Source organism: Cryptomeria japonica, chromosome 8, assembly GCF_030272615.1.
Source record: "Cryptomeria japonica chromosome 8, Sugi_1.0, whole genome shotgun sequence".
Lineage (NCBI taxonomy): Eukaryota > Viridiplantae > Streptophyta > Pinopsida > Cupressales > Cupressaceae > Cryptomeria > Cryptomeria japonica.
This window is the reverse complement of record NC_081412.1, coordinates 384901916-384974004: the sequence shown is the minus strand read 5'-3', so window position 1 is coordinate 384974004 and position 72089 is coordinate 384901916.

Sequence of the window (72089 nt, the reverse complement as noted above, 5' to 3'; positions counted from 1 at the left end):
TCCTTATTGTTGAGCTATGTCTGAGATTTTTTCTTTAATGGTGATGTTGTATGTGAGTTTTAGACTATATTTGAAGTGCATCATAGGTAAACCTGCCTAGGTCTTGTAGAGCCTGAAGAGAAAAAGGATTAATATCCTTGTTAAGTTGGTCCAGTTAGTCTTTTGAAATCATAGTTGAGGTTAGCTACCTTTCAAAACTTGGTTGTAGATTATACTGGTTGTTGATTTTGTTGTTCAACATAAAAAGGAACCAACACTGGTAAAGCTAACCAGGAATACCAAAAGATGGTAAAGCCAAAAGCTAGCCAGGAAAGGCACAAACCAATTGGTAATCGGAAATACCAAAAGCGACAACCAAATCATGAAACCAATAGAATATAGAAAGCATATAACTATCAAAATAAGCATCCAAAACCAATTACAGAGATATGATGATATCGATATAGAAGACAACCAAAACCAAGAAGATCATCAAGACTAACTAAGATAGTCTCCAACCGAGATACAATGTTGACATCAATGACAACACTTAACCATATCCAACATATTGCCAAAAACATATACAACATATACCCATCATGATAAATAGGCAAGTGAAAATAGAATCAAAACACCTTATCTTGCTCGCAATGAGTGATAAGGCATCATCCCTTTCCCGAAGACAGTAATGCAATAACAACATCAACACATTGCAGAAACCATAATCACAAAATAGGGGTTAGGATCTGATGTAGGAGCATCCCCAGTTCATAGCAATCTTGCATCAACTAAAAAAGATTTCTTTTTTGTTTGTAGTTTCAGTTTTCCTTTCTATGTGTCTTGGTTTTGGCTCACCGAACCTTATGGAGTTGGATTTTTCTTGAAGACTTGATCATATTTGTTGCTTTCAAACCACATCTCTTTTGGATCACTTTTCAACAATATATCGCTACCGGTTTCCATGATAGTTTCTTGTTACCGGTTGTTCCTTTGTTACCGGTTGCTTGAGACCTATTCTGGTGATCTAATGGAACCCATTTCTGAAGCTTGCAGAGTCTTGGACATTGATCTCAATGTTTCTTTGTGAGTGTTTGACCTTCTATATTTCATCCTTTGGATTTTGTGGAGGAATCTCTTGGCAGAGATCGACCTTGTTCATTTTGCATGTTAGGTCTTCTTAATCAGGTTTTGATCCCTTTTGGGCTGACCGGATCCTTTGGATCGATATATATATATATTTTTAATCATGCTTTAGAATGTAATCAATCAAAGAATTAATAAGTATCAGATAGATAGACTATGCCTAGAAGATATATCTTTCGATTCAAGGTCCCGATGTGACCTATTCTACCAGGCCTATGTGTTGGTATGTTGTAACCCATTTATTGTCAGCTAGATGTAATTAACTTTTATGCAATAAAACTATCTATTCCCACATTGCCTCCATCATATCTATATGTTTCCATTGTGTTTACTCTTGCTGATCAGTTTGGACTGATTTCCTTGAGGTCCCTCCTCACCGGTGACTTCTTCAGGTGGTATCAAAGTGAATTTTCATTCTAGAGGTTGCGTGTCCTAAAATTTTCTTGTAGGGTGGTGGATTGTGGATCTGACCTATAATTATAGAGGACTAGCATGAATCAATGGTGCAGAGAGGAACTAGGAATGGTGGAGCACATGGGAATGTAGACCCTATTGTAATGGATATGTTGTGAGGAATAGCAACCCGGTTAGAAGCTATGGAGACAACCCAAAGAAGAGGCTGACATATTGAATAAGTGAGCGAAGATGAAGGAGAAGAAGCTCCAATAGAACAAGTGAACCTACCGGTTGTGGATCCGGAGGAAGAAAGGTTTTAAAGGGATTTGAGTAGGGAGAACACTAAACCTGATTTTACCCCACCGGAATATAATGGAAAGTGATATTCAGATTAATTCATGGACTGGATCTCAGAGATGGAGAAGTATTTTGATTTTGAAAATACTGCACTAGAGAGGAAGGTGAAGTATGCATGTACCTGGTTGAAAGGTCATGCATCTCTTTGGTGGGAGAATTTGCAAGTTGATAGACATAAAAGAGGTAAAGAAAAGATTAAGACATGATAAGAATATTGCTAAGTTAAAATCAAAGTTTGTCTTGGCAAATTATCAAGGTGGATTTATTCCGAAAATTGCAGAATCTGAGACAGAAGGAATCTAGTGTGAAAGAGTACACCGAAGCATTTTACAAGTTGAACATTAGATCCAGACATGTTGATGATGAAGTTGAATAGATTGCTAGATATTTGAATGGATTGTGGATGTCTATATAAGAGGAACTCAGTATGATCAAATTGGAGAGTGTTGAAGAGGCTTACCAGTATGCAATAAAGGCTAAAGAGAAATTGAACAAAAGACATGAGCAGAGACAAAGAGGTAGAGGTGGAAGATTTATCAGAGGAATATTTCAAGGAGGAAGAGGATATACCAGAGGAAGATGAACCATTACAGATAAGAACAAGGACAAGGAAGTGAGAAAAGATGGTAATTCATACCGGAAGGATGATAGAAATTTCTACTGGAGGAGAGAACCAGATGGTTACCGGAATGTGAACTTTCAAAGATAAGACAAGAGGACATTTAGAGGAACCTTCTTTAAGTGTGGAGGAGAAGGAAACCGTGCATTTGAATGCAAGAAGACAGAGGCTACCAAAAGAGCAGTAGTGGTGGAATAAAACCCCACCGGATCAGACAATAAACTGGAAGATGGAGAACTATTTATGATGAGGAGAGTTTTGTGTTATACCAGAGGGAATGAGGAACTCTTGTAGAGGAAGAACGTATTCAAGACCAGATGTAAGGTATCCGGTAAGTGTTGTAAAGTTGTTATTGATAGTGGTAGTTCAGATAATCTTGTTTTGGAAGAGATGGTGAATAAGTTGAAATTGCAGAGATTGAAACACCCTAAGCCTTATCAGATAGCATGGATTCAGGATGAACATAAGTTGTTAGTAAGTGAACAATTTCTAGTAAAATTGAAAATTGGGAATTATCATGATGAATTTTTGTGTGATATTATGCCTATAGATATTTGTCATCTTTTGTTGGGAAGGCCTTGGCAGTTTGGTAAACAGGCAATACATGATGGGAGGAAGAATACATACACTATTGTGGCCAATGGGATGAAGAAAACCTTGTTACCTTTAGAGGAACCTTTGAAGAATGAAGTCTATACGAATGCCAAAATCTGTTTAGTAGACGAAAGGAAATTCATGGATGGACTGAGACATGAGAATGTGTGTTTTGCCTTAATTCCTAAGAAGACTGAGAGATTGTAACTGGAAGGAGAACACTCGACACAGATAAGAGACTTGTTGATAGAATATGAGGACATCATTTTAGATAATGTACCTGATGGATTTCCACATGTTAGAAGTATTAGTCATTGCATGGACTTAGTTCCTTGAGCTAGTTTGCCTAACAAAGCTGCATATCGGTTGATGTTGACAGAGAATGAGGAACTAAATAGACAAGTGTAAGAGCTATTGAAGAAAGGTTTGATCAGGGAAAGTCTGAGCCCTTGTGCAGTACCAGCAATATTAGCACCTAAGATGAATAGAGAATGGAGGATGTGTACTGATTCAAGAGAAATAAACAAGATCACAGTGAAATATGGATGACATAATGAACTATTTGAGTGGAGCAAAATACTTTACAAATATAGATTTGAAGAGTGGATATCATCAGATTAGGATTAGAGAAGATGATGAGTGGAAGACAACATTTAAGACAAATTAAGGACTATATAAATGGTTGGTGATGCCTTTTGGGGTGACTAATGCAGTAAGTAATTTCATGAGGTTGATGAATGAGGTATTGAAGAAATTCTTGGGTAATTTTGTTATTGTATATTTGGATGACATTCTGATTTTCAGTAAGACAAAAGAGGAGCATTTGTTGTAGTTAAGACAAGTTTTGCAAAGATTGAGAGAAGAAAAGTTGATGATCAATACCAAGAAGTGTACTTTCATGAAGGATGAGTTAGTCTATTAGGGCTTTGTGATATCTAAGGATGGTTTGAAGATAGACCCTGAGAAAGTGAAAGCCATTGTTGAGTGGCCTACACCAGAAAGCATTGGAGAGGTAAGATCATTTCATGAATTGGCTAGTTTTTACTAGAAGTTTATTAGATTTTTAAGATCATTTTGTAACCCTATGACTTGTTGGGACTAATTAAACTTGAGTCAAGTTTATAGGCCCATTTCAAAAATTTTCCCGACATTTCCGAATGATTAAAATAAGTCAGTTTGAATGGCCTAGTTAGCAAGGGGGTAAAATGGAGCCAGTTGATTTTTAGAGGGTAAGGCTCGGGATTCATGTCCCACACCTTTCATTTGGCCTATTCTATGATGTGACACTTTCAGAATTCAATTTGGATAAGTTTATGAGGTACCCATTTTGAGGGGTGAGCTGGAAGTGCATTTTAGGCACAAATGCATATTTTATGGAGTAGCCTTCTTTGAGCGATTACATCTTTTTCCTTGTTGATTTTCATGAAGAAATTTAAAGTGCATCCAATTCTATGCATAAATGTGAGTGAGCTCGCAAATTTTCAAGTCTTAACGAATCCATTTGCTCAATTTTCAAAGCCGAATCCGTCGCAGTTTGTGTGGTTTGACCAGTCCCTATTTCGACAGCTAGTCGGAGCCCTGTTTCGCACGAGTGTAAAAGTTGCCTCAGTAAGCGTCATGCCATAATGTTTGTTCTGGGATAATTCTGGTATAAATTTTGAGCTACGTTTCAAATTTCAAGCCTTTATCAATCCGTTTGATCGGTTTTCAAAAGAGCTCATTTTGCCATCAAATTCAGTTATCCACATTCCAGTGATATATCAGTTAATGTAGCCATTTTTGTGTGCATGCCATTTGCATCCTGTCAATCTGGTGATCGAACTGAGAGTTCAAAGATTTAATATGTACTTTAAGGTACCTATGTTCCAAATTTGAGAACCTACGAAGGTCGTTTGATATTTTTGAGAAAGGCATCATGTGTTGCCAGGACATTGACTTCATCAGGTCCGCAGTGTCGACAAAGCAACTTGGGGATTTTCAGAAATTAATATCTCTTTGCTCATGACTCGTCTTGAGAAACCATTTGGTAGAAGTCATTCTTGTATATCAGAGTACACGCCTGTCAGATGGCAAGCTCCAGAAAGGTGTTTTGACAGGTTTGAAAATTACGTCTTCGCGATTAAATGCGAAAATTGTGGCGTAATTGCCTGAAAGTTGCAAAATGCAATTTTATGATCCGAAAACGATGCCAATCATTTCCAGAGGTATGTTTGAGGTCCGTAAATCTTTTCAAAGGTCAGTTGCATGAAAATGAAATTTTTTTTAGTCGGACCCACTTTGGGGCCCCACCTGGCTCATGCCCGCAGATTGATTTTATTGGCGACTTTGTTTATTAAAAGATTTTCAGAATATGATAATAAATGGAGTATTGCAAGAGAAAGGATGATGCCTCAATAATTATGTGATATAATCCTTCCTGGTTTATGAGTGGCTATCATCAGATTATCTTTAAATTGTAATCTTCCAAGTGAAATTCTAATATGATAGATTTTAATCTATTCTATACAAGTGGTTGTGTAAAAGGAGTTGAAGAAGGCTGCCAGAAGAAAACAAGTGCCAGCCAAAGACCTCTCTCATGTGGTGATGGAGAAGGAGTGTAGAAGACCAACCAAATGGAAGCTAATGCTCATGTGGTTAATGATAATCTGCAGGAAAATGCAAGGTAAATGCTCCAAACAGTCTTTAGCTGCTATGCTCTCCTCCCTCACATACCTCCACATCTCCAAGCTCACGTGGTGAAGAAGGGAGCAACAAAGAAACCACCAATAGAAAATGCAATGTGGTTTTGGAAGATGGCAATAAATCAATTTAAACTTTAGCAAAGGCAATGTGTCAACATAAACCTCTCTGTGGGCATGTTAGAAGGTTGCCTGTAGCTTCAAACAAAATGCAGAAATTTCTAAGTCAATGAAGTTACCAGTATCCTTCCTCTGCGTAGATGTAAATGGGCAAAATTAAAAAGCAATTAAAATTTCAGCAAATGAAATATAGCAGATCTTAAACTTGCAGCTCCTCCCTTGTGTGAAATGTTGAAGATGTTTCAAAAACTCTTAAGTAAATGCAATTACCAGCACTGTCAAAGACCTCCCTCTCTAACGTGGTTAAAAGGTTGCAAAAATTGTAAAGAAAATGCAGAATGGGCATGGTATCCTCCACATATGAAAGGAGTGGGCATTTTAAATCTCTTAAAAATGCACAGGCAGGTGTAAAAAAGCCAAACCCCTCTTTGTGGCATTGAAAAGAAAATAGAAAACTATTAAGCAAATGCAAATTTGGCAAGTGTAAAACTAGTTTTCTCCTCTGCGTGGTGTATGGAGAGGCAACTGGTAAGTTGAAAGGTTTTAAAACTTTCAAACAAAAGCATTGGAAGCCATGAAAGACCTTGGAAAAGCTCCAAAATCGCAGTCCCAGGCATAATGCATTATCCCACATGCACTGGGAAGTGTTATTTTTAAATGTTTATAAGCGAAGCTCCACACATGTATAATGTCTAAGCCATAAAGGCTTTTGACGAATGGTGCCTATGGATGCCCAAGGCGGGCCCACGTGTGAGCACACTTCCCGAGGTGACAGAGGAGTTGACTAGATGGCGACCAGGTGGACCGCACGCATGCATGCTTCCCGAGGCAAACATGCAAAATTTTGCAGAGGAAGGCTGACTTAATGAGTGAGCAAGTTCAAGATGGATCAACGGTGTGTGCTATTTCATGAAGGGAAGATGCGCGTAGTTTAAACCCCGCAAAGTTGCGAAAGCAAGGTGGCGGGTACAGTCAGCGGTCCAGCAGGTGGGTCCCGATGAGGTGGCAGTGACGTGGCACACAATTGGTGCATAGGTGGCAGTCCAGTGGTGATGACGTGGCGATGAACTGGCATACAAGCAAGTAGCCCAGTGGCGGTGATGTGGCCTACAAGTGGCAAAAGATGAGGTGTCGTCCCAGGTGGTGTCCGGTCAACCCTATTGACCAATCGGAGGCTACCATGTGGCAAAATCGTCAGACCAAATGGAGGCAAAAATCAAAATTAAAATCCATAAATAATATAGTTCAAACTATATTAAAATTCAAAAAATTTAAATGATGGATCCATGTTGAGGATTAATTCGCCCAGGGTCTAAATGTTGGCCAAAATATAAAGTATTATATATCGCCGGAAAGCTCTCGGAGTGAGAAATCTGATTATGAGGTTAATTTTGACAAATGTGAGATATTTTGGAAGAAGTTTCCACGGGAACAAAATTCAGTTAGAGGGGAGACACTTGGCAATTCAGTTGAAGATTTGATTTGGTTCCCTCTCCCTTTTTATTCCCCATTCTTCTCAGTTGTAAGGGTTCCAGTTTTTGAGAGATTTGCTCCAAGGGAGAAATCCGAAATTGTAGGTTCCAGTGATGGCATCCTTTTATCAATGCAAATGACAGTGTGTTCGTCTATGTTTTCATTGTTGTCTTTATTGTAGGTTTAGTTTCAGTTTGTAGGTTCACACATATCCAAGGCATGTGTGAGTTTCCATGAAATTGTCTTCAAAATGTACTCAGATTCATATAATTTCATATTATCAAGGATAATTTGAGTTGTATCTTTTAGATTCCTCTAAGAGTGTAATGTTGTCTTTTGGGTATTCTTCAAGGAAGGATTTAAATCCTAAAACCCAGCATTAATGATTTTGAATGCATATTGGATATCTACATATAAGTATGGTTTTGTGACAGAGCAGAGGATTGTATTAATGTAAGGCATTGATACATGAAAATTTAATGTTGAAAAGAACTTGCATCTCAGATTTCTCTTCCAGTTTTATGCATGACTCTGTGGCCTAGATAAGGCACTGGTCTCTTGAAATATTTAAAGGTTGTCAAAACACCATTTAAAAATCCAAAATCAGAATATCTTTTTATATTTTATGTTATGTGGAAGTGTCCCTCCATCTCATGATTCAAAATGTTGAGTTGCAAGTGTGGATCTAGCCCATCTGCAGTTATCTCTTAGTTTTTGAACCTTTTGAGATCCATCTACTTTTGATTGATGCAGTCTTGTGTGTAATAGGTCTGATTAAATGCATCAAAGGTATACCCACCTAGGTTTTGCAGAGCCTGAAGAGTAGAAGGATTCATATCCTTGTCATGTTGTCCAAGCCCTGAGGTGTTTCATTGATTGAGATTGGCTATCTCATAGATAGATTTGTAGGTATACTTGGGTTATCACTTTTGGTGAACAACATGACTGAGACCATGAGGGGAGATCAGAAGGAATTCAAGTGGACCACTAGAGAAAACAAAAGTTTTTAATTGTTGAAGCAAAAAGTGACTGAGCAGCCTGTGTTGGCTTTACTAGATTTCAATAAGGTATTTCAAGTGAATTGTCATGCAAGTTGAACAACAATAGGAGTAGTTTTGAGTCAAGAAGGGAGAGAAATAGCATATTTTGGTGAGAAATTGAATGATTCCCAAAAGAGATATTCAGTGTATGATCAATAATTTTATGCCATAGTTCAAGCCTTGAAGAAATGGAGAAATTACTTATTGCCTAAGGAGTTTGTGTTGTATATAGATCATCAAGTTTTGCAGTATTTGAACAGTCAGAGTAAGTTTAATTAGAGACATATGAGATGGGTAGAGTTCTTGCAGAGTTACACCTTTGTGTTGAAGCATAGAAGTGGAAATCTAACAAAGTCGCTGATGCATTGAGTAGGAGAAGGAGTTCGCTGACAGAGATAAGAGTGACAGTATCAGGTTTAGAAGATTTGAAGACCTTGTATGATGAAGACCCAAATTTTGTAGAACCTTGGAAAGCATGTAGAGAACCGGTTATGGTTGATAGAAGTAAATGGTTGGAATATTTCATTCAGGATGGGATGTTATTTTAGGGAGTTTAGCTATGCATACCTAAGAGTTCCATGAGAGAGAACCTGATAAAAGAGAAGCATAGTGGAGGTTTAGCTGGACATTTTGGCATTGATAAAATAATTGCATTGGTGAGCGAGCAGTACTTTTGGCCCTAGATTCATAAGGATGTTAAGAGATATGTGCAGAGTTGTAGAGTTTGTCAAGATGCAAAAGGTAGTAGTCAGAATGTGGGATTGTACAAAACTTTGATAGTACCGGTAAGACCTTGGGAGGATATAAACATGGATTTTGTACTTGGATTACCTAAGACATCGAGAGGGAATGATTCTATATTTGTGGTAGTGGATAGATTTTCAAAGATGACTCAATTCATGCCTTGTAAGAAGACATTAGATGCATTGCATTTAGCAGACCTATTTTTCAAGGAAGTGGTGAGATTGCATGGGTTACCTAAGAGCATAGTTTCAGATAGAGATGCTAGGTTTATTGGCTATTTTTTGAGAACACTTTGGAAGAAGATGAAGACAGATTTGAAGTTCAGTTCTACTTTTCATCCAAAGAATGATGGACAGACAGAAGTAGTTAATCAAAGCTTGGGAAACTTGTTGAGATGTTTAGTGGGAGATAAAACCGGAAGATGGGATTTGATCCTTGCACAAGTAGAGTTTTCCTATAACAATTCAGTAAATAGAAGTACTGGGAAAACACCTTTTGAGATTGTTACCAGAGTGCATCCTAGAGGAATAACAAAATTGAGAGACATTAGCGGTGAAGACCAAAAGAGTTTAGAAACAAAAGATTTTTGGAGATCACATGGCAACATTGCATATTCAGGTTAAATAACATTTGGAAGACATGAATATAAAATATAAGGAGAAGGCAGATGAGAAGAGGAGACATAAGGAATTTGAAGTTGGTGATGAAGTGATGGTATACTTGAGAAAATAGAGATTCCTAGTTGGAACTTATAATAGCTTGCAGATGAAGAAGTTTGGACCCTGTAAGATTTTGAGAAAGTTCAGTTCCGGAAATGCATATGAAGTAAAGCTTCCGGATAGTCTAAGTATTTCACCTATATTCAACATTGTAGATCTTCATGAGTACCATGAACCAAAATTCAGTCAGGATAGTGTTGTAGACCTTTAGAAACAATTACCCTAGAAGGAAATAGACCAGATTGAAGAAATTTTAGATAGTAGGATTGGACGTAGTACCCGAAACAATCAATACAAAAAATATCTTGTGAAATGGAAAAGAAGACCAGTTGAAGATTCATCTTGGATTTCTCAAGAAGAGGTAGACTGCCTTTGTTTTCGTTTGACCCCAGACTAGTGAGAGGCTCACTTTTTTATTAACCTCGAATGTTTGATGTAGGAGCATCCCCGGTTCACAACAATCTTGCATCAACCAAAAACATTTTCTTTTCTATTTTTGTTTCTGTTTGCAGCTTCAATTTCCTTTCTATGTGTTCTGGTTTTGGCTCATTGGATCCTATGGAGTTGGATTCTACTTGAAGACTTGATAATTTTTCTTTCTTTCAAACTATATCTCTTTTGGATCACTTTCTGGCAAGATATCACTATTGGTTTCCATGATAGTTTTTTGTTACCAGTTGTTCCTTTGTTATCAATTGCCTAAGACCTATTCTGGTGATCTTCCAGAACCCATTTCCAAAGCTTGCAAAGCCTTGGACATTGATCTCAATGTTTCTTGGCGAGTGGCCAACCTTCTACATTTTATCCTTTGGGAAATCTGGAGGAATCTCTTGGTGGAGCCCGACCTTGTTCATTTTGCATGTTAGGTCTTGTTCTTCAGGTTTTGATCCCTTTTGGGATGACTGGATCCTTTAGATCAATATATATATATTTGTAAAAATGCTTTATAATGTAATGAATCAAAGAATTAAGAAGTATCAGATAGATAGAATTTGCCTAGAAGATAGATCTTTCGATTCAAGGTCCCGGTGTGATCTATTCTAGCAAGCCTGTGTGTCGGTATGTTGTAACCTGGTTATTGTCGCCTAGATGTAATTAACTTCCATGCAATAAAACTATTTGTTCTGCATTTCCTCCATCTTATCTATGTGTTTCCGTTGTGTTTACTCTTGTTGACTGATTTGGACTGAACTGATTGAGGTCCCTCCTCACTAGTGACTGCTTCAGGATCATCATAACGTCATATATCATATAATCTACATAAAATATCAAGTGCATATAATCCATCCAATATAAATCTATCCATTAGGTACTCTAGAATGTATCATTAATCATATGAATCATCAAAGAAAATATGTCCATATAGGATCTCTAGCGTCATCAGTATCATCTGAATAGAAATAGAGTCATAAGTAATCTTTAAAACATCATCCATATGTCCAAATAGGTCTATCTATGCATACATCAAAATGTAATTCTAGGAGGGACACTACAAGTCTACCAGCTAAAGGGTTCCCTTTTCATCTCAAGATCAGTCTCTTTTTACTCCCTACTGATTGGTAGAGGTTCTTTAAGCTTATAACAATAGTGCAACATGGGTGATTTACCCTTTTGTTTCCCCCGTGATATTGTGATAACTGCTTTAGTTATTATTGTTTCACAATAGTCAAAAGTAATGTTACATCTAACCTTGTGAAACAACGATGTAGTCATGTGATAGACAAGGGTTTTTAGAGTTTTGTGATGGTCAAGGTTGATTGCTGATTCAAGATAGCGAAACTATGATGGCGAGGTTCAAGTATAAAAGTTTTTTCTATTTCGCTATGAGGAAGGCTCATGATGGGGCCCCCTTTGTGAAATGGTGATAAAGGCCATTGGTGGTGAAAGTTATTGTTTTCATTGTTTCACAGAAAGGAAGACCAAAGGTGGGGTCCACCTTGAAAAAAAATGAAGTGGACAAGTAAAAACAAATTCTATCACTAGTTCATGGCCGTTAGGGCTGATGTTAAATTCAAAGGGTGCGAAATAGTGATAAATGCCAATGGTATAAAGGAAAACACTGGTGCTAGTAGGAGGTGTTTTTGCTATTTCACAGCAATAAAATTAAAAGTTTTTTTGAGGCTGGGAAACAACGATAAGGCTCGTGGGGTGAGCTATTTTAACGGTTAACCTTGGTCATTCGATTTCACTAAAAGGGAGATCCGATGACCCTATTTTAAAACATATTTTAGGGCTTTTAAAGACCTCATGGAAAAATCAATGTTGTCCATCTACACATGAGGATGATAATTTGTTGGAATGAGGGTGGGATGATTCAATTTACTCACAAGTACAATAATTCATTCAATTATAAACCTTATACAAGAGCACAACACAATGAAAGATATATCTTGAAAGCACAACACACATAACACCAATATTTTGATGTGGTAAACCTAGAAAGGGAAAATCCTATTGGCAATATGGAAGAATTGATTGTGTTGCATTGATGTTTATCATTGATGTCAACACTAGCTTCTTTGGTTGTCTACCAAATTCTGGTAGAGTGGTTGGAATTTGATAATGATCAAGAGATTTGTCTTTGATATATTCTAATTGGTGGAATTAGCTTGGTTTGGTCATTCATGTGATTCAAATGCTTGTGACATTTAGTTGGTTTGAGATATGGTGATCCGAAAGCTATCATATGTTCTAGTAAGCCTTTTGGTTACCGTTAAGGGTTCTACCGATAGAGCTTTATTGAAGTTTTTTTGATGAATTTGATAAGTGGTGTTGGTACGACTTCTAGAAGGTTTTATAGGATGTTGATGGTTATCGTGTTCATGTTCCAATTGATTGATGGTATTTCATTTGGAATGTGGTGACCTATTTTAGGTCCGGTCTTATTCTGGTAGGTTATGGACCAGTTTATGTAACGTGTTGGTGGATGCTCCTGATGTGTTGCCGGTTGGATTTGTTATTTGGTCAATATTGTTTCAGTCTTAATCCAACTTGATTTATCATTCGTTTGTGGTTTTATGTAATGGATTTATTGTATTATCTTTTAGGTGGATGACCTAATTGTTTAGGTCCTGGGTTGGTATAAATATGATGTAATATCTCTTTGTAGATCGTGGCATGTGGTCGAGGTTATGGGATTATATGTGTGAGAATAAAGTTGTAATAATATGCAGAAAGTTTGGTCGATCATAGGTGATTAAATTGGGTTTCTGTAACAGGTTTTAGACCTCCGGTATTGAGCTTAACCAAAATTGTACTCAGGCATAGGATATGCTATTCTTGCAATTCACTCTTATTTCTAGATTGTAGTCTAGATTTATTTTGTAGTCAGTGAGGCTCCTTTGTGATGAGCAGTATGCTCTAGGCTATTGGCCTTCCTGCATGTGCAGGCCCCTTATTGTAATTACATACTTACTGCAGAAGTATCATCTGACTGTGGGTAGGCTTCCCACAGTGGTTTTCCACATACAAATCTTGGTGTTATGTGTTGTGGATGCATGGTATTTGGTTTATGGTTTATGTCTATGCTTAATTGATATGTCTATTATTCCGGTATTTGGTTTATGCATTTTGGTAAAAGATTTTGTGTTCTTAAATTTTCACAATCTATTAACAACTGATTCACCCCCCTGTTAGGTGTTGACCGATTATCCTAACAATTGGTATCAGAGCCTAGTCCTATCTATAGAAGCTAAACCACTTGAGGAAGATCCTATGGCGAGTAATCATTCAACTTCAATTTCTTACCAAAAGGACAATCCTAGGCTTGAAGGAACAAATTACAGAGTATGGAAGCTTCAGATGGAGACTAATCTGAGATGTGTTAGTAAGGAGATTTAGGATATCACCGAGAAAGGCTATACACCTTATGATCTGACATCTGGCAATCCTCCTCCGGCAGACATGGATAAGAAAATTAAAAATGATTGTAGAGATAGTGAAGCCCTCTTGATCACCCTTTCAGATCAGTAGGTAATGGGATTAATAGATAAATCATTTGCAAAGGCTATGTGGGATAAGTTGGAGACTTTTAATGAAGGTGACCCTACTGATAAAATTGCTAAACTTGATGGTTATCGGGTAAGGTACGAGAACCTGAGAATGGAGGAAGATGAAGGATTACAACTTTTATGGAAAGAGTTAATGAAATTGTTTTGGGAATTCAATGTTGTGGTGGATCTTTGAGCAAAGATGAGATTGTTTCTAAAGTATTGAGAGATTTGCCATTTGCTTACAAAATGAAGGCTATTACAATTAATGAGCTAAGAACTATGTCTAATACTTCTGTTAATAGGGATACTTTGGTTGGAAATTTATCTACTTTTGAGATTGAAGAATTTGGTCCTCAAGGAGCTGCAAAGACAGATTATGCATTCAAGACATCTACATCATCAACCAACAATAATGATTGGAAAGAGTTATATACAAAGGAACTAGAGGATATGAAGAAAGAGGATGAAGAGTTTGAGAAATTTGAAGCCCTATTTACCAGAAGAGTACCCAAAGGTTCAATAGGAAGTAAGTATGAAGGAAACTCACCTTTCAAATGTTTTGCATGTAATATGAGAGGTCATTTTGCATCTAGATGTCCTGAGAGGAATTCAAGATTTAAGGAGAAAGCTAGAAGATATTTTAGGCCTAACCATGAATGTTAGAACAAGCATAAGTATAGGAGGAATAAAGATAAATCATGCTACTATGCTGATGAGGAAGGTGTAGCTGATGATTCTGATGATGAACCAACAAAAGATTTAGCTAGTGGAACCGACAATGGAAAGGAATGGGTATTCTTGGCTATCAAGGAAGATACTCTGGAACCTATCATTCATAATGAAGAGAAGGCCCTTGCTTCTAAGGTTGAAGACAAGGATGAATGGCTGATAGAGAGTGGATGTTCACATAATATGACTGGAGATAAATGAAACTTTTTATCTTTGTAAGAATTTGATGGTGGTCTGGTCAGATTTGGAGATGACAAAGCATGCATGATCAGAGGAACTATATCATTGGATGGTAAGAATAACACTGATAATGTTTATTATGTTGAAGGTTTAAGGCACAACCTTTTGAGTGTAGGACATTTGGTGGATAAGGGTACAGTTCAAGGATGAAAAATACAAAATCATTAACAAATTTGCATTGGAGATTTCAACCGGTACTCAGACTAAAGGTAACATCTTTCATTTGAACTCCAGTGAGAAGACATGTTTGATTGCACATATTAATGAGAGTTGGCTATGAAATAAGAGGTTGTGTCATCTAAATTTTGATTGCATTTTAAAGATCAGTTCGACTAAGGAAGTTAGAGATATACCTAAGATTGTGAAGCCTCATAATCTAGTATGTAAGGAATGTCAAATGGGAAAGAAAGTTAGAAATTCTTTTAAGAGTATACAAAAAAATCTAATGATGTTATTGATCCTATTCATACTAATTTGTGTGGTCCTGCTAGAGTAAGAAGTTTTCAGGGTGATAGATATTTCATGCTAATCATTGATGATTATTCTAGAATGATGTGGGTTACTTTTCTAAGGGAGAAATATAAAGCCTTTGAAAAGTTCAAGATCTTTAAAGCTATGGAAGAGGAATCAGATCGGATAGAAAAGAACAACACATGGAATTTAGTTCCTCGACGTAAAAATAAGAATGTTATTGGAACTAGATGCATTTTTAGGAATAAATTGAATCAAGATGGACAAGTTGTGAGGAACAAGGCTAGATTGGTTTGTAAAGGACATTCTCAGAAGGAATTGATTATGATGAAACTTTTTCTCCCGTAGCTAGGATTGAAGCTCTAATATTATTTCTTGCTTACGCTGCCCATAAGAACTACAAGGTTTATCAGATGGATGTTAAGTGTGCATTTTTTAATGGAGATCTTGAAGAAGAAGTTTATATTGAGAAACCTGATGGTTTTTCACTTTCAGATGACAAAAACATGGTTTGCAGGTTAAGGAAAGCTTTATATGGTTTAAAGAAAGCCCCAAGAGCTTGGTATGGTAGATTGGACAAATATCTTTTGAAGCTTGGTTTCAATAAAGGTAATGCTGAAAATAATTTTTATTATAAGATCACTGATGATGACATATTGATTGTTGAGGTCTTTGTTGATGATATCATTTTTGGAGGTGAGGACAAGTTATGTATGGAATTCTCTGATAATATGAAGAATGAACTTGAGATGTCTATGATTGGAGAAATGAGATTTTTCTTAGGTTTGTAGATTATGCAGATTGATAAAGGTATTTTCATCTGTCAAACTAAGTATGCTAGAGAGTTGTTGAAGAAATTTGGTATGGAAAATTCTAAATCAGTTGGTACCCCTATGGTTACTAGTGAGAAATTGACAAAGAAAGATTAATCAACTCTGGTAAATCCTAGAAGGTATAAGTTTGTGATTGGAGGTTGTTATATTTGACTCGGACTAGACCATATATAATGAATACTATTTGTATTGTATCAAGGTATCAAAGTGATTCTAGAAAGAATCATGAGAGTGCAGTGAAAAGGATTTTTAGATACTTACAGAGAGCAATTGAATATGGTTTATGGTATCCTAAAAATGATGACTTTACACTATGTGCATATACAGATGCAGATTGGGATAGAGATGTTGATGACTGGAAAAGCACATCGGGTGGATCTTTCTTTCTTGGAAAGAAACGTGTTTCATGGATCAACAAGAAACAGTCATGCACTTCTTCTTTATCTACTGTCGAAGCTGAGTATGTTGTTGCTGCTACTAACTGTGCACAAGTTCTATGGATGAAGCAAATGTTAAACGATATAAGGGTAGATTGTAATGAACCATTAGTTATTCATTGTGATAACTCTACTGCTATTGACATATCAATAATCTGGTATTTCATTCTAACACAAAACATATATCAATCAAGTATAACTTTTTGAAGGAAAAGGTGGAAGCAAATGAAGTCAGATTGGTTTATGTGAATACTAAAGAGAAGATTGCAGATATCTTCATTGAACCTTTGCCCAAGGAAACATTTGAGTATTTTAGAGAAAAATTGGGGGTCTCTACCCCTCTGGTAAAGACTTGAGTAATGCTGATTGGCATTAGTCTGGTATGAATTTATAAAAATTATTATTCATTCAGGATTGATGAGTTGGTGTTACTACTTAGGGGGAGTAGTCAGCTGTATGGTTCAGAGGTTTTATGATTTTTCTTTGATGTTTATGTCAAATTTCTAGCATTGATGTCAAAGGGGGAGAAATATTCATGTGAAAATAAGAGCTTAATAGAGACATCAGTGACAGGGGGATTTTGGTCTTTGGTTTGGTTATTTGGTTCAAAAATTCATTGTATATCATTTGATTGGATGTCTTCCATTGGGGGACACTTGTTTGGCACTTCTTGGCACTTGGATGTTTTTCACATCTAGTGTTGCCATCAATGCCAAAGGGGGAGATTCTTGGCAACATGAAATAATTGATTATGTGTTGCATTAATGTTTGTAATTGATGTCAACACTAGCTTCTTTGGTTGTCTACTGGATTCCGGTAGAGTGATTGGACTTTGATGATGATCAAAAGATTTATCTCCAGTGTATTCCAATTGGTGGAATTGGTTTGGTTTGGTCATTCATGTGATTCAAATGCTTGTGACATTCAGTTGGTTTGGGATATGGTGATCTGAAAACTCTCATATGTTCTAGTAATCCCTTTGGTTACTAGTAAGGGTTCTACCGATAGAGCGTTATTGAAGATATTTTGATAAATTCAATAAGTGGTGTTGGTATGGCTTCTAGAAGGTTTTCAGGATGTTGATGGTTATCATGTTCATGTTCCAGTTGATTAGTGGTATTTTATTTGGCTTATGGTGACCTATTTTAGGTTTGATCTTATTCTGCTAGGTTATGGACCGGTTTGTGTAACTTGTTGGTGGATGCTCCCGATGCATTATCGGTTGGAATTATTATTTGGTTAATGTTGTTTCAGTCTTAGGCCAACTTGTTTTATCATTGGTTTGTAGGTTTATATAATGGATTTATTTTATTATCTTTTAGTTGGCTGACCTAATTGTTTAGGTCCCCGATTGGTATAAATATGATGTAAGATCTCTTTGTAGATCATGGCATGTGGTCGAGGTTATGGGATTATCCGTGCATGAATAAAGTTGTAATCATATACAAAAGGTTTGGTTGATCATAGATGATCAGATTAGGTTTGTGTAAGAGGTTTTAGACCTCCGGTATTGAGCTTAACTAGAACTGTACTCAGGCATAGGAGATTCTAATCTTGCAATTCATTCTTATTTTTGGATTGTAGTCTAGATTTCTTTTGTAGTCAGTGAGGCTCCTTTGTGATGAGTAGTGCGCTCTAGGCTGTTGGCCTTCTTGCATGTGCAGGCCCCTTATTGTAATCACATACTTACTATAGAAGTATCATCTGACTCTGTGTAGGCTTCCCACTATGGTTTTTCACTTTACTGGGTTTTCCACATACAAATCTTGGTGTTATATGTTGTGGATGCATGGTATTTGGTTTATGGTTTATGTTTATGCTTAATTGATATATGTGCTATTCTGGTATTTGGTTTATTCATTCTGGTAAAGGTTTTGTGTGCTTAAAGTTTCATAATATGTTAATAGCTAATTCATGCCCCCTCTCAGATTTTCATCGATTATTGTAACAAAACCATGGTTGTAAACCCTACCCACAATAATATGAATTCTCTTCAGTAGTATTATGAATAATTACAATGGGGTTTGCACTTGTAGAAAGGCTAATAGCCTAGAGTGCAGTGCTCATCATAAAGGGAAGTCTCACTGACTTACATAAACATCGGACTACAATCTGGAAAGAAATGAACTATGAAAGTAACATCTACTAATGCTTGATACTGTTCCGATTAAGCACTGATGTTTTCTTTGGAATACAAAACCTTTCCAACCTTCACTTGAATGATATAACTTTATTCACACATGATCCTTCTTATGATAATTTAGACATAACCATCCATCCCATCGATATCTAAGTTACATGAATAAGTTACCTATAAATACAGATCATCAACCTTATTGACAAGGTCAACTAAACCCTAAACCCATAAACCCATAATTACAAAGATTACATCACATGATACCACCAGACCAATTCTATGATTTACATTACATAGCATGGACCTAAATCAAGGATTCAAACAATTATATCCACCAGAGATTTTGCTAAGACCAAAATCCAACATGCTTCACCAACTGGTAGAAACCCTTAGTGAAATAATAGAAAGTTTAACCGGATCCAAATAGGACCATCATAACAACACACCATCCAATGCAAAGTCACCAAATAATTGAAATATTATCATGAATTACCTTCATCATGATAGAGACTAATTCCATAAGCCAGACCTAAAATCCACTGACCAAGTCAACAAATAATGCATACCTTAAACAAATCAAGTACCAGTAAAGCACATACAAATGCCGGTATGGAAAGATACCGGTAAATAATACAACTTAACAATTAACTAGATAATCAATGCAAAGAAAACATACCACATAGCACCATGATTTGTACATGGAAAAATCGGAAAGGGAAAAACCATGGTGGGAAGCCTACCCACAATTAGATGATACTTCTATAGAAAGTATATATTACAATGAGGGGCTTGCACTTGCAGGAAGGAACACTGCCTAGAGCGTATTGCTCATTACAAAAGTGTTTCATCGACTACAGAGCGGCTACAACCATCTCAATTTGAATGGACAACAATCCAATAGAGTGAACTTCTAGAAATAACATCTACCATACCTGATTACAGTCCCGGTTAAGCTCAGTGTCGGAGGACTAAATCCTCTTGTGAATCTAATTCGATCACCAATGATCGACCAAATCCTCTACCTGAATGATATTACAATATATGCACATTACATTCCTTGACCATGACCTTTTCAATAACCATGATACTTTACAAAGAGTTTTTACCTCTTATTTATACAAACCCTAAGGCCTAAACTGATTAGGTCAGCCACCTAAAATATATTGCAATAAGATCATTACGTGATTCCATATTACAATGATATGCCATGTCGGCTTAAGACCAAAACAATAATAACAAATTCATAAATCATCTCAAAACATCCTGGTAACGTGTAGAGTACATGTTAGCATGATACAGGTCCATAACCTAGATAGGTACCAGACCTTTTCTGGGTCCACCATGCCAAAGAAATGTCTTCAAGCAGAGTGAAGAACAATCAAAGAACATCTTCAACATCCTAAAATCCATGAAGAAGGTGCACCAACACCAACTATGCATCCTATCATGATTCCTCAATGAAAGCTTTGCTAGTAAAGCCTTAAACTAGTGTCGGTAAGGGTCTACCAAAGTGTATGATAGCATCCGATTACCAAGACAATACAAACTGACCGAAACATGCTCATGGAGCATATAACACATGAAATCAAATATACTTCACTGATCCAAATAGATAGTCTCTTTTGCCAGTAACACTAGATCTTCTAGAGGTAACCAAAACTTGTCTATCGCTAACCAACCATATCAGCCAGTGTTGACATCAATGACAAAACATCAATGCAACACATAATCAATTCATTCATAATGGAAACAATCGATAAATACAAAAAGCCATAAAAACCAAAGCACCAAATCATGAACCAATAGAATATAGAAAGTATCTAACCAACCAGAATAAGAATCCAAAACTGAATCCAGAGATCTGATCTAACCGGATCAGAATCACAGCCAAAACCAAGAAGATCACTAAGACTAATCAGGATAGATCCACCTGGGATAGTATCCAACCGGGATACAGTGTTGACATCAATGAAAACACTTAACCAAATCCAAAATATTGCCAACAATCTCCCCCTTAGGCATTGATGGCAACACTGAATGTGAATGTAGCGTCCTAAAATTGCGACACTTGCAATTTCGACTGCATTTGGGTCTTCACGATGGTGATGCAATGTTAAACCTGAATGGAGACCCCGAAACTTGCTTGCGACATCAAAAACTGCATCTTTCTGCACCTTGGCCTGATCCCTCCTTGCACCCTGCTGTCCCGAGAGGTGGGACCATGGCGCCCAGCGCCCTGGTCCCCCAGGACCATGGCACCCAGTGCCTTGGTCCCTGGCCCTATTTTGGGCCCGGTCTCTTTTGGGCATCGGGTCTCTAAGTTTGCAATTTGGGAAATAATGTTTCCTAGTCGTCCTAAGGTCGGGAAAATCAGTCTATTAGCCCTAATTGACAAGTATATAAACTACATTTCCTCTCTCAAAAAGGGAGGAGGACATATATGTGCAAAGACATCGAAGCAATATTCAGACATTCAAACATTCAAGCATTCAAGTATTCCTTCAAGCAATTGAGCATTCTAAGTCTGCATTCAAGGCTAGGTGTTGCATTCAAGACAAGGATTCAACCATTGAAGAGGAGATCACATACAACATACAACATACTACATACATTACACCTCGCATGTAAGAATACAAACATTCTTACAACAAGGTATCAGTACTTGTTTACATTACAAACATTTACATTTACAACATTCTCATTTCTTGGTTAATTCCAAAACTGGGGTTTGACCTAAAGGCAAACCCCTCATCCCTAACCCCCCAATCGTCCTCTCTTTTCTATGTGTAGGTTGTAGGTACGCGGCTGTAATTGAAGATCTAGAATCCTTGTGCAGAGACGAACAAATCCACCTTCATTTCGTGGATTTTTCGGAGGACCATGTGCACGCCGGGTGCCATCGTCCCATCAACTTTTGCTCAAATTTGCAGAACAGCACCGTCTCGACATTTTACTGCTAATTCCAGGTCCACAGCTTCATCCCGTATCCCTATATTTGTTTATAAACGAATCTTTCCTATTTTACATGCATTCCTAGTTCGATCATTCTATCTACATTTCTTTACAAAAGAGGGTATCCTTGATGTCTTAACCCTTGAAACTCATTTAGAATCCAATCTTGCATTGCGTGGGATTGGATCTTGTGGGTTTCAACCCCTCTTTTGAATGTAAAGTCCCTCCTAAGTGAAAACCATCAACCCTAGTGACTCTCCCTTCTCTCTCCTTGGAGTTGGGGAGGGGAGAACAACTAGGGTTCGATTTTTCCACTTTACATTTTGGTGAACCCGACGTGAACATCCTCATTCTGATTATTCATGGTTAGATCTGAAAATTTGTTTCCTTAATTACATTTCTATGTTTGATCTTTTGCAAATTTTAGAGGTTAATTGCATAAAAACCCTAAAATTTTCTTTTTAGTAATTGAGCTTGTGAAATGTTTAATTGTTAATGCTTGTTTCAGATCTACCCTTCTATTGCAAATTGTCAATTCATATTTGTGCTTTAATTCTGAAAATTAAGTGGTTAAATGTCAAAACCCTAATTTTTAAAACCTTCTTGATTCAACCTTTGACTGATAATTTGACTGATCAAAGCACCTCCAAATCGGCTATAACTTTGGATTCCGCAATAAAATCACAATATCTTTCATCCCTGAAAATTTGGAAAAAAGTTGCGAGGACCATGTGCACCCCGAGCGCCATCGTCCCCGACATTTTTTCCGAAATTTTGGGAGCTAGATCTTACTGTATTTTTTTGCTAAAATCCAGAATTTTGGCTGATTTTATCAATTCTAACACTTTCAAAATTACAGTCAAAGTTGGTCCAGTGATTGCTTGGATAAAGGCTTATAATCATTCAAAAATTATTGAAATTGAAGTTCATATCAAAATTGTGTTTCTTACTGTCCTAAATCTGAAAAGTGTGTTGGCATTCATTCAAAATTTCAGTGCTTTATTCAAATTTTTGCAATTTGTGACTTTTGAAATTAAGTGTTTAATTGCAGCAACTTTGATTTCCGCTTTCAAATTCAAATTTTGCATGAAATCGAGTCAAATTTTAAATTTCAAAACTTGCATTGCTTTTAGTATTGCCTCTAAAATCATAAAATTCAAAATTTCAGTTTCCCGCTCTTTTTCAAAATTCGAATTTTGCATTTTTCAACAATCTTGGTGGGGTTCAATTTTGAGATTGCAACTTTAATTTGGCCTATCTACAGATCGTAAAATCACTCAATTTTTTCAGATTAGCTTTAAAATCATCATAACTTTCATCCCTGAAAATTTCAAAAAATGTTGTGAGGACCGTGTGCACTCCGTTCGCCACGGTCCCAGACATTTTTTCTGAAATTTTGGGAGATTGTCTTGATTGTATTTAACAGCTTAAATCTAGGAGATTGGCTGATTTTATTAAAATTTGCTACCTCTAAAATTCAAAATCTTCTATCTCTCTTTAGTGCATGAGTTTTACAACAAAAAGCCCTACTTACACTATTCCCGTTAGACGAAGCCTTAGAATTAAGTCCTTCCAAGGTTTAATTACTGAGGAGATGGAACCTAATTTGAATGGCCTTTTTAACGAGGACATGGGTAATTCCTCTAATCCTCTTAATGATGAAGAAGCTCTCCATGAGGTTTCTATAGAACAACTTTCAAAATTGGACAACCAATTTGATGATTTTCGATAATGGATGTCTCAAGAATACCCCGATAGCGAAGCTCTTTCATTAATTGAGGGTCTAAAACGTATGGTTCAAAGTGATAAGAATGGAATTGATATTTTGCGTGGTATTGCACACATTGTGGATTCGAATGTGATGCCTATGAAAAGTTGTGCCGAAACCTTAGGTTACACACAACCTCCTACTCACGTCAATCATTCTATTCCTTTGACAACTCCTATTGCTAGTATACCTACTTTTACATCAAACATAATGACTACTTCAATACAAGACATTCCTCCTATGATCAATAGTCATGGGGGCAATCCCTCTTCTTCAATCAACCCTCTTCCTTCACTCAATCCAACTTCTTCATTCATTCCTTCAATGAGTGTTCCTATTATATCACCACAAATGAACATGACGCAAGGGGGCAATTCATTTAATCATTCCATTCCTCCTTGTAGTGTTCCTCCTTTCCAATCATCTCCTATGACTAACTATCATAGTGTCCCGCCACCTTACTCTCTACCTTCTTTCAATAACATAATACCTCCATCACAATCTAACACGTCTAATATGAACTCTTCGACTGAAGCGACCATTAACAATCTTGCACAAACTGTCTCTTCTTTGCAGCAACAAATTGCCTCTATGAATCAATCTAAGTTTAGTGTGTCCACATTTGATGTTGCGAGCCCACTTTCTCTTGACATTGTTCGAGCTATCCCCCCTAAACATGTTGAAATCCTGCATTTGGAGCTTTATAATGGTAAGGGTGATCCTCTAACACATGTTAAGACATTTCAAACAATATGTACCGATTTTGCTTATGACCAAAGGTTGCTTGCAAAATTGTTCACTAGAACATTAAGAGATAAAGCCCTACAATGGTATTTCTCGTTGCCTTCTTATTCTATTTCTTCTTTCGAGCAACTTGCAAATGCTTTTATTCAACAATTTCAAAACAATATAAGTCCTAAAGTTACTTTGATTGATTTAATGCATTGTAAACAAGGTGTTAAAGAAAAAGTGACTGATTTCATTGGTAGATATAAGCATTTGTATGCCCAAATTTCTTTTCCAGTACCTGACAATGATATTCAAAGAATCTTTATTTCTAATTTACAAAAAGATATTAGAGAAAAACTTCTGTTTTCTGAGTTTACTTCTTTCCAACAGTTGTGTGCAACTCTTCACAATTATCAACTGACTATGAGTCAAATGGAACAAGCAAATCCTATGGCTCTGAGTGATAAGGGTGATAGTAGTCAACAACCATTTGGGAAGTTTAAACCGAAAAGAGAGTCCATTAAATTCAATGAAACATCATCAACAACAATGTGAATGCAGCATCAGGTGTGCCTCCCATTTCTAAATTTTTCAAGAAAGAAAGAAAGTTTACTCCTTTGAATGAATCATTGCATAGTATTATGAATAAGTTATTGGAACAAAATGTGCTTACTCTTCCTCCTATAAGGCAAATAGATCCTGCAAAGATTAATTCACCCTATTTTGATAACAAATCTTTTTGTCAATTTCATCGTCATCCTGGGCATGATATTGAAAAATGTTTTGCTTTAAACGGTAAAATTCAAGATTTGATTGATAATAATACTATCTCTGTTTCTGGTGTGAATGATAAAGGAAACACATTTGGAGCTCCTCCTAACCAAAATCTTAATATTTTTACTGATCCATTGCCTTCTCATACCTCTAATGCGATTGATACTACTAAATCCTCTGTCTCACCTGATGATCTCATGTCTATGACTCCGAATGTGATTAACTTTGTGGAGCAGCAAAAAATCCCTAAAGAACCTTCCATCACATTTGATTCCAGTGAAACTATTAGGGCACCTGATGGTCCTTTATATATAGTTGCAAAAGTCAAGAATACACCTTGCCATGGAGTGCTTATTGATCCTTCTTGCATGATTAATGTCATTACTGAAGAATTTCTTTTTACTTTGCAATTAAATCAAGTGATCTATGACAAAACAAATGTGGTTGTGAAATTATTTGATGCATTTTCTTTTGTTGTAGTTGGTTCTATTACATTACCTATTGAGGTCCATAACAAATCCCTTGATGTGGACTTTTCTATTATTCCATCATCCGAACAATTTCGTGTGAAGCTAGGCTATCCTTGGCTATCTTCCATGAAAGCTATTGCTTCTCCTATTCACAAGTGCTTGAAATTTCCCCATAATGGTGAAGTTGTTACTATCAATCATAGTCTCTTTAAACCTACTGAAAGAACTTCTAGTGTTCCTATTGATTACTTTTGGCCTAAACAATTCCAATCTCTTCCTCTGCGAAGTGATCATGTTTTTAAATCTTATCAAAAGTGGAAAAAAGATATGATCCTATCTCTAAGTGAACCTAGAACACCCAAACTTGATATTCCTATCATTCTTGAGAAGGAAGTTCTTCCTTTGAAAGATAAAACTAATTTCTTTCCTCAAGAAGATTCCCAACCCATCCCTATGAATGTGACTATGCCTATATCTAATAAACTTCCTAAAAGTAGACTTATACCTCCTCGTCATGATGGACTTGGTCTCCTTCCTAAACCAAATATTCCTCCTTTATATGGAGCAGTTCCTCCTCCTTCCTCTTATGGAGAGAAGAGACCTTCCTCTTCTCCTATTACCCAACCTAAGAGACCACAACCTAAACACCCAAGTGATAAGGATGAGAACATTCCTCCTCCTCAATCTCCTCAGCTCCCTACTAAGACTAGATGAAATCATTCTGCACGTGAACGCCGAGGAAAGTGTCGTCTTAGAGCTCAGGCAACTGCTTCTCAAACTTTGCAATCCCCAAAAACACCTTCAGCCAGTATTATTCCATTATCTCCTCAGCCGAAAATTGAGCCAAAATCTCCTAAACATAAGATGCATGATGGTCTTGATCCTGTGTGAGTTAAAGATCCTATTTTTATAAATCTTGATGATGATATAGATGAAAATGTTATTCATGAGGAAAATGTTAATCCTGTTCATTCTGATAGTGAATATGAATATGTTGATGTTGATAACCATTTATCTAACGAATTTTCTAAAGCACTTATCCTAGCTCCTAGACAAGAACAACGTGGCTTGGAACATGAACATAGCCTTTGTTTGGATCTTGTGATAGCTCCATCTGCTGTGTTGAATGTTCCTCCTCTAGCATGTTTCCTGCCTTCCTGAAATATTGATCAGCAAGATTGGGGGGTAGATGACGTGCTAGACTAGTTCATTAGCATAGCAGATTCTCTCCTCCTCTCTTGATTTCTTTTGTTACTTCTTCTATGTGTTATTCTCATTCTTCTATTTGTTGTCCTTAGTGTTGTCTACTTGAGGACGATGCAAAGCATTGAGATCTCTTTTGGTCTCTCTCATGTTGACTCAAAAGACACATGTGTTCCCTTCTTCTAGGTGACCTTCCTTGATTGGGGAATGAAGAACAATTATGCATACATACATATGATATACATGAATTATCATACAGCATACTGACCCTGAGGAAAGCAAAGTCACCTTGTGCTTTGTGTTTTGTGTCTATTATCCTTGGGCTTATCTCACACTTGGGGGCTAAATCCTTGTGATAACATGCTCCTTTCTCATTTCTTATATGTATCACTACCTTAAAGTAGTCACCCCCGGTGAGGCGTGTGCGATCGCTTTAACGTAGGGGGGCATACATCCCGTCCATATCTTTTCAAGATACTTGAAAATTTCTTGACAAATTTAGCTTTGCCTTGAATATTTTTGATATCTTTCTTGCATGACTCATAGTGAGGGAACATTACTACTGACAGTCATGGTTCTCCCTCGTGATCTTCCCTTTTACTTTGTCAATTGAATTCGTAAGATCCTTAGTCCACTGGGGGCTTGGCGTATCTTGCCTCCTTGACGTGGTGAAAGTTTTTCAATGTTGTTTCCTTGTACTTTACCAAAAGTATGAGCGTACGCTTATACTCCCGCTAAAGTGGGGGCTAAATGTAGCATCCTAAAATTGTGACACTTGCAATTTCGACTGCATTTGGGTCTTCACGATGGCCATGCAACGTTAAACCTGAATGGAGACCCCGGAACTTGCTTGCGACATCAAAAACTGCATCTTTCTGCACCTTGGCCTGATCCCTCCTTGCACCCTACTGTCTCGGGAGGTGGGACCATGGCTCCCAGCGCCCTGGTCCCCCAGGACCATGGCGCCCAGCGCCTTGGTCCCTGGCCCTATTTTGGGCTCGGTCTCTTTTGGGCATCGGGTCTCTAAGTTTGCAATTCAGGAAATAATGTTTCCTAGTCGGCCTAAGGTCGGGAAAATCAGTCTATCAGCCCTAATTGACAAGTATATAAACTACATTTCCTCTCTCAAAAAGGGAGGAGGACATATATGTGCAAAGACGCGGAAGCAATATTCAAACATTCAAACATTCAAGCATTCAAGTATTCCTTCAAGCAATTGAGCATTCTAAGTCTCCATTCAAGGCTAGGTGTTGCATTCAAGACAAGGATTCAACCATTGAAGAGGAGATCACATACAACATACAACATACTACATACATTACACCTTCGCATGTAAGAATACAAACATTCTTACAACAAGGTATCAGTACTTGTTTACATTACAAACATTTACATTTATAGCATTCTCATTTCTTGGTTAATTCCAAAATTGGGGTTTGACCTAAAGGCAAACCCCTCATCCCTAACCCCCCAATCGTCCTCTCTTTTCTATGTGTAGGTTGTAGGTACGCGGTTGTAATTGAAGATCTAGAATCCTTGTGCAGAGATGAACAGATCCACCTTCGTTTCGCGGATTTTTCGGAGGACCGTGTGCACACTGGGCGCCATCGTCCTATCAACTTTCACTCAAATTTGTAGAATAGCACCGTCTCGACATTTTACTGCTAATTCCAGGTTCAGAGCTTCATCCCGTATCCCTATCTCTCTTTATAAATGAATCTTTCCTATTTTACATGCATTCCTAGTTCGATCATTCTATCTACATTTCTTTACAAAAGAGGGTATCCTTGATGTCTTAACCCTTGAAACTCATTTAGAATCCAATCTTGCATTGCGTGGGATTGGATCTTGTGGGTTTCAACCCCTCTTTTGAATGTAAAGTCCCTCCTAAGTGAAAACCATCAACCCTAGTGACTCTCCCTTCTCTCTCCTTGGAGTTGGGGAGGGGAGAACAACTAGGGTTCGATTTTTCCGCTTTACAGTGAAAAACATCCAATTGCCAAGGAATGCCAACAATCTCCTTCAAAGGTATGATTGATTTTCACATGAAAACCATCTCTCCCCCTTTGACTTTAATGAAAAAGGATGGATACTAGACCAAGAATACTAAACTAAATAGCTGACTACTCCCCCTAAGTAGTAGCACCATCTCATCAATCTGGATCAAATAAAATATCTGATAAGCTTACCAGATTGATGCATTCCTGCATCACTAAATCTCTTCCTGAGGGTTGGTAACCCTCAATTGATCTCTGAGATATTCAAAAGTATCTTTAGGTAATGGTTTATTTCAAATATCTACAATCTGTTCCTTAGTAGGCACATAAACCAATCTGACTTCCTTTGCTTCAACCTTTTCTTTCAATAAATTATACCTTATAGAAATGTGTTTTGATTTGGAATGAAATACCATATTCTTTGATATATCAATAGCAACAATATTATCATAGTGAATAACAATAGGTTCATCATAACTTACCCTTATATCTTTTAACATTTGTTTCATCCATAGAATCTGAGTATAGTTGGTAGCAGCTGCAACATATTTTGCTTCAGCTGTAAACAATGAAGTACATGATTGTTTCTTACTAAGCCATGAAAACAACTTCTTACTGAGAAATAATGCACCTCCACTGTCATCCACATCTCCTACCCAATCAAAATCTGTTTAGGCACATAATGTGAAGTCATCATTATTTGGACACCATAACCCAAAGTCTGTTGTACTTGCCAAATATCTGAATATCCTCTTGACAACAATATCATGAGTTTCTCTAGGATCTACCTAAAATCTAGAAGCAATACAAACAACATTCATTATATCAAGTCTAGTCTAAGTTAGGTACATCAAACCACCTATCATTGATTTGTATCTTCTTGGATTCACTTTAGGTGATTTATCATCCTTTGGCAATTTGCAACCGGTTATCATAGGAGTACCAACAGGTTTAGAATTATCAAGTCCAAATTTCTTAAGTAACTCCTTCACATACTTAGTTTGAAAAATAAAAATACCTTTACCAGTCTAACTAATCTTCAAACCTAAGAAAATTTTCATCTCACCAATCATAGACATTTCAAATTTATTCTTCATATCATTAGCATATTTCATGAATAGACCTTCTTGTCCTCCAAAAATGATATCATCCACAAAGACTTCAATAATCAATATGTCATCATGTTCAATTTTGTAATATAAGTTACTATTAGCATTACCAAGTTTTGAAAGATACTTATCCAATCTAGCATACCATGCTCTAGGGGCCTGTTTTAGTCCATATAAAGCTTTCTTCAATCTACAAGCCATGTCTTTGTCTTCTGATAAGGAAAATCCATTAGGTTGCTCAATGTAAACTTCCTCTTCAAGATCTTCATTCATAAATGCACATTTAACATCCATATGATATACTTTGTAGTTCTTGTGTCCAACATAAACAAGAAAAAGTCTTACCACTTCAATTCTAGCAACTGGGGCATAAGTCTCTCCATAATCAATTCCTTCTTCCTGTGAATAACCTTTGCAAACAAATCTTGCCTCGTTCCTTACAAATTGAACTTCCTCATTCAATTTATTCCTGAAAATCCATTTAGTTCCAATAATGTTCTTGTCTTTAGTTCTAGGTACTACTTCCCATGTCTTATTCTTTTTAATCTGATCTAGTTCCTCTTCCATTGCTTTTATCGATTTTTCATCCTTACTTGCTTCAATAAATGATTCTAGTTCAATTTGATAAATTAAATATGCCTCTTCAGAAGATAACCTTCTCCTAGTCATCACACCTTTCCTTTTATCTCCAATGATTTGATCTTCAAAATGATTTAGTTTTACATACCTCGGAGTCTTTGAATTTTCTTTATTTGTTGACTCATTTTGCGGAACTCATCTATCACTATTGAATTTTCTGATGCTACCAATGTAACTGGTTCACTGTTTTGAACTGATTCTTGCATTACCGATTTAGGTCTGATAAACTCATCTTCTGGTCTATAATCAAATGATCTGATTTGATTACTACCACACTCATCCACCTTGACATTTATGCTCTCCATTATCCTATTCAATCTTTTGTTATAACATCTATATGCTTTTCTCTTAGTAGAATAACCCAAAAATATTCCTTCATCACTTCTAGGATCAAACTTTCCTAATGCATCATCTTTTCTAATTTAACATTTGCTTCCAAAAATTCTAAAATATCTGATAGTAGGAGTATGACCAAACCATAATTCATAAGGATTCATACTAGTATCACCTTTAATGTGTACTCTGTTGAAAGTGTAAACTATTGTATTGATAGCTTCCCTCTAATAGACATTAGGTAATCTAGCTTTTATCATCAATGTCCTTGCTGCATCCAAAATTGTTCTATTCTTTCTTTCCACTAATCCGTTCTATTGTGGAGTCCTTGGGGCAGAAATTTGTCTCCTAATACCATTCCTTTCACAAAATTTGTTGAACTCGCCATATGTAAACTCAGTGACATGATCTGATCTTAAGCATTTCATCTTAAGTCCTGTCTCAGTCTCAACCATAGCTTTAAAGATTTTGAATTTCTCAAAAGGTTCAGATTTGTCTTTCAAAAATGCTACCTACATCATTATAGAATAGTCATCAATAAGTAACATAAAATATCTATCACCTTGAAAGCTTTTAGTCCTTACTGGTCCACACAAATTAGTATGAATAATATCAAGAACTTCATTAGATTTATCATGTATACTTTTGAAAGAAGTTCTAACTTGCTTATCCATTTGACATTCTCTACGTACCCGATTATGAGGTTTAACAATCTTGGGCAAATCTCTGATAGCCAGTATTGAACTAATCTTCACTATATAATCAAAATTTGCATGACACATCCTCTTATGCCATAACCAACTTTTGTCAAATTGATCAATCAAGAAAGCCTTCTCACCAGAGTTCAAATGAAAGATATTTCAATTGGTCTAAGTTCCAGAAGCAATCTCCAATCTAGATCCATTGATGATCTTACATTTTTCATCCTTGAATTGTAAATGAAATCCTCTATTCACCATCTGAACTACACTTAAAAGATTATGCTTTAAGCCTTCAACATAATAAACATTATCAGTATTAGTCTTACCATCCAATGATATTGTTTCTTTGTCTTTGATCCTACATGCCTTGTTGTCTCCAAATCTGACCAATCCACCATCAAATTATTGCAATGATAAAAACTTTCTCTTGTCACCAGTCATGTGATGCAAAAAACCACTGTGTATGACCCATTCATCTTTCTCTTCAATTTTTGCAGCTAAGGCCTTTTCTTCAGTATGAGTTGTTTCAATGATAGATTCTGAAGAATCATCCTTAATAGCAATAAAGACCCAATCTTTACCAGATGAGGCACCATTACCGGATCCACTAACAGGTTCATCATCATCATCATCAGAAATACCAAAATTATCATCACCAACATAATAACTGTTGGCAATTGGAGAAATTGATTATGTGTTTCATTGATGTTTTGTCATTGATGACAACACCAACTATTTTGGTTGTTTACCGTCTTCTGGTAGGTTCCGGTAGAGTGGCTAGTTTATGATATTGATCCGGTATAATTTAGCTTGTGGATTTGGTTTGGATCTATCATTCATGCTATTTAGATGGGTATCATGATTAGTCAGTTCAGGATTTGATGACTCAAGAGCTATCACTAGTTCTAGTAAGCCTTTTGGTCACCAGTAAGGGTTCTATCGACAGAGCTTTGTTGAAGATCTTTTGATGCACGTGATAAGTGGTGTTGGTGTGACTTCTAGATGGATTTTGGGATGTTGTTGGTTATCTTGTTCATGTTCTTGTTGATTGGTGGTGTTGCATCTGGGTTCGGACCTAATGCTATCTTATTCGGCTAGGTTATGGACTGGTTTATGTAACGTGTTGGTGGATGATCCCGATGCATTACCAATTGGGTTTATTAATTGGATTATGTTGTTTCAGTATTAGGCTGACTTGGTTGATCATTAGATTGTGGGTTTAAGTTATGAGTTTATTGTATTATCTTTTAGGTGGCCGACCTAATTGTTTAGGTCACGGGTTGGTATAAATATGATGTAAGATCTCTTTGTAGATCATGGGATTATGGTTATGGGATTATCTGTGTGCGAATAAATTTGTAATTATATGCAGAGGTTTTTGTCAATCATAGGTGATCTAATTGGGTTGGTAAAAGAGGTTCAAGACCTCTGGTACTGAGATTTACCGAAACTGTACTCAGGCATAGGAGATGCTATTCTTGCAGTTCATTCTTCTTCTAGATTGTAGTCTATATTTATTTTGTAGTCAGTGAGGGTCCTTTTGTGATGAGCAGTGCGCTCTAGGTTGTTGGCCTTCTTGCATGTGCAGGCCCCTCTTATTGTAATCACATACTTACTACAAAAGTATTATCTAACTATTTGCAGGCTTCCCATCGTGGTTTTTCCCTTTACCGGGTTTTCCACATACAAATCTTGGTGTTATCTTTTGTGGATGGTTGGTAAATGTTATGTGGTTTATATTTGTACTTAACTATTATATCTGATATTCAGGTATTTGGTTTATGTATTCCGATAATAAGGTTTTAATGCTTAAAGTTTTATAATCTATTGACAACTGATTCACCCCCCTCTCAGTTGTCCTCCGGTTATCTAAGTTGTCTAACAATTAGTATCAGCGCCTAGTCCACTCTACAGAATCTTAATTGCTTGAGGAAGATCCTATGGCGTCTAATAGTGCAAGTTCATCAAGTTCATCTGTTGCTGTTTTTTAGAGAGAAATTCCTAGGCTTGATGGAACAAATTATAGAGTATGAAAGATCCAAATGGAGACTCATCTGAGATGTCTTGGAAAGGAGACTAGGGAGATCATTAAGAATGTCTATACACCTCATAATCTGGCATCTATAAATCCTCGTCCGACAGTCTTGGGTAAGGACATTAAAAATTATTGTAGAGCTAGAGAAGACCTTTTGTGTGCACTTTCTAATCAGCAAATTATGGGGCTATCTGACAATTCAACTACAACGCTATATGGAATAAATTGGAGACTTTGAATGAAGGTGAACCTACTATTAAACTTGCTAAAATTGATGGTTACCAAGTAAGATATGAGAACCTAAAGATGGAAGATGATGAAAGGAAAACTGCTTTTATGGAGAGAGTTAGTGAGATTGTCATGGGAATTCGGTGTTGTGGTTGATCTCTGAGTGAAGATGAAATAATTTCTCAAGTATTGAGAGCTTTTCCACCGACTTATAAGATGAAGGCTACTACAATTAATGAGTTGACAACAATAGAAAATGCCTCTATTAATAGGGATACCTTGGTTGGGAAGTTATCTGCCTTTGAGCTTGAGGAATTCGGTCCTTCTGGAGTTACAAAATCCGAACCTTCTTTTCATGCATCTACATCATCTACCAGAAAGAGTAATTGGAAAGCCTTATATGCTAAGGAACTAGAGGAAATGAAGAAAGAAGATGAAGAGTTTAAGAAACTTGAAGCCCTATTTCCTAGAAGAGTACCAAAAGGTCATGTAGGAAGTAAGTATGAAGGAAGATCACCTTTTAAATATTTTGGTTGTAATAAGATAGGTCATTTTGCATCTAGATGTCTTGAAAGGAATTTAAGATTTGAGGAAAGAGTTAGAATATCTTTTAGGCCTAACCACGATTATTAGAACAAGCATAAGTACAGGAGAAACAAAGACATATCATGCTACTATGCTGATGAGGAAGGTGTGACTGATTTTGATGATGTACTGACACAAGATTCAACTAGTGGATCCAACAATGGAAAGGAATTGGTATTTTTGGCTATCAAGGAAGATGATCTGGTAATTGAAGAAAAGGCCCTTGCTGCTAAAATTGAAGACAAGGATGAATGGGTGATAGACATTGGATGTTCACATCATATGGATGGATATAAAAGGAAGTTTCTATCTTTGCAAGAATTTGATGGCGGTCTAGTTATATTTGGATATAACAAAGCATGCCTGATCAAGGGAAGAGGAATTATATCACTGGATGGTAAGAATGATACTTGTCACATGTATAAATTCATCAAATCTAATATCAACTAGGAATGAAAGGGAAATCACGAATCCCTATCCTAATTAAAATTCAAACAAACAAACAATGAAATAACACAGAAGCAAGAAACAATAATATAAGATAAATCAACCAATTTCCCCTATTCCAAGACTGTGTATATCTTCCATTGATCTTCTCCTGTTTGTGGTATGGTGGCTCTCAAATATTGCATTGGCAACCTGCAAATGACACAAGGATTCAAAGTTCATGATTCAGAGGAATTGTGAGGAATTGAATGCTCAATTTATAGATTTTTGGATGAGATTGATTGAAAGGTGGAACAAATTGATCAAGAGGTGGAACTCATGTGAGCTCACATTTTGATTGATAGTTAAACTACTAATTTGGAGGTGGAAAATAATAGATTGAATAGATTAATTGAGTCAACTGATTGAGAAAAAGCTGAAAAAGAATAATTGGAGGAAATAAAGAGGAGGAGATAGTTAACTGATTGAAAGCTGATTGAGAGCTTTATTTAGAAAAAAACTAACTAAAAGATAGAAATACGAATTGAAGAGATAATTGATTTATTTAATCAATTGATTGAATTAATTAATTTATCATGTGATTGTACTTTGACTTTGATTTTCAATTTAATCTTTGCATGAGATTTAATTCTAATATTGAATTTATTTTAAATTCAATTTAGTATTTGAATATTTAAAGAAATTATCTAATTAAATAGAAATAAAATTTAATTAAATAATAAAGATTATTTAAATTTAAGGATTAAAATCACAATTAATTAAATAATAAATATTTAATTAATATTTAGAAGAGGGTTAATGATTAGATGATTAGAGATAGAAATTGAGAATTAATTAGAATTAATTAAATAATAAATATTTAATTAATATTAGAAAATGGTTAAATGATTAAATGATGATAGAATTGAATTTAGAATAATTATTAAGATGATGAGGAAATATGAAATTAGAAGAATAAGATTAATTAACTTAATTAAATAATTAAAGAATTATTTAATCAATTAGAGGAATAATTAGTACATGATCAATGAGACATTTTTAGGTGTCTACATTTGCCCCTCTTTGAGACAAATTCAGAATGACGTTGTTTCAAAGAAAACAAAAAAAATTGTGCCCCAATATGCCTTGGTACCACTGTATAGTGTAAATATGCCCCCTCGGAAAAGGTGGTTGAAAAATTCAAAATTGAGACCATATTTTCAATATCGGTATAATAAGAAATCGTGTGAAGTTTCATGCATTTTCAAGATCATTTGAGTAGCCTACAAGTCATTTGAAGTTGACGGGGACGATGGGCATCAGAGTGGGAAAAAACCATAATTTTGAGCTATAAATAGGAAGTTTAGATTTTCATTTGCTCATTTGTATTGTGGTGAGTTCTTGGAGATCCTTGCGAGTTTTTTGATTTCTTGTGAGTGTTTGATCATCATGGATGGCTATAGGGCACGAGTGTACTTATCTGACCAAGTACGTTCTTATCAGAGACCTCTGGGGACTGGCGACATGGTATGTTTCCAAATTTTTGCCTGATTTTTTGCCTTTTTTTTGTAATTTTTTCAAAAAAATTTCAAAGAGAATTTTTATTCATCACGCATACACATGTCGATTTTAACACATTAGTATTAAGTGTAACACAAACACTCTAAATGTATTGCAAAAGCTTAAGTGCCACACACAGGTGCTTAGTATGACGCATTCACTTATCTGTTCACACATTAGTTAGAAATACTATGCATTCATTGCAATTGTTATGCATAAGCATTAATTGTACCACAATGGTGTTAAATGTCACGCATAAGTATTTAACTTCACGCATTCATTGGTAATTGAAGTTTTTGTCATGCGTTTGATAATTTTTTGTAATCACGTTATCTGATCTGACATTTTCATTATTTTCTCTGTGCAGGAGAATATTGGAGTGTTATACTAGCGACAGAGTAGACCCAATGGACTTCATCTTCGAGCTGATTTACATGATAAGGAGATTGCACATATCTGACATCTAGGTTTATATCATGTTTTACATTTGCCAGAGGTTACGACCAACATGGTCTTGATTACAACTTTAGTAGAGCGGTGGCATTCCGAGATATGTTCCTTCCGTCTTCCTACTAGTGAGGTATCCATTACCTTAGAGGATGTTTGGCATATACTGCATATTCCCATTTATGGTGCGAGAGTTGTATATGATCATGATGATGGCATCGCTGGACTGTGTGCCCTTTTTAAGTGTGAGGAGTAGGATTTACAGATCAATGGTCATTATGATACCCCTTGGGCTCGATTGGACTATGATGATCTTACTATATTATTGTGCAGTATTGTAGGTGGTTTGTTGATTCCTGATAGACGGGGTCATGGATTTCTAGTTGGATGGGGTAGAGTGATCCATGATATGATTATTCATCATTGATTATATGCTTGGGGTCCTCTTTTAGCCATGGTTTATTATCAGATGCATGACATTGTATACCTGGGATACCAGTCGATCAGTTGTGGTATGACATTTCTCCAGACTTGGGCATGGGAGCATATTTCTATCTCGAGACCAGTTATTCATGTTGACTTGTAGCCTGATGAGCCCTATACATACAAATACACACCTGGTATTAGACACAAGGGTTCGGGTAACACCTTGTACTGGCGACATCAACTTGATATCTTACAAAATTTCATTTGGAGACCATATTTAGATTGCCCTGGTTGGGCAGATGATGCACATCACTTTTGTTTCTGCAGACAATAGAGATATCTTATTTGGAGGACCGTTGAGACTTAGAGGATTATTGAGATATCTCTTCAAGGATGGGTACTCAGACAATTTGGGGAGGTACATCTGACACCTATTGTTACAACATACTTTACTCATGTTTCTTGTGAGGTTTCTGATTGGGGTGTATGCATACAACCACATGTGGTGGGTGCCGAGTTTGATGCTCTTCAGGCATTACAGTGTGGTTGGAATGTAGGTGCAATAGATCCAGGGACTACTCCTGAGTGTGATGCATGGTGGGCTAGACATAGGCCAATTCCATTGACTGATCCGACTGTTCCAATCATAGCACAGCAGATACGACATCCTAGACAGCGACTGAGGATCGACATGGGGGAGAGGAGAGGAGGGTGGAGGAGATGAGGATGTAGACATTGGTAGAGACACTGAGTCTATGAGCAATGGGGATGATGATGATTCTTCAGAGTCATCGAGTAGTGAGGATGGGCATGATGATGATATGCCAGTGGTAGAGGATGTGCCTATTACAAAGGGGGGAGGAGGATAGGGTGGTGATGGAGATGATGATGATCTATAGATTCACAAAGTGCGGATCTAGAGTCTAGAGGATGAGGTTTCCAGATAGGAAATGATGAGATGCTGAGTGGGAGGCATTCTGGAGAGACTATGGTGCATTAGAGACCAAGAGAGATCATCTCCAAAGGGAGAGAGATGAGGTAGTTAGACAGTCACAGATGATTCAGGCTGCCTATGATCAACATTTTGCTCCAGGTATTGATGCACGTAGACAGTCTGACAGACTCTATTACACTGCACAAGAGGCTTTTTATTATCGACAACTCTATTATGACGATGTACCTGAGTGACAAAGAGATCCTAGATTTAGTGAGGTTAGAGGTCATTCTGGTTCTAGTAGGACTTCTATATGAAGGACTAGCAGTGGTGGTGTTATGGGTCCACCTCAACATCTTGGGGTAGGATCTAGCGGGTAGGATTCACCTTTTGATAGAGGTAGTGTTGGTTGAGACATTGAGATCATGTTAGCCTTCAGGCTTATTTATGATTATTGTATTCAAACACAATACCATTTTTGAGTTATATATATAATATGCAGTTTTTGGCGGTGATCTATTATGCCTTGTTTTCCATGTATGTTGCGTGATGCTATGAGTTATGCGATACATGTCTATATGATTTATGAATAATGTTATTAATGCAATGGTTTAATGCTTTCTATATTATTAACATAAATGATTCTTATGAATTCAATGATTATTAAATGCTTATGAATGCAACTTAAAACTATGTGGATGTAATTTTAACTATATGGATGCAACTTAAGACTATGTGGATGCAGTTTTAACTATATAGATGCAACTTAAAACTATGTGGATGCAATTTTAACTATATGGGTGCAACTTTTGTTTTTGTATGATAATGCCAGAATATTGTTTCAACTCGGATGTATCTTGAAGAAATGTTAGTAAGATGAAAGAAAGAAGAGATTGATGAAAGAATAATGTTAGAAAAGAAAATGATTTAGAAAGAAGATGAGAAATCAACAAACTATCAATAAACAAATGAGATGAGAATGAGAATGAATTATTCACGAACTTGTGTCATTATTTATTGCGCAATATATTCATCACTGAGCCTTATCATTGAATAATGAAGCTTAGCACATCAAGGTATAAGGAACCAAGATTTAAAGATATCTCATTGAAGAAATAGACACGTAGCAGACAAGGAGTGAACCCCTCCATTGTGGGAAATACACTAGGGGTCGAGGTATGTGTGGCATTCACTAGCTGAATGCTCCTATCACAAACACCCACTAGAGAAATTTCCCTAGAACTTCATCAGTTCACACCACAAACAACAAACAAAGAAAAAGATGATGCCCACCATGGCTCCTCTAGTCACTTGTGGACATTCTTGAGTAGAATAGGAACATGATCTGTCACCAAATGATAAAAGGTAAAGATTGACCTGAACAAAATTCAGTAGCTATACTGACCTTGTGCCTTCGTTCTCAGTTGCTTGATGTGATGGTTGATAATGTCTAATCTCAGAAAGTTGTGGACCCCATTTAAGACTGACCTGTTTGATTTCGAGTGTATCCTCTTCTGTTTAAGACAACATAATGATCACTTGATATGGATATGATACGATTGATAAGACAGTTTGATCAGTTGATTGTAGATGTTTGACTAGATAGTCATATCCTTTGTTAACTTCGTGTGAAGCATTTGCTGGATATCTACTAGGGTATTTGTTTCATGCGAGACATTTTATTGCAAGTTTTTGAATTGATTAATTTTTTATTGTTTTTGGATTTTATGGATCGATATTTGAATGTTTTTGGTTGATTTTTTCTGGACATTATATGAATGTTTTTGATATTTTTTCAATACTTTTTCTGAATGTTTTTGGTATTTTTTTGCTTTCCCAATGTTTTTGGATTTTGATGTTTTCCCAATGTTTTTGGATTTTGTGGATTATATATGAATGTTTTTGATTGATTTTTTCAGGATCTATTTGATTTTCAGGATATTTTTAGGACTTTATATGATTTTTCAGGATTTTTTCAGGACTTTATATGACTTTTAGGATTTTTTTCAAGACTTTATATGATTTTTAGGATTTTTTCAAATATGCCCCTAGTGTGCAGACTTGTATGACATGATGATTTGTAGAATGCACATGGAGACAATGAATTTTTGACATGACCTATGTTAATGCAATATGCATGATGATACTGCATTTCCTATTCGAACAAGGATAATTGTGTTTGTTTAACATTTTGTAAGACACCAATTGAATTGGAGGTACAAATTTTTTTATAGATAAGCGGTCAACCGATCCTTAAGTTCCCTTGGAACATCCAAATTAACACACTTAGTGACTAGGATTTACAAATGGAGACGCAGAAAACTTCCCCATTGATTCTTGAAACTTTGATCTTATTTTGCCCATGTGTGTGCAAATGAGTTAATTCCTGCTCTTGTGTTCACTAAAGATCCTTAGTATCTTATATGACTAGCTACATGGGTTATTATAACTTCAAAAGCATCCCAAATAGAGCCTCGCTTCCAACAAACTTTTAGAGCTCCGACAAGGTTATAGACTATAATTTTTCAAATATTTCTCCATTGCCAGCAAGCGTTCATAGCCCTGATGGAGTTAATTGCATGTTCCCACAGTCAAGTTTTTTTGTCGCACTTTGTATGCATGATATTTCAGTTATATATCATTACTCTTTTTCCTTGAGATGAATATTTGGCATAGCATTTTTTTCTTTTTATTTTCTTGCCTTGACTTGTAAGTAATGAAACCTACTTGGGTGTGACAATTACAGCAGCGCTGAAGTAGAATTTTAGATTTTTCACTAGTCATATGATCAATTAGGTGTCTAGAATGAATTAGAGATTTTGTTAATGTGTTTGAGATATAGAAATTGATAGATTTTGAGTTAACAAGTCTCAAATAGTGAAATAACTTCCCAACCATAAGTAAAGCATCATCACAGGGTAATGTTGAAAATCAATGACCTTAGGATCTCAAAGACTTCATGTTCGAATATCTAAGAAAGCAGATGACCCTTGTTTCTCTTGAATGCAAACAGATGATAAACTTGGACAATTGCCTTGTTTTATTGATGGTGCTACATGATAATGCAGAAACTTTGCAAATGGGATGCATTTGAAAAAGAAACTATATGTGATGCAATGTTTTGAAGAAAAATGATATGCAATGCGGAGAGTAAAACCTAAACCAACCCATCCCTTATATATAATATCATTTAAGGTGCATTTTGTTCATAGGGTCAGGGAGTGGATCTCCCTCCATGGTAACCAAATTGTATTCTCCATTTCCTATAACCCTTGTTATGATAAAAGGACCTAGCTAGTTAGGTTCAAACTTCCCTATCTTTTCTCGTTCCACTAGGTTCCTTTGGTTCTCCTTGAGAACTAGATCTAAGCCTGGCATATCCACATAGGATCAAGAAAAATTGATAGGAAATTATTTGAAAAATTGTATGAATTTGTCCTTTTCTTCCTAGTTTAATGATTTTGCTAAGTGGATATTATGTACACCTTCTCTTTCTACTATATTGAATTCTTCATTTTCTTCCATGAGTAATGTTGAATTCTCTTTTTCAATAAGGAGGTTATCTAACTCACTCTTGCCATTGTGGTAACTTTGATCCATATATTCTATTATAGAGGTACTTGTCCCTTCGAAGTATGCTTTCTATCTAGGTCTATAGAAAATCCTGCCTTATGATCACCTTATGGAAATCCTTCTTTGACACCAAGAAATTATGCAATAGCTTCATTGTTCTCAAACCAATCTAGAGTTGGTTTCCTTTCTCATCCCCATTCAATCAAATGTGAGTGTACAAGGGGTAATTCATTACTCCCTTCTGTTGTAATAGATTATGATAACATGCATACCTGGTTAATTGAGTGACTTGGTATATTTTCACCATCTATAGGTGATTTGTGAAACCTTATCATGTCAATTGTTTGTGGGCTGGAATCATGATCAAATAGGAATTCATAGTCATGAGAATCTATCTCACTTTCTATGTATGTTTCAGCTTCTGAGGTTGTATCACTTATGTCTTCTTGTTCTTACATCTGATTTTGTTGTACATTGGTGGGCCTCCTTTGTATGGGGGTCACCCTTCTTAAACCTAGTATAAGTCGTTGTAGTATTTCTTCATCTGATTCATTGGGTGGAGCTTGAGTTGTTTCCCTTGGCAAAAGTATTGACAATAACCAAGGATTAGGCTCATTTACTAGTGCTAAGCTTGTGTTTGTTACCATATTTGCTTGTGCGGATGTTTTAGATACTGTATTGATAGGTGAATCAGTGCTAGGTTCTTGTAGAAGTTGTCTCATATCTTCATTGTCTGATTTCATACTCGGCGATGTTGGTACTTTCTTTCTTGTCTGAGATGAAGAGGGAAACACTCGTGTTGACAACTGACCTTGAGATATGTGCTTTGATGGTAGCCTTGGTGTTTTCAGTATATCTAGTGTAAATTGTCTTGCTTTCATTATATTTGGTACATGTTTATATCCTAACCCTTGATTCTTTGGATTTTTGTTTGGTACAACGGGTTCTAATCTTCCTTGCTTTTGTAATCCCAAGCCTTTGGTACCATCATACCCATGTTTTTGTAGCATCTTAAATCCATTGCCATACTAATCTATAGGTAATCTTGGTATTGTCATGTCATCTTTGTCTCTGTATATCTAGTGACCGACATCTTTATTTAGATATTCTTCTTGTAAATCTCCCCACCTAATGAAAGAGTATGAACCTGAGTATTTGACTATTTCTTTTCCTTTGTCTTATTTCTTTATTGTGTTTTGAGGTTTCCCAAAAGACCTAGGAGAAAGAGATAACTATTTTCCATTTGAGGTACTTGAAATAGAGTATTCCCGACAAGCAATATCTTTAATTTGCAAAGAAGATGTTGTTAGCACATTCTTCTATATTTCTGTGATCGCTAATGACTCCATTTGTGTAGTGAGGGGTGCTTCTTTATTAATGGGTACCTAGTTATCTACACTTGCCTTTAAGTGATTACAGTGTTGGAATGGATTTGGATCACTCTTTATGGTGATTTCAATGTCATTGTACAAGAATTTAACACATTGATAAAATATTGATGGTACAACTTGCATGGTGTGAATCCATGGGCAGCCCAATAACATGTTGTACCCTAGCTCTCTGTCCAACACTTGGAAAGTAACCTCTGTCGTTATAGGTCCTACTTGCACTGGTAGCATAATTATACCTTTTTAGGGACACTCTTCATCATCATATGCTTTGATGTTTATTCTTTTTGAAGGATCAATATGAAGCTCAGAATATCCCAATGCCTTAACACACTTTAATGTACAACTGTTGAGACTAGTTCCTCCATCTATAAGTACTCTTCTAATTCTTCTCTTATGTATGTAAGCTTCTAGATGTAGCGGGTCATTATAAAGAAGTATATCACTAGGAATATCTTGTTCTGTGAATGCAATACGGGTACCCTGCACCAAATTCCCCACCATGGATTGGAAGACATGTTCATCTATATTTCTGTCCACTACTAAATATTGAAGTGCTTTGTCCAGGATAGCTTTATGAGTTGGTGATATACGCAGTAGTTCAAAGAGTGATATCTATGCCGGGGTTTTCTTGAGTTGCTCAGCAAAATTATAGGCCCATATTGCTGGTGGTGGGTTTGATGGTACTCCTTGTAAAGTTACTTTAGATCTATGAGTAACTACTGCATAGTCTCTATTTCTGGGAGTTATCATGATTCTAGCCACTATATCATCTCTTGTGAAGGAACTGTCTGTAACGTATGCTATGTAATCAAGGTTTATTTTGTATCCCTCCCTATAGTCATCATGTGTAATTTTGACATCCATAATATGTGCTATAAGTTCATTTCAAACCATCCCAAATTAAATGATTCTTCATGCCCCCAGTCCATAAGACAAAGATTCTTGTCTTTGTCATATTTCAGTGCTTCTGACAGCATGCAAATTTGGTTATCATCATTGTAAGTTTCTTGATATTTGCGAGATTTTTCCAAGATCAAGAGCTCAATAAAATTAACAAAATAGAGAGACAAAAATAGGACAAGAATAAACTATATTCTCATCAATAGATAAAATATCAATAGTTGTTACATACAAATAATATGAACCTTCTTATATAGGCAAGAGTATATGGATATGTGAGCACACAAACATGACATGTAGCTCAATAAGAAACAAGGGTAGGTAGGAAATGGGTGTGGTAGGTAGGAGAAACAATAAAATATTCCACATGAGGTGGATCACCCACCGAATGTGGAATGTAACAACAAGATCATAAGACCACAAAAGGTGGAAATTTGCCTACACACACTATCCCAATGTGGCACAAACACCCAAGTGTCTCATACCCAAACTACTATGAAATGCATTATCCTAAGTAAACTTAAGTAAGGTGTAATAATATCCAATGTGAATAATTAATTACACCAACACCCCCCCTTAAGTGCAACTTAGGGGAATGCACTTAAGTCTACAATGCAACCAAGCAATGCAAAATGGGTCCCGGCTACGAGGCCATGTTAGGTACCCATGTATAAATTTAAATGCATGCAAACCAAAGACTCCTCGGTATGTATGTGAGGTATGTTTAATTTCTCAAATTGAATCGACATCAGTAATTGAAGCATGTAAAGATGATTGTTGGATGAAAGCTATGGAAGAGGAATTAGATTAGATAGAAAAGAATAATACATGGACTTTAGTTTCCTGGCCTAAAAATAAGAATGTTATTGGAACTAAATGGGTTTTTAGGAATAAATTGAATGAATATGGACAATTTGTGAGGAATAAAGCTAGATTAGTTTGTAAAGGATATTCTCAGAAGGAAGGAATTGATTATGATGAAACTTTTTCTCTGGTAGCTAGGGTTGAAGTTGTGAGATTATTTATTGCTTATGTTGCCCATAAGAACTACAAGGTTTATCAGATGTATGTTAAGTGTGCATTTCTGAATGGAGATCTTGAAGAGGAAGTTTACATTGAGCAACCTGATGAATTTTCACTTTCAGATGACAAAAAAATGGTTTGCAGGTTAAGGAAAGCTTTATATGGATTGAAACAAGCCCCCAAAGTTTGGTATGCAAGATTGGATAAATATCTTTTGAAGGTTGGTTTCACTAGAGGTAATGTTGATAGTAATTTATACTATAAGATCACTGATGATGACATATTGATTTTTGAAGTCTTTGTTGATGATATCATTTTTTGAGGTGAGGATAATTTATATATGGAATTCTCTGAAAATATGAAGAATGAATTTGAGATGTCTATGATCGGGGAAATGAAATTTTTCTTAGGTTTGCAAATTACTCAGATTGATAAAGGTATTGTCATCTGTCAAACTAAGTATTCTAGAGAGTTGTTGAAAAAATTTGGTATGGAAAATTCTAAACTGGTTGGTACACCTATGGTTACAAGTGAGAAGTCGACTAAGAAAGATGCATTAGCACCGGTAAATCCTACAAGGTACAAGTCTATGATTGGAGGTTTGTTATATCTGACTCAGACTAGACCAGATATTATGAATGCAGTTTGTATTGTATCAAGAAATTAGAGTGATCCTAGAGAGAATCATGTGAGTGCGGTGAAAATGATTTTTCAGGTATTTACTTGGAACAACTAAATTTGGTTTGTGGTATCCTAAAAATGATGACTTTACACTATGTGCATATATAGATGTTGATTGGGCTAGAGATGTTGATGACCGGAAGAGCACATCTGGTGGAGATTTCTTTCTTGGAAAGAAAATTGTTTCATGGATCAACAAGAAGCAGTCATGTACATCTTTATCTACTGTTGAAGCTGAGTATGTTGCTTCTACTACTAACTATACACAAGTTCTATGGACGAAGCAAATGTTGAAGGATATAAGGGTAGATTGTAATGAACTGGTAGTTATTCACTGTGATAACTTTGCTTCTATTGATATATCAAAGAATCCGATATTTCATTCTAAGACAAAGCACATATCTATCAAGTATAAATTTTTGAAGGAGAAGGTGGAAGAAAATGAAGCAGGCTGGTTTATGTGAACACTAAAGAGCAGATTGCAGATATCTTCACTAAACCTTTGTCTAAGGAATAATTTGAGTACTTCAGAGATAGATTGGGGGTTTATGCCCCTCTAGTAGAGACCTAAGTGATGTTGATTGGCATCAGTCCGATAGGCACTTATAGAGATACTTTTCATTCCGGATTGATGTGTTGGTACTACTACTCAGGGGGAGTATTCAGCTATGTGGTTCAGTGGATTTATGATTTTTATTTGATGTTCATGTCAAATTTGTAGCATTCCAGTTGTGAGGACCAATAAGCATGCTCAATTAAAAAGGACTCCCAAATGAATATTGGGGAGAGGTTGTAGCAACACCTGTATATTTTATAAATAGAAGTCCAACCAAGATGGTTCATGACAGGATTCCACAAGAGGCATGGTCTAGGTGCAAGTGGATGGTTGAGAACCTTAGAGTGTTTGGGTGTATGGAATATTCTCATGTGCCAAAGGAGAAGAGGCAAAAGATGGATGGCAAGGGTGAGAAATACATTTTCATGGGCTATAGTGTTGAAACCAAGGCATAGATATTGTACAACCCCATCACTAAGAAGATCATCATTAGTAGAGATGTTGAGTTCATGGAGAATGAGTCATGGGATGGATCAATGGATACCTCTTCATCCACCTCACAAAATGTGTCCATCAATGATGATGAGTATGAAGATAAACAAGATGCTACAATAGCAGATGGCAACAAAGATCTCTTGATGCAGATAGGCAGTGAAAGAGACTATCATAGAATTCTCAAAATTTAGTTGCAGTGATCTCCTGATAGCTCTGGATAGCTTTTGAGAGATAGAGGCGGAAAGGAAAGAAGCTAGAGACAACCAAATAGTCGACTCCTCAAAACTTTTGATGGAATAGATCAGATTCTGCATAATAGAGAAACAATAGTAGTGAGAGTTTAGACCCCACTCTTACCTTCCTAATACCAAAAAAGACTAAGAGTCTACGGGAAATCTACCAAGGTGGAAGGTATGAAGAAGTTTGTGATGAAATGTGAACTTTGCATTATTTTCTTATAGTGATTCAATTGATTTTGAGGATGTTGTTAAGGAGGAGAAATGGCGTGAGGCCATGGATGAGGAAATATATGCAATAGAGATCAATGATACATGGGAGCCAACTGATTTACCTCCCAAAAAGCAAGTTATTATTGTTAAATGGGTCCATAAAACCAAGAGTAATACCGAAGGAATAATAGACCACCACAAGGAAAGACTAGTCATCAAGGGGTATAAACAATAGTTTGGGAGAGACTATGATGAGACATATACCCCCATGGCAAGGATGGAGACCATGCAGGTGGTCATAGATATTGCAACCCAACACAAATGGAAGGTGTTTCAGATAGATGTGAAGTTCACCTTCCTTATTAGAGTGTTAGAAGAAGAGGTTTATGTGGAGCAGCCACCTAGTTATGAAATTCCAGGTCATAGAGGTAAGGTATATAGGCCGAAGAAGAATATTTATGGGTTAAAGAAAGCTCCACAAGCATCGTACACCAAGATTGACTCATATTTGATGAGCAATGCCTTTGGAAAAATGTATGGTGAGCCCACTCTTTACATAAAGATAGTTGATGGTAAGATTTGTTTGATAGTTCAAATAACCAGAAGACAATTGAGAAGGGGGGACGTGAATCAGTTGTCCAAATTACCGAAACCTTAAGAAATATAAAATATAATATCAGAACCCAAAACATTAATACCAGAATGCTTAAACCAAATACCAGAATAGTAGTTAAACCAATTAAGCATAAACAATAATCACAGAATAAATACCATCCACATGACACCAAAATTTATACTTGGAAAACCTGGTAAAGGGAAAAACCATGGTGAGAAGCCTACCCACAGTCAGATAATAATTTTGCAGTAAGTATGTGAATTACAATTGAGGGACCTGCACTTGCAGGAAGGCCAACAACCTAGAGCGCAATGCTCATCACAAAAGGAGTCTCACTGACTACATATAAATCTAGACTACAATCTAGAGAAGTGTTTGAACTGCAAAGATAGCATCTCCTATGCCTGAGGACAGTTCTAGTTAAGCTCAATAATGGAGGACTAAATCCTCTTACATAAACCCAATTTGATCTCCAATGATTGACCAAATCCTCTGCCTGAATGATATTACATTATTCGCACATTACATATCCATATCCCATAACCATGATCTATATGATCTACACTGAGATATTACATTTATATATACAAACCCTTGACCATAAACAATCAGGTTGGCCACCAGAAAATAATCCAATTACATAATTACAAAACATGTTGGCCTTAGACCAAACAAATAATATCCAACACATAAGACATCCTAAAAACACATCAAGAGGTCCAATCCACACACTTCATTAAACCGGTCCATAACCTAGATCAACTAGGACCCAATATAGGTCCACATGCTAAAGAAATGATCTCCATCTGCAAAATCTCAAACATGATCACCAACAACATCTTGAATCTCCACCAGAAGTTGCACCAGCACCACTCATACATATCATCAAAGATCTTCATCAAAAGCTCTATCAGTAAAACCCTCGCCGGAGCCACAAGCCAAGCTTACAAGAAAATAGGATAACATCCAATCACCAGAACAAAACCAACTGAATGAATATAAACATGAGTATCATTCCCATAACCAAATCATATTGGAGCCTACTAGATCATGCCAGATCCAAACCTACTGAGACTAGAAGGGTGCTAGTAAAGCATCCAAACAGCTAGTGTTGACATCCATGACAAAACATCAATGCAATACATAATCAATTCCTCCAAATGGCCAACAATATCCCCCTTTGGTATTGATGGCAACACTAGATGTGAAAAACATCTAAGTACCAAGAAACGCCAAATAAATCTCCCCTAATGGAAGACAACCAACAATCTTCCATTAAGAGATATAGCAATGAAAATCTGAAACAAAGACCAAACTCCCCCTGTGAATAATATCTCTGTAAATCTCTGAATTACATATATCTCTCCCACTAATGTATACAAATCCTTAAGTTTTTCTCTCCCCCTTTGGCATCAATGCCAGAAATCTGACAAAAATATCAAAGAAAAAACATAAACCACTGAATCACAAAGCTAACTACCCCCCCTGAGCAGTAGCATCCCCACATCAATGCTAGAATGAAAAATATCTTTGATGATTCATACCGAACTGATGCCAAACCACATCAATCAAGTCTCTACTGGAGGGGTAAAAACTCCCAATTTGTCTGTGAAGTACTCAAATGATTCTTAAGGTAAAGGTTTAGTGAACATATCTGCAATCTTCTCTTTAGTGTTCACATAAACCAATTTGACTTCATTTGCTTCCACTTTTTCCTTCAAAAAGTTGTACTTGATAGATATGTGCTTTGTCTTAGAAGGAAATATTGGATTCTTTGATATGTCAATAGCAACAGAGTTATCATAGTGGATAACTACCAGATCATTACAATCCACCTTTATATCCTTCAACATTTGCTTCATCCATAAAACCCGTGTACAGTTAGTAGCAGAAACAACATACTCAGCTTCAACAGTAGATAAAGAAGTACATGATTGTTTCTTGTTGATCCATGAAACCAACTTCTTTCCAAGAAAGAAAACTCCACTGGAAGTACTTTTCTAGTCTTCAACATCTCCAACCCAATCAACATCTGTATATGCACATAAAGTAAAGTCATCATCCTTAGGGTACCACAAACCATATTCTGATGTACCTTGTAAGTATCTAAAAATCCTTTTCACCACACTCTCATGATTTTCTCTAGGATCACTCTGAAATATTAATACAATACAAACACATTCATTATGTCAGGCCTAGTCTGAGTCAAATAAAGCAGACCTCCAATCATAGATTTGTATCTTGTAGGATTTACCAGTGCAAAACCATCTTTTATTGTCAATTTCTCACTTGTAACCATAGGAGTACTTACCGGTTTAGAATCTCCCATACCAAATTTCTTCAACAATTCCCTAGAATACTTAGTTTGATAGATGAAAATACCTTTGTCAGTCTGAGTAATCTACAAACATAAGAAAAAAAGCATTTCCCCAATCATAGACATTTCAAATTCTTTCTCCATATTATTAGAAAATTCCATGTATAACTTATCTTCACCTCCAAAAATAATGTCATCAACAAATACTTAAATAATTAGTATATCATCATCAGTGATTTTATAATATAAATTACTATTAGCATTACCCTTAGTAAAACCAAGCTTCAAAAGATATTTATCCAACCTTTCATACCAAGCTCTAGGTGCCTGTTTCAATCAATATAAAGCTTTCCTTAACCTGCAAACCATGTTTGTGTCATCTGATAGTAAAAAACCATCAGGTTACTATATATAAACTTCCTCATCAAGATCCCCATTAAAAAATGCACACTTAACATCCTCTGATAAACCTTGTAGTTCTTATGGCCAACATAGGCAATAATAATCTCATAGCTTCAATCCTAGCTATAGGTTTAAAATTCTCACCATAATCAATTACTTCCTTATGAGAATATCCTTTACAAACCAATCTAGCCTTATTCCTTACAACTTGACCATCCTCATTCAATTTATTTCTAAAAACTCATTTAGTTCCAATAACATTCTTATTTTTAGGCCGGGGAACCAAAGTCCATGTGTTATTTTTCTCAATCTAATCTAATTCTTCTTCCATAGCTTTCAACCAATATTCATCTTTACATGCCTCAATTATTGATATTGGTTCAACTTGTGAAATTAAAAATATCTCATTAGTTGTCAGTCTTCTTTTTGTCATTACTCCATTGTTCTTATCCTCAATAATTTGATCTTCCGAATGATTCAATCTCACATACCAAGGAGTCTTCTGACTCTCTATTCCTCTTCCTAGATCTTCAATTACTGTAGAAATTTTTGATATTGCCGAAGTAACTGGTTCAACACTTTGTTCTGGTAAAGGTGCTACCGGTTCAGATATAATCATTTCTACCACCGGTTTCTTCTCATAAACTCTGATTTGACCTCTATTCAACTCACCCACCTTGACATTAGCACTCTCCACAATTCTCTGCAATATCTTGTTATAACATCTATATGCCTTGCTTTCATTAGGATAACCAAGAAATATTCCTTCATCACATCTAGGATCAAATTTGCCAATGATATTATCTCTCCTGATATAACATTTACTACCAAATATTCTGAAATACTTAACTGTAGGTGTATTGCCAAACTATAATTCATAAGGTGTCTTACTGGTTTCTCCTTTGATATGTATTCTATTGAATGTATAAACCACTGTGATCACTGCTTCTCTTCGATAGATATGAGGTAGACAAGCTTCCATCATCATTGTTCTAGTAGCATCCAAGATAGTTCTATTTTTCTTTTCCAAAACTCCATTCTGTTGAGATGTTCGAGGAGCAAAAAATTGTCTTCTTATACCATGCTTCTCACAAAAGTTATTAAACTCACCGAATGTGAATTCTCCACCATGATCTGACCTCAAACATTTAATCTTCAATCCTATCTCAGTTTCCACTTTAGACTTAAAGATTTTAAACCTTTCAAATGCCTCATATTTCTCCCTTAGAAAGTAACCCACATCATTCTAGAATAATCATCAATGTTTAGCATGAAATATCTATCACCTTGAAAATGTTTAACTCTAGCAGGGCCACACAAATTAGTATGAATAAGATCAAGATCATCATTAGATTTATCTTGTATACTCCTAAAAAGAGGTTCTGACCTGTTTACCCATTTGACATTCTTTACATACCGGATTATAGGGCTTCATAATCTTAGGTATATCTCTAACTGCCTTAGTTGAATTGATCTTCACAATGAAATCAAAATTCACATGACACAACCTTTTATGCCATATCCAACTCTCATCAATCTGTGTAATCAAATATGTCTTCCCACTAGAATTCAAATGAAATATATTACCTTTTGTCTGTGTACCAGTTGCAATCTCCAAACTAGTTCTGTTAATGATTTTTCATTGTCCATCCTTGAACTGTATTTGAAATCTATTATCCACCAATTGTCCTACACTCAAAAGATTATGCCTTAAACCTTCAGCATAATAAACATTGTCAGTATTGTTCATACCATCCAATGATATAGTTCCTTTTTCGTTGATCATACATACTTTGTCATCCCCAAATCTAACCAAGCCGCCATCAAATTCTTGTAAAGATATAAACTTCCCTTTATCTCCAGCCATATGATGTGAACAACCACTATCAATTACCCATTCATCCTTGTCTTCAATTTTAGTAGCAAGTGCCTTCTCTTTAGGTACATTCTTTTCCAATGCCAGAACATCTTCCTTGATAGCCAGGGACACCCATTCCTTCCCATTGCCAAAACCACTAGCAAAATCTTTTGTCGGTTCATCATCAGAATCATTAATGCCTTCCTCATGTGCTATGTATCATGATTTGTCTTTGTTTTTGTTGTACTTATACTTGTTTTGATATCCAGGGTTAGGCTTAAAATATCTTCTAACTCTTTCTTCAAATCTTGAATTCCTTTCAGGACATCTAAATGCAAAATGACCAATCTTATTACATACAAAACATTTAAAAGGTGTTTTTCCTTCATACTCACTTCCTACTAGTCCTTTAGGTACTCTTCTAGCAAATAGTGCTTCAAGTTTCTCAAACTCTTCATCTTCTCTCTTCATATTATCCAATTTCTTTGCATACAAAGCTTTCCAATCTTTCTTACCGGTTGATGATGCACATGCATGAAAAGTCGGTTCAGACTTCATAGCTCCAGAAGGTCCAAATTCTTCAAGCTCAAAAGAAGATAATTTCCCAACCAAGCTATCTCTGTTGACAGATGTATTAGACATTGTTCTCAATTCATTAATAGAAGTAGCCTTCATCTTGTAAGCCAGTTGTAGGGTTCACAAAACTTTAGAAATAATTTTATCTTCGCTCATCCACCACAACATTGAATTCCCATAACAATCGCATTTACCCTTTCCATGAATGCACTAATCCTTTCATCTTCTTCCATCTTTAGGTTTTCGTATCTCACTCGATAACCATCAAGTTTAACAATCTTCACTATAGGGTCACCTTCATTAAGAGTCCCAAACTTATCCCATATAGCCTTTCCAAATGATTTGTTAGTTAATCCCATTATTTGCTAATCAGAAAGTGCACACAAGAGGGCTTCTCTTGCTCTAAAATTATTCTCAAGCTCCTTATCCAAGTTTTCCAGAGGAGGATTTCCAGATGTCGAATTATGAGGTGTGACACCATTCTATGTGAACTCCCAAATCTCCTTGCCAAGACATCTCAAATGAGTCTCCAACTAAATCTTCCATACTCTCTAATTTGTTCCATCAATCCTAGGAGTATCTCTTCGAAAGATAGATCCAGATGAACTAGATGAACTTGAACTGTTAGTCACCATAAGATCTTCCTCAAGCGGCTAAGCTTTCTGAAGAGAGGACCAATGCTCTGATACCAATTGTTAGACAGTTTAAATAACCAGAAGACAACTGAGAGGGGGGGGGGGTGAATCGGTTGTCACAGATTACTGGAACCCAAAAAATTAATATCAGAATTCTTAAACCAATTAAGCATAAATAATAATAATAGAATAAATACCATCCACATGACACCAAGATTTATACATGGAAAAACCGGTAAAGGGAAAAACCATGGTGGGAAGCCTACCCACAATCAGATAATACTTTTGCGATAAGTAAGTGAATTAAAATTAAGGGGCTTGCACTTGTAGGAAGGCCAATAGCCTAGAGTGCACTTCTCATCACAAAAGGAGTCTCACAGACTACAATCGAGAGAAGTGTTTGAACTGCAAAGATAGCATCTCTTATGCCTGAGTACAATTCTGGTTAAGCTCAATACCGAAGGACTAAATCCTCTTACATTAACCCAATTCAATCTCCAATGATCAACCAAATCCTCTGCTTGAATGATATTACATTATTCACACATTACATATCCATATCCCATAACCATGATCTATATGATCTACAATGAGATCTTACATCTATATATACAAACCCTCGACCATAAATAATCAGGTCAACCACTAGACAATAAACCAATCACATAATTACAAAACATGTCAGCCTTAGACCAAACAAATAATATTCAACACACAAGACATCCCAGAAACACATCGAGAGGTCCAATCCACACGCTTCATTAAACCGATCCATAACCTAGATCAATCAAGACCCAATATAGGTCTACACGCTAAAGCAATGATCTCCATCCGTGAATTCTCAAACATGATCAACGACAACATCCTGAATCTCTACCAGAAGATGCACCAACACCACTTATGCATATCATCAAAGATCTTCATCAAAATCTCTACTGGTGAAACCCACGTCAAAACCACAAGCCAAGCTTCCAAGCAAACATGACAACATCCGATCACCAGACAAAAACCAACTGACTAAATATGAACATGAGTATCATGAATAAGCCAATTCCATAACCAAATCATACTAGAGCCTGCCTGATCATGCCAGATCCAAACCAACTAGAAACTACTCAACCTACCAAGACTAGAAGGGTGTTGGTAAAGCATCCAAACAACTAGTGTTGACATCAATGCAACACATAATCAATTCCTCCAAATGGCCAACAAGATTCTTATTGTTTTCTTGTATGTTGATGATTAAGTTTTCACTAGGGATGATGATTTCCTCATTGCTGAATTTAAAAAGGCCATGAAAAGAGAGTTTGGGATGACATATTTAGGTCTCTTGAGATATTTTCTAGGCATAGAAGTAAAACAAATGAATGATGGTATATTTATCTCTCAAGAAAGGTATGTGTAGTGTCATAAAATTGAGACCCTAGCAATTTACGACTGCATTAGGGTCCTCACCCATGCGAACTCGAATCCTCTAGCCTGATCGAAGACCAGCGAGTGCTCAGCTTGCGAAAACAACTTCTTCCTTGGCCTCCACATCACTCTGTCCACACTCTGCCTTGAATAAAGGGGTAGGATAAGGGCATGGCACCCCTTTCCCCCCTTGGACAGGGGTGTGGCACCTCTGTTCCTACCCTATTTTGGAGTAGGACCTTCCTAGAGCATAAATTGTGGGTTGTGCAGTGAGCAAGAAATCTCCCTGATGTCGACTCGTGATGAAATTAAAATCATTAAAATATGTATTTAAGGGGGAATTCTCTCTCTCATTTGCATAAGTTAAATAGGTGGAATTTTGATACGGTCATAAGCGATCAAGAGAATTCAAGCATTCAAGCATTCTTTTCTAGCATTGAGCATTCTCAAGTCTCCCTCCAAGGCTAGGTGTTGCATTCAAGTAAACTATTCAACCATTGAGGAGGAGATTGATTTCAACATACAATCACATACAAACATTTTTATCAGCATTGCTACTACAACCTCCCTTGAGGTGATTTACAATTCAGTCTTTCATTTACATCTACTTGCAAGTACTTTCTTTTATTACTTGGTTAATTCCAAAACTAGGGTTTGAACTAAAGGAAAACCCCCAATCCAAACACATTTTCCTCTCTTTTCTATGTGTAGGTTGCAGGTGCACAACTGTACTTTTAGATTCAGGCTTTATTTGCAGAGGTGGAAAAGCCCTTTTCATTTCATAGATTTTTCAGAGGACCGTGTACATTCCTGCCACGGTTTGGACAACTTTTCATCAAATTTGCAGGGAAACTTCATCTCAACATTTTATTGCCAAAACCAGGTGCACAGCTTCATTCCATATTCAGATCTCAAGTTATAATCAATTCTTTGTCACTTTTGCACTACATAATTTAATCAATTCCTTTCCAAATCAAACAAAGGAAGAAGAGATCATCCTGACATTCTTAATTTATTCAAAATTCAATCTATCATCTTTGTTTGGAGATTCAATCTAGTGAATTATCCCTTATCTTCCTAATGTAAAGGTGAAAAGTGCTTGAAGGATAATCAATAGTGAAACTCTCATCTCTCTTTGAGGGAAAGGGATAGTTTTCCTCTTGATCTATTACTCATCATTTTCCAACCATTACATTTTGGTGAACTTGACATTTTGCATGCTTTCCTTTGAACAAAATTGCATATTTTTCATTTGCAAGTTTAAATCTTCTGCAAACTTAGTTGTTAAATCATTAAAAACCCTAGTTTTTTAAAATTGAACTTGTGATTTGTAAAAATTGCTTGTGGTTGTCTTAGATCTGAAAATTGTTTTAATTGTCAAATTCAATTTCCTCATTGTCTTGTTCAATTTCCAATGAAAATTTACAAAATTAAGAGGTTACTTGTTCAAACACTAATTTTTAAAAATCATATTGAACTTGTGCAAAAAATTGGATTTCCCTTTAATTTTGAGATTTTTGATTGTTCTCAGATTTGTTTTTAGTTCTATAAATCAAAATTCAAAATTAAGTGGTTAGGTCATCAAACCCTAATTGTTAAAATTAATTGGATTTTGTGTGAATTTCAAATCAATTTCATTTACATTCAGATTATTAAACATTTTCCAAGGTGTCCATATCCATTAGGTTTGACCCTTTTCAAAATTGCACTTCAATTCCTCTTTCTCTTCAAAACCCTAATAGGGTCCTATTTTCACATTTGTGTCTTCATTTCGCCCATCTAGAGATCGCAAAATTCACCAATGTTTTGGGGTTAGCTTTAAAATCATCGTAATAGCCATCCCTGAAAATTTTGAAAAAAGTTGGCCAGACCATGTGCGTTCCCACCATGGTCCTCGACTTTTTTTCCCAAAATTTTGGGAGATTGTTATGATTATATTTAATAGCCTAAATCCAGAAGATTGGTTGATTTTATTAATTTTTGATCCCTCTAGAATCGGAAATACCTTCAAAATTCAACATTTGAACTTTCAAGAATTTTTTTAAAATAAGAGGTTAATTATTGTTTTCCCTAATTTTAAAATACTGATTTTGAAATTAAGTGGTCTTCCCTAGGCCTTATTTTTTAAATTCCAATTTCCTTTCATTTTTGGAAATTTGGTCATTCCCTTCCTCCAACAAATTGCAAATTGTGTAATCATTATTTTCTTAAATTTTGCATTACTCAATTTTTGCAAGCTTTATTCCACAATTCAAAATTCAAATTTTCCCTCTAGTGCATGAGTTTTACCACTATTAGTCATACCTATCCTATCCCCGTTAGGCAAAGCATTAGAATTAAAGCTTCCCAAGGTTTAATTACTAAGGAGATGGAGCCTAATTTGGCTGACTTCTTTAATGAGGATCATGCTAATTCTTCCCATCCTAATGATGTGCCCATTGATGGATCTCATGATGAAGAAGAAGCTTTAACTAGGGTTTCTTTAGATCAAATTTATACATTGGATAATTAATTTGATAGCTTTCAACAATGGATATCCCAAGAATACCCTAATAGTGAAGCTCTTCCATTAATTGAAGGTCTTAAGCACATGCTTCAAAGTGATAAGAATGGAATTGATATATTGCGTGGCATTTCACATATTGTTGATTCTAATGTCATGCCTATCAAGAGTTGTGCTGAAACCCTAGGTTACTCACAACCTTCAACACAAGTCAATTCCTCTATTCTTTTGACCAATCCTAGGACTAGTATTCCTACTTTCACATCCAACATCATGGCTACTTCAACTCAAAATGTCATTCCTACAACCATAGGTCATGGGGAAAATCCCTCTCCTTCATTTAATCCTCCATCGTTACCTATATCTTCCATGAGTATTCCTACTATTCCTCAACCAATCAGTGTGACACAAGGGGGCAATTCCTTCAACAACTTTATTCCTCCTTTAAGTGTCCCTTTTCCTACCCAATCATTACCAATGCCTACTTATCATAGTGTCCCGCCACCTTATTCTTAGTCCATGCATTCTTTCAACACCATCACACCACCTTCTCAATCACCTATTTCTAACATGAATTCTTCTACCAAAATGACAATCAACAATCTTGCCCAAACTATGTCTTCCTTACAACAACAAATTGCTTCTATGAGTCAATCCAAGTTTAGCATGCCCACATTTGATGTTATGAGCTCACTTTCTCTTGATATTGTTAAATTCGTGCCACCTAAACATGTTGAGATCCCTCAATTGGAACTCTATAATGGAAAAGGTGATCCTCTTACGCATGTCAAAACATTTCAAGCCTTGTGTATTGATTTTACTTATGATCAATGATTGCTTGCAAAACAATTAACAAGAACACTAAGAGATAAGGATCTACAATAGTATTTCTCTCTGCCTTCTTATTCTATCACTTCCTTTGAACAACTAGCGAATGCTTTCATCCAGCAATTTCAAAACAACATTGGTCCTAAAATCACTTTGACTGATTTAATGCACTATAAACAAGGTGTTAAAGAGAAAGTGACTGATTTCATTTGTAGATATAAGCATTTGTGTGCTCAAATTTATTTTCATGTGTCTGATAATGTTATTCAAAGAATTTTTATTTATAACTTACAAAAATATATCTGGGAAAAGCTTCTTTTGTCTAAGTTTACTTCCTTTCCGCAGTTGTGCACAACACTCCACAATTATCAACTAGTTGTGAGTCAAATGGAGCAATCCACTCCTATGGCTCCAAGTGATAAGGGGGAGAGTTTTCAACAACCATTTGTGAAGTTCAAACCAACAAAAAACTTCATCAAGTTCAATGATCCAATCAACAATAAGTGTGCTTCCTATTTCTAAATTTTTCCAAAGAGAAAGATAGTTTACTCCTTTGAATGAATCTTTGCATAGTATTATGTCTGAGTTATTACATAGAAATTTTATCAAACTTCCTCCTATAAAACAAGTTGATCCTTCCAAACTTGCATCTCCGCATTTTGATAACAATTCCTTTTGCCAATTTCATCGTCAACCTGGTCATGATACTGAGAAATGTTTTGCATTGAAAAATAAGATTCAAGACTTGATTGATAATATTACTATATCTTTGGCAGGTGTGAATGATAAAGGGAATAAATCAGTAGCTCCTCCTAATCAAAATCTTAATATTTTCACTGATCCCTTGCCATCTCATACCTCTAATGTTATTGAGATTGTGCCTAATTCTCTCTCTTCTGAAACTTTAATTTGTATGGCTCCAAATTTGGTTAATATGGTAGAAACAAAAGTTTCACCTAAGGATCCTTGTATTACATTTGACCCTAGTGAGACCTTTAGAGCACCCGATGGACCTTTATACATAGTTGCAAAGGTTAAGGATATCCCTTGTCATGGTGCCCTGATTGATCCCTCTTGCATGGTTAATGTCATAACTGAAGAGTATCTTTTCACTTTATTATTGCATAAACCATTATACGATGCTTATATTGTAGTTGTGAAGTTATTTGATGGCTTCTCTTGTCCCACCATTGGTTCTATCACTCTTCCTGTTGAGGTTCATGCTAAATCCATGGATGTTGACTTTGTTATCATACCTTCTTCTAAGGAATTCCATGTGAAGTTGGGCTATCCTTGGTTATCTTCCATGAAGGCTATTGCTTCTCCAATCCACAAGTGTCTTAAATTTCCTCACAATGGAGAAATCATAACCATGAACCATAGATTATTTTTTCCATCTGAAAGAAGCCCTAGTGTTCCTATTGATCTCTTTTGGCCTAAAAAATTTCAATCTTTTCCATCAAAGAGTGATGCTCTTTTTCATTCTTATCAAAAATAGAAGAATGGTATGATATTATCCTTAAGTCAACCTAGATCGCCAACACTTGATATTCCTATTATTCTTCAAGATGAGGTTCTTCCCCTCTCGGATAGAACTAATCTTCCTCCTATGAAAATTGTCCACCTACTCCTATGGATATGAATTTACCTTCTCTTAAGGAGAACCTCGATGTTCTTCCTAAGGTTAGACCTATCCCTCCTCCCCATGACAAACTTGGTCTCCTTCCTACACCTAATATTCCTCCTTTCTATTGTGTTGTTCCACCTCCTTCCTCTTATTGAGAGAAGAGGTCTGCTTCTCCTATTGTTTAACCAAAAAGACCTCAACCTAAACCCTCCACTATTAAGGGGAACACCATTCCTACTTCTTCAAGTGTTCCTCCTCCTTCTCACCCTTCCACTAAGACTCTACAAAATCATTGTGTGAGAGAACATTGATGAAGACATCGTGTTCGAGCTCGTGAAGCTATCCCTCATAATACTCAATCTCCTCAAACTCCAACAGTTAACATGATTCCCTTTTCTCCTAAGCAAGATGTTCAACCAACATCTCCCTATCATAAGTTGCATAAAACATGTGATGGTTTTACTCCTATTTCTGTTCTTGCTCCTCTTGCTTTAAAATTTGATGAAGAAATGGGTGAAAATGTTATTCATAATGGTAACACAACTCCTAATGCTTCTGATAGTCAGTATGAGTATGTTGATGTGGACAAACATTTATCGGATGAGTTTTCACAAACTTTAATCCTAGCTCCTAGAATCAAAGAAAGTGACTTACAACATGAGCATAGTCCTTGTTTGGATCTTGTGATAGCTCCATCTGATGTGCTCGATATCACTCCTTTGGCATGTTGCTCACCTTCTCAAAATAGTGATTAGAAAGATTGGGAGGCATATGTCATGCTAGATTAGCAATATTAGCACTGCAGATATTTCTCTCTCCTTTCTTTCTCTTTTGTGAACATCCTTCTATATGTATCCCTATTCTTCTATTGTTCCCATAATGTCTACTTGGGGACGATGCAAAGCATTGAGATCTTCTCTTGGTCTCTTTCATGTTGACTCAACATACATCCTCTCTTCCCTTTCTTCTAAGGTAGTGTCCTTCTTTGGGGAATAAAGATTATTATATGCATATACATACATGATATACATGAGTTATCATACAACATACTAACCCCGAGGAAAGTGACACTACCTCGTGTTTTATGTTCATTATCCTTGGGTTTATACCTTGATTGGGGGATAAATCCTTGTGATAATGTGCTCCCTCTCTTCTCTTTCTCTTGGGTGTATCCTACCTTAAAGCAATCACTCTTGATAAGGTATGTGTGATCGCTTTAACGTGGGGGCATGCACTCTGCTCATACTTTCCTTCTTGTGATACTTAGAATTACTTAGTGAACTTTTCTTTGCTTTGTAATCTTTTATATCCTTGTTTTCATGACTCATAGTGAAGGGAACTTTGCTACTTGTAGTCATGGTTCTCCCCTTCTCGATCTTCCCTTTAACTTTGTCAATTGAAGTCGTAAGATCCTAAGTCCACTAGGGGCTTGGTGCATCTTGCCTCCTTGACATGGTGAAAGTCTTTCAATCTTGTTTCCTTGTACTTTATCGATAGTATTGGCATACACTTATACTCCTACTAAAGTGGGGGCTAAATGTAGTATCATGAAATTGCAACCCTAGCAATTTACGACTGCATTAGGGTCCTCATGCATGCGAACTCGAATCATCTAGCCTGATCAAAGACTGGAGAGTGCTCGACTTGCAAAAACAACTTCTTCCTTGGCCTCTACATCACTATGTCTGCACTCTACTCTAGAGAAAGGGGTAGGATAGGGGTGTGGCATTCCTATGCCCCCTTGGATAGGGTCATGGTACCCTTGTCCTCCCAAGATAAGGGTGTGGCATCCCTGTCCCTGCCCTATTTTGGGGCAAGACCTTCCTAGAGCATGCATTATGGGTTGTGTAGTGAGCGGGAAATCTCCCCGATGTCAACCTGTGATGAAATTCAAATCCTTCAAAGATGTATTTAAGGGGGAATTTGCTCTCTCATTTGCATAAGTTCAATAGGTGGAATTTCGATAAGGTCATAAGTGATCAAGAGCATTCAAGCATTCTTTTCTAGTATTGAGCATTCCCAAGTCTCCCTCTAGGGCTAGGTGTTGCATTCAAGTCAAGGATTCAACCATTGAGGAGGAGATTGATTTCAACATACAATTCCATACAAGCATTTTTATCAACATTTCTACTACAACCTCCCTTGAGGTGATTTACAATTCAGTCTTTCATTTACATCTACTTGCAAGTACTTTCTTTCATTACTTGGTTAATTTCAAAACTAGGGTTTGACCTAAAGGAAAATCCCCAATCCCAACACATTTCCCTCTCTGTTCTATGTGTAGGTTGTAGGGTGCAATTGTACTTTCAGATTTGGGCTTTATTTGCAGAGGCAGAAAAACCCTTTTCATTTCACAGATTTTTCGGAGGACCGTGTACATTCCTGCCATGGTACAAACAACTTTTCATCAAATTTGCAAGGTGACTTCGTCTCGATATTTAACTGCCAAATCCAGATGCACAGCTTCATCCCATATTCAGATCTCAAGTTATAATCGATTCTTTGTCACTTTTACAATACATAATTCAATCAATTCCTTTCCAAATCAAACAAAGGAAGAAGGGATCATCCTAACATTCTTAATTCATTCAGAATTCAATCTATCATCTTTGTGTGAAGATTGAATCTAGTGAATTATCCCTTATCTTTCTAATGTAATGGTGAAAAGTGCTTGAAGGATAATCAATAGTGAAACTCTCATCTATCTTTGAGGGAAAGGGTTAGTTTTCCTCTTGATCTATCACTCATCATTTTCCAACCATTACAGTATGCTTGTGAGATCTTGAAGAGATTTAGAAAGAATGGTAGCAAGCCTGCACCAACACCAACAACCATAGGTTTTAAGTTGAGTAAGGAAGATTGTAGCAACAACTTTGATCTGACCAGGTTTAAGAGTTTGGTTGGAAGTTTGATGTATTTGACAACAACTAGGCTTGATATAATGCATGCAGTGAGTCTAATTTCCAGATTTATGGAGACTCCAAAGGACACCCATTGGCAAGTGGGTAAGAGAATCCAAAGGTATGTGAATGGAAGCAAGGGATATGGAATTTTGTATAATCTTGTAAATGATTTTAGGATAGTTGGTTACACAGATAGTGATTGGGTAGGAAGTGTAGATGAGAGGAAGAGCACATTGGGCTATGCATTTCATTTTGGTTTGGGTGTAATCACATGGGCTTCTAAGAAGCAACCCATTATTGCCCTATCAACAACTGAGGTTGACTATATAGCAACATATGTAGCTACGTGCCAAGCTATTTGGCTGACAGGAATCTTGACAAATTTGAAGGAAGAACAAGAGGATGTGTTGGGACTCAAAAATTCATGCCTGATTTTTGAGGTCCCATGTGAAATTTTGTTCATTTGCTCTCAGTTTTGCCCGTGTGACAACCCTAAGTTGCTATGTTTGAAAGCTTGCATTTTTTCCTCAATTAAGTTTCATGCAAAAATCCTCTTAGGGGAGTGATGAAAACCTTATAGAGATGCCATGTGTCAATTTGCATCTTCCTCGGATCAGTTATGATGCATTTGTGAAGTCTTCTTTGGAGGTCCTGAGGTTAGGTATGCATTTTGCACCTTTTGCACTTTTTTAGTAACCCTATTTGATGCATTATAGCTTTGTTCCTATTGAGCATAAAGCCAAACAAAGAGCTTCTCATATTTCCCTAAAAAAATTTAAATCCCCATACCAAGTGGCTAAGTCCCATCAATCCATTTGATAGGTTTTGAAAGTTGATTCCATTTGCAAAATGTTCAGTTCTGCAAATGAACATTGTCAAATAACAATTTGAAGCCCACATTGAAAATTCATATTTCAAGCCTAGTTGACCTAGACTTTAAATCAGTGGTACCCCGTGATTCTCTGTAAAAAAAATTTCCATGTCCCAGATTGGTAGCCCCCCATCTCGTCATTTGAACACTTTTTGGAGCCCCATTCCAAATGCACTTTTTCAAGGTTTCAGCTTCAACATGTTCAGATTTTTAGAGAAGCCAACTTTGAGGGTGAATAATTTGCACATGTGACCTAATCAGGTCAAACCCTTTTGCATACTTATTCAAGGTACATTGATGTGCTAGTGCACCAAGTGGTGGCCCATAAAGTGATGATTTGATATTTTTTCAAATCAGGGTTTAAGTGCTACTCAGGTTGATTAAATAGTTCCAGATTCAGAAACAACTGAGTAGACACCTTTGACAGTTAATAAATTTTGACTCAGATGCCATAATGGTGATTCGTTAAATGCCCTCCATTATATGTTTTGTAATCTTCGAGCGTGCCAACCTACAGTTCTTGGTCACGTGTTTGGGTTAGTTTTTGAAGCTCGTTTATGGAGCTACTTAGGTGTTTTGGGCACAAAATCTAGGGTTACATAAACGTCAAATTTTAAGATTTTGGATTTAGTTTCTCAGATCCTAGACACTTTAGGACAATGAATTAGAGAATTTCCACTAGATCCTTGGTTTAGAAACGAAATTTTTTTAGTCTTGCCCACCCGAGGCTCAACTAATGGCAGGTCCCTATGAAGACTCAATCAGTGCCCACCAAAAGAAATAAGTATTTTTTTTTTTAATTTAGATAATATTTTGTTTGAATATAATAGAGGGAAAAATGATTTATTTGAATTAATTATTGTTCACTTTGGATATAAGGAAAATAAATTAGTTTTGAGTTGGGCTACATTACATCATTCAAATAGTGATTTAACTATTAAAATGGAGAATTGTTGATACTCCCAATGTTGGTGGTGGGCCTTGGGTGCTGAGATTTTTAAAATTTTATTACTCCTTGAGGTACAAGGAGAAAAATTTAAATACCAATGGGAACCTTGTTCTACTCACCTCGCATGAGCGGGAGGAGAAAAGTCAGGAATGTGGTTGGCCCGTGAAAACAAGCAAAGTAATTGTTGGCTTTTCAAAAATTCATCTTTCTTACCCCGTGCAATTAGTAAGGATGCATCGTGAGCTCATACAATAACAAGGGGAAAGGGAGAATATGCATCCCCTTTATCCTGCACGGTTTCTAGTACTCAAGAAGGAGAATGCAGGATAAGCAGGCTCAGTGGGGAGACCTTCGTTTGCTTACTCCGCATTGAACACAAGGCATGCCGAAGGACCCACAGGATAGTATGAAGGAAAGAAAATGATAGGAGTCTTATCCCATAAGGTTCTGATAGGAGCCAAAATAGGGTGTGGGATAAGGTGAAGCATGATGCAGATACTCAAGCTGTTATCTTGCATAAGATTTGGGGGCCACAAAACGATGTGCGGGATAAAGTTTCAAGCGTGAAACCGAAATAAAAAGCAAAAGGAAAAGTAAGCTACGTGATAGAAAAGGTAATGTGTGGTTGAAAATAGAGCATTTAGAAGATGGATTTTAGGGTTCTTGTAGCCAAACGAAAGGAAACATCGCCCAAGTCTTGTATTATGATCATAAAATAGTAAAATGATGTGAGGAGCAATGCAAATGAATAGTTAGGAGCAACCATTGGATGATGGATCCCAGATCGGCACGGTCGTGGGTTGCAAGCCGAATATATATATATGGAGGCAAAAGAAGTAGTGAGACGTATGCCAACAACACAAATAAGCTATGGGAGTTTGAAGAGGTTTTTGGCCTGCTAAGAACCTGATCTAGTGGAGAATAGGGATGACAGAGACATGCTAAAGAGACTACACTGCCATTACCCACTCACCACAAATTTTTGACCCCCCAACTGATGCCAATGTAGGGCGTTGAAAATGCATAGGTGTTTCTTTGATTGCACAATGTTGTTTGAAAATGTTAGAGGAGGGAAACAAAGTATGAATCGATGCAGGATTGCTATTGTTGTTTGGTTAATGATGAGATTGATAGCATGAGTTGTGCAACTAATCAAACATAATTGTGGGCGTAATGTCACAGTCTAAGATCCCTGTTGCCATTACCCTAGACGTGTATGAAGTATGAAGATACTAGTGTGGTGCCTGCCAAGATTTGCACTAGTTGTTGTTTTGTTTTGCATTAAGATTTTTGATGCCTCAAGGGAATAGATCCTAGATTACAATGCACTTGTGAATGGTGAAGTTTGTTCATATAGTTAAAAAATTGAAAAGGAAACTTTTACCATGAGGTTGTTATGCAGGAAAGATAAAATGGTAAAACAAAATGATTTCACTATGCCAAATAGGGAATATTTTACCAAAAGGATTAGTTTTACCTACAACTGTGTTAAGTAAGAGGACAAAATATTCACATGCACAGGGGAATAATGATGTGAGGGGGTAATTTTCAGAAATTACACCAAAAGGGAGGTATATTTATTTTACCCAGTCAGAGCATAAAATGTAAGAGGTGCAGGAAATTTGCAAATAATGAGATGCACTTTTAGGCAAAGAGATTTTGCTATTTTTTATCAGATGAAAAGATGTACACCAAAAGTCAATTTTTGACTTTACCTATTAAAGGCATTTTTTAGTTTTCAGATCAAAGGGAAAAGGTGAGCTTTTTCAGATAGAGAGGAAAAGTGGACAGTGAACCAAATATGGAAAATATTGAACAAAGTGCAGAAAGGTGATTTGACAGGTGCATCAAAGTGTTAATTTTCATATTTTCAACACAAGTTTATAGCAGGAGTGTAGATGCAAAATATAGCAATTTTGGATAAGAGTGTAGGGTTGAATGTGACATATGCATGCAAAGAGTTTTTCAGATTTTGAAAGGTCACATTAATATTTTAGAGTGCAAGTTGAGGATCTTGGTTTGGATGAGAAAGTGCAGATTCAGATTTGAAGACAATAGAGACACGACATGTGTTAATTGTTGATGCATTCTAGGGTTCCAGTGTGGTCCTCTCTCTTTGTCTACTTATTGAATTTTCTTCTCATTTCTAAGGGTTCCAATCCCAAGTTCTGCTAAGGTAGATAGATGTATTGTAAAGGATATTGTAAGGTATTTCTTAGTTAGGTGCATATATATGAAATTTTATCTTAGTTGTGAAGTTTTTGTGTCTTGAAATGTGCTTAACAACTTTATCTTATCAAATATTTGTGGTGTAGGAGCACCTAGTTGAGTAAAACTCCCATTTTTGAGTATTTTATGATTCCATGTGTGTAATGTCTTGTTTCAAGTTGATAATGTTTTTTTAGGTTGTTTTGTGTCATGTTTAGTGGTTTTGATCTCATTTTGGGCTCAAGAGATTAAGTTTTGCCTTTCAGGCTTTGAGTTGACATTTTTTGGCAAAAATGTTCAAAATTGCCAAAAAGGTCTTCTAATGCTTTCAAAAGCATTGAAACATGTTTTTAAAGTGTTTTTAAGTATTTCTAAGTTGTTTAGACAAGTAGATAAGGTTAGATTGTCAAAAATGCCTTTTGGAGCAAGAAATGTTGTCATTTGGCTTGAAAAGTTGTCAAAATTGTCATTTTCTTGCAAATTGAAGTTATGAAAGCCTCCTGCCCATACTAAGGCTTGATAACCAACTGGAAAAACTATAAAATGCCTCCCTTTTCCTTGGAAAGGGTTGGTTATTTTACAAGCAAGAGATTTTTAATGAAATCATGAAATTTTGGCTTTTATGACTGGTTTTTCCTTCCTTTATGAAATAGTCTGTATTGTAGCTCCATAGTCCATACTCTACCTTTGAGAAGTGTGCATAACAGTTGTATAATGATCTCTAGTTGATTGTTGTATTGGTTTCTCTTGTAAATTGGATTGTACAAAATTATTTGCAAACTGTGTGCTCGCTGCCCTAACAAGGGTTTGAAGTTCTAAAATGTCACCACTTGACTAATCCAGGTTTGGGATCCCACATAATGGATTTATTCAAGTTGGAATTAATGTATATACTATACATATGCTCAATTTTGTGCCAAAAGTGTGGTTGGAAAAAGGACTTGAGCGAATACTAGGCAAGTGTGGATTGCTTGGCTAGTAGCATGAACAAAAACTCAAGATTTGCACCCAAAAGCAATTTGGAGTGAACAAATGAATGGGATAGAGGTCTAGAAATATGGCCAAGGATGTTAAACATCATCTTTATGTGTTAGAATAGCTTGTTCCATTTATTCATTCTCTTCTTGTAAGCAAAACAGTGAGCTCACTCTCTTTTGTGAATTATATTTGTTAAATGCTCATGGAATGCTTCAAAGCATGATCCAAGCCTTGTAACTATAAAGGCTATGTAATAGGAGAGTTCATCAATGTTTTATAGACCTCATGGAAGTATACTTTCCAATTCAAACCCTTCATCATGCAGGTTCAAAGGAGTAATCATTGCTGACTGGTAAAAGGGCAACGTTTGACAGTGACAGAGCAATTTTACTGTTTTTTCAATTGCTTGCCAAGTGTTTGGCACAATGCTTGTATGGAAGAGGTAGGGGACATCTGTTGAAGACATGTCAGAGGTCTTATGAAGACCTAGGAACTTGAAGAGGTGCACAAGAATGCAAACCCAATGATTACACTTCCAAACCCTCCAAAACCCTACAATTATGCCACAAATAGTGGACAGTCCTCATTTTGCACTATCAAAGGCCTAAACCATGAAATAAGTTATAAAATACCTCCAAACCACTATCCAAACCAATTTTGTTGAAGGTTTTAACCATCATTGAGTAGGGAAAGCAAAAAAGTGGCAATTACCCCTCCACGAGCTAGTAGCCCTTTTGACTGCATAACACGCAAATGACTGTTTTTGACAAAATGCTCAAACCTGGTTGTAAGGAGGAGTTGGGGACTTATGAAACCTTAGGAGAACAATCCAAAATAGTGAGATAAGTGTCAGATGGAACCTAGGATAGTGCATAGCCTTAGTTGGGGTTTTTGACCCTTGGTTGGTGTTTGAGCAAGCCAAAGGCTATGGGCCTAAAACTAGGTTTGGGTGTCAAACTTGAACAGAAACTTTTCTGCCCCTACTTGTCCATGTAAAAGACTCCTAATTCTATCTGAAATAGAGGGTTGAATTCCCAAAGAACAGAGATTGAGAATGTTTAGATGGGTGGAGTGAGAAATTTGAGTAGATTTGAGCATGGGTGTGAGCCATCACCAAAAGGGGAGGTTGTTAGGGAAGTGATATACGAAGTACTTGGCACTATAACTACAAGAATGATTTTGTAAACATATACAGCAGCCTCAAACAAGTTTTTAGGTAACACATTGAACCTCTTGACCAAAATTGGCCTTTTGAGCACTTTTCTACCATTCTCCCTATCAGTTTGTCTCTAGCTAAGAATGTATATTTCTTTGAATAAAATAATCAAGTATATGGTCATTCTTCAAGCACATTTTCTGCTCTAAGTTGTGTTTTCTGATTACCTTCTATTCAGGGAATGGAGTAAATGCTTTCAGGGATGCAACAAGATTCTGTATGTTTTCAGGTGGATCATTAAGTATGAATGTTTGAATACTGTTTTAGTAGTCTTGTTACTACAAGATTAGTAACATTCAAAAGACTTTCAAGACATGCTTGGATGTAACAACATAGGTGAACTTTTATGTGACTCTGCTGCCCTCTCTATGGCACTATCATTTCTTTGCAAGTTCTGATTCAAGTGGTTCCATATATTATCAAAATCATTTAATTTCTGCTTTTCCTTTATGTTGTAGGAGTAGGATTAGTTTAGTATTTGGTCTGGGTATTTCTAATGGAGAAAAATGGGATTATGCTCAAGTAATGGTGAAATTTAAATCACCCATTATCATGCATATGAGAACTATCCACCTTATTAAGATAGGTCTGGTGGTTAGTTTTTTACAAGTTTGTCATTTTCAAACCTGCAATAGGAACACCCTCCTGAGTCTAGTGGATCTTGAAGAGTAGAAGGCTTGTATAGCCTTATTTAGTTATGTTTCCTTGTCTTCGGTCTGTTGATAGTGTTGATTTCATGTCCTAGACTATCAATCCCATAGTTTGGTGTTGTGTATCTCCTTAGGACTGAAGGTAGCAATAAAAATCGCTAACAGATTGGCGACTCTGCTAGGGATAGTCTTAAATGAAAAGCTTGACAAAGCTTATTAAGTCTCTCATGAGTCTCTGGTTACAAAGTTTTCAGTCTGGAAGAAATTTATTGTAGCTTGTGTGAAGGAGTTTGAAGTGGCTTTGCTGGTGAAGAACTCAGTATAGTTTGTTTTTGTATAGCTCTCTGTTGTTCAAAGATTAATCCTCTGCAAGGAGTTGGCGACTCTGTCAAATATCCCAATGAAGAGATGATGCAATTTATGAAATCCAATTTTTTATCAAAGAAGAAAGAGAGAAACAACCACATACTTCCAGGTATTCTCAAAAGTCTTGCTGAGAATAATTTTTCCTAAAAATATTTGTTGAAATTTTTAGAGCTTGAAAGTTCCCTATTGAATGGTTGTAGCATTAAGAAAGGGAAGTTGTAACAAGAAGTTTTTTACATGTTGTTTGGTTATTTTCTAAGTTTTATTTTCTTGAAATAAGAAGCATGCAATATTTATTTGTGCTCTTGAAAAATGGTTTAGAGTGTAGTCACAAGTCTCTTGTATTTGTATTTCCAAGAAACTTGTAAGAGTGCATTTAAAATGTATTCAAATATGTATTCCTACTTGGCTCCCAATGTTAGTATGATGAGAAATTAGTCCCAACCAAGTAATCAAAGATATTTCATCATTCAATGGTATAAGGCCTTGATATTTGATGATATTATGGGTTTCCCAAACCATACCCCGTGAAGTCAGAGATAAGATTCCTAAGTTCAGTGGGTTGAAAGAGGAATCAAATGAGAAGCACTTGTAGCAGTTCAATGAGATAATGGAGGACTATGAGGTTGATCATGAGGATGTGTTTATGAGGATCTTTGTTCATTCCTTGAAAGAGGATGCAATAGAGTGGTTCTCTAATTGGTTACCATGCTCGATCAACTCATGGGAAGAGTTTCAGTCAGCTTTCAAAGAGTAGTTTTGTGAAAAGATTTCTGAGTCTTCAATGATTCAAGAATTTATGGAGATTACATTGAAGAAAATGAGTTGGTCACAACTTTCAATCTCAGATTTACAAAGATATTGAAAAGAATCCCTTAGAATATTAGATCATCAGATGACATAGCCTTAGTGGTTTATCTTGGTTCCTTTGGTAAAATGATGAGCTATAGGTTGAGAAATGAGAGCCCTAAAAGTTTATATGAGGCATATGAAATAAAAAAGAATATTGAGAAAGTCTCGAAGTTTGGAATGATCGGGAAGTTAAAGCATGAAAGGAGAAATTGGTGTGCAAGTAGGAAAGATGATTCCAAAGTTAGAGATGACTTCCAGCTTGTTGCCCCTTCATGTGTTTCTTTTCAAAATGTAAATAAACAAGTATCACATAGTGTTGTTTATGAGCCTAGAGTTGATGCAAGAAATGTTGATGAAGCAAGTGTTCCTCAGAAAATGACTATGCCTCAAGATCCCACTCCAAGCTACACCTATGAGCAACTTGGTTATGTATATGCACCCGAAAATGATAGTCTGAATTAGTGTGAACCTGCTGTCCTAAATCTAGTAATGTGCATGAATGCATATCAAGTTGAGCCTTATGTTTCTCACGAGGAATATGAAGGTGCCATTGATCCAATGGTTTGTGGTCGAGATTCAATCAACAATAGCACAAAGGTGGCTACAATAAATGAAGACATGACAGTGGCAGAGACTCAATGGCATCCCTCTAATGGTTTTGATCTAAGAGAAATGGATTTTGGCATGAGTGTTAATGGTCTAATGTTTCAGTTAGCAAGTGAACAAGAAAGGCATAGAGCTGATTATGTGCATACAAGTATTAAAAACCATTGAAGTTATGATCCCTACACTCATGCTTATTGTAATGTCATCTACTCTCATGATTGGAATCATCTGGTCTATTGTCCTAGTGCTCAGAATGATGAGTATGAATCAGATTTGGATTCAGTTGCAACATATGAGAATGGAGCAGGCCTGGGCAATGTTTTGATTAATTAAAAACAAGTTTTTGAAAGGAACCCAAAACCTTGTTACAAAGAAGGAGAAAGATAAAGCATGAAAAAGGCATGAAACAACAGTGCCTGGTCACCCATACATAGAACAAATCCTAGTTAAAACAAAAAGGGAGCACAAGACAAAGAGATCAACACTAGACAATCCAAGGAAAGCACAAAGACAACACCGAGACAACATAAGGACAACTAAATTTTTCTCATGAGTTCTTCCGCATGAACCGCCATCTACTTCATATTGATCGTATAATTTTTCATCTCTTCCAGCTCTTTTTCCTTGATA